Genomic DNA, 72,089 nt, shown 5'->3' on the forward strand with positions numbered 1-72,089 from the left:
TTTGCCTACAAGATGGAGGAGAATAGCTCAGCCAGTGAGCATGTGCTCAGAATGTCTGGGTACTACAATTGCTTGAATCAAGTGGGAGTTAATCTTCCAGATAAGATAGTGATTGATAGAGTTCTCTAGTCACTATCACCAAGCTACTAGAACTTCGTGATGAACTATAATATGCAAGGGATGATGAAAAGGATTCTCAAGCTCTTCGCGATGCTGAAAGTTGGCGAAGTAGAAATCAAGAAAGAGCATCAAGTGTTGCTGGTTAACAAGACCACTAGTTTCAAGAAAAAGGGAAAAGGGAACGAAAGGGAACTTCAAGAAGAATGGCAAGAAAATTGCCACTCCCGTGAAGAAGCCCAAAGCTGGACCTAAGCCTAAAACTGAGTGCTTCTATTGCGAAGGGTATGGTCACTAGAAGAGGAACTACCCCAAATACTTGGCGGATAAGAAGGATGGCAAAGTGAACAAAGGTATATTTGATATACATGTTATTGATGTGTACTTTACTAGTGTTCATAGTAACCCATGGGTATTTGATACCGGCTCAGTTGCTAAGATTAGTAACTTGAAACAGGAGTTGCAGAATAAACAAAGACTAGTTAAGGGCAAGGTGACGATGTGTGTTGGAAGTTATTCCAAGGTTGATACGATCACCATCGCACACTCCCTCTACCTTCGGGTGCGTTGAACCCAAACAAATGTTATTTGGTGTTTGCGTTGAGCATGAATATGATTAGATCATGTTTATTGCAATACAGTTATTCATTTAAGTCAGAGAATAATTATTGCTTTGTTTAAATGAATAAAACCTTCTATGGTCATACACCCAATTTGAATCTCGATTGTAGTGATACACATATTCATAATATTAATGCCAAAAGATGCAAAGCTAACAATGATAGTGCAACATACTTGTGGCACTACCGTTTAGGTCATATTGGTGTAAAGCACATGAAGAAACTCCATGCGGATGGACTTTGGAATCACTTGATTATGAATGATTTGATACTTGTGAACCATGCCTCATGGGCAAGATGACTAAAAATCCGTTCTCCGGAACAATGGAGCGAGCTAATGACTTATTGGAAATAATACATACCGATGTATGCGGTCCAATGAGTGTTGAGGCACGCGGCGGGTGTCGTTATTTTCTGACCTTCACAGATGATTTGAGTAGGTATGTGTATATCTACTTGATGAAACACACGTATGAAACATTTTAAAAGTTCAAAGAATTTCATAGTGAAGTGGAGAATCTCGTAACAAGAAAATAAAGTTTCTACGATCTGACTGCTGAGGCGAATATTTGAGTTACGAGTTTGGCCTTCATTTATAACAATGTGGAATTGTTTCAAAACTCACACCACCTGGAACACCACAGCGTAATGGTGTGTCCGAACGTCGTAACCATACTTTTTGCATTGGTGCGTTCTATGATGTCTCTTACCGATTTAACACAATCGTTTTGGGGTTATGCAATAGAGACAACTGCATTCATGTTAAATAGGCACCATCCAAATTCGTTGAGACGACACCGTATGAACTATGGTTTGGCAAGACACCTAAGCTATCGTTTCTTAAAGTTTGGGGATGCGACGCTTATGTCAAAAGGCTTCAGCCTGATAAGCTTGAACCTAATTCAGAGAAGTGTGTCTTTATAGGTACCCTAAGGAAACAATTGGGTACACCTTCTACCACACATGCAAAGGCAAGATATTTGTTGCTAAGAATGCGTACTTTCTAGCTAAGGAGTTTCTCTCGAAAGAAGTGAGTGGGCGGATACTAGAACTTGATGAGGTAATTGTACCTTCTCTCGAATTGGAAAGTAGCACATCATAGAAAACCGTTCCCATGATGCCTACACCAACTATAGAGGAAGCTAATGATAATGATCATCAAACTTTAGATCAACTTACTATAGAACCTCGTAGGTCGACTAGAGCATGATCCGCACCAGAGTGGTATGGTAATCATGTCCTGGAAGTCATGTTACTAGACCAAGGCGAACCTACGAACTATTAAGAAGCTATGATGAGCCCAGATTCTGACAGATGGCTTGAGGCCATGAAATCTGAGATAGGATCCATGTATGAGAAGAAAGTGTGGACTTTGGTGGACTTGCCCGATGATCGGCAAACCATAGAGAATAAATGGATTTTTAAGAAGAAGACTGACGTTGATGGTAATGTTACTGACTACAAAGCTCGACTTGTCGCAAAATGTTTTCGACAAGTTCAAGGGGTTGACTATGATGAGACTTTCTCACCCATAGCGATGCTTAAGTCCGTCCGAATCATGTTAGCAATTGCCGCATTTTTTGATTATGACATCTGGCAAATGGATGTCAAAATTGCATTCCTTAATGGATATCTTAAAGAAGAGTTGTATATGATGCAACCAAAAGGTTTTGTTGATCCTAAAGGTGCTAACAAAGTGTGCAAGCTCCAGCAATCCATCTATGGACTGGTGCAAGCATCTCGGAGTTGGAATATACGCTTTTGATGAAGTGATCAAAACATATGGTTTTATACAGACTTACGGTGAAGCTTGTATTTACAAGAAAGTGAGTGGGAGCTTTGTGGCATTTCTGATATTATATGTGGATGACATATTGTTGATTGGAAATGATATAGAATTTCTGGATAGCATAAAAGGATCTTTGAATAAGAATTTTTCAATAAAAGACCTCGGTGAAGCTACTTACAAATTGGGCATCAAGATCTATAGGGATAGATCGAGACGCTTAATAGGACTTTCACAAAGCACATACCTTGGCAAAGTTTTGAAGAAGTTCAAAATGGATCAGTCTAAGAAAGGGTTCTTGCCTGTGTTGCAAGGTGTGAAGTTGAGTAAGACTCAAAGCCCGACAACAACAGAAGATAGAGAGATAATGAAAGTCATTCCCTATGCCTCAGCCATAGGTTCTATAAAGTATACCATGCTATGTACCAGACTTGTTGTGTGCCTTGCCATGAGTTTGGCAAGGAGGTACGATAGTGATCCAAGAGTGGATCACTGGACAGCGTTCGAAATTATCCTTAGGTGCCTAAAAGAGGACTAAGGAAATGTTTCTCGGTTATGGAGGTCATAAAGGGTTACGTCGATGCATGCTTTAACACAGATCCAGATGACTCGGAGTCTCAATCTGGATAAATATTAAAAGTGGGAGCAATTAGCTAGAGTAGCTCCATATAGAGCTTTGTAGACGTACAAATTTGCAAAATACATACGGATCTGAATGTGGCAGACCCGTTGACTAAACCTCTCACACAAGCAAAACATGATCACACCTTAGTACTCTTTGGTTATTAATCACATGGCAATGTGAACTAGATTACTGACTCTAGTAAACTCTTTTGGTGTTAGTCACATGGCGATGTGAACTATGGATGTTAATCACATGGTGATGTGAACTAGATTATTGAATCTAGTGCAAGTTGGAGACTGAAGGAAATATGCCCTAGAGGCAATAATGAAGTTGTTATTGTATATTTCCTTATTCATTATAAAGGTTTATTATTCATGCTAGAATTGTATTGATCAGAAACTTAAATACATGTGTGAATACATGAACAAATTGTTGGGAAACATAGCATGCAATTTCAAAAAAAATTCCTACCCTCACGCAAGATCTATCTAGGAGATGCATAGCAACGAGAGGGGAAGAGTGTGTCCATGTACCTCGTAGACCGAAAGAGGAAGCGTTAACTTAACGCGGTTGATGTAGTCAAATTTCTTCTCGAATCAACTGATCAAGTACTGAACGTACGGCACCTCCGAGTTCTTCACACGTTCAGCTCGATGACGTCCCTCGAACTCTTGATCCAGTAGAGGTATGAAGGAGATGAGTTCCGTCGGCACAATGGCATGGTGATGGTGATGGTGATGTGATCCATGCAGGGCTTCGCCTAAGCACTACGACAATATGACCGGAGGAGTAAACGGTGGAGGGGGGCACCACACACGTTTAAGACAATTGATGTGCTTTGTGGTGCCCCCTGCCCCCGTATATAAAGGAGGGAGAGGGGAGAGGGCCGGCTAGGGCGCGCCCCCAAGGGGGGAGTCCTACTAGGACTCCCAGTCCAATTCGGACCCCCCTTCCTTTCCGGAGGGGGAAAAGGGGGAAGGGAGAGAAAGAGAGGGAGAAGGAAAGGGGGTGTCGCGCCCCCTCCCCTAGTCCAATTCGGACACCCCACGGGGGGCGCACGCTACCTCCTATGGCCTGCCTCCTCCTCTCCCCTATGGCCCATGAGGCCCATTACTTCTCCCGGGGGGTTCCGGTAACCCCTCGGTACTCCAAAAAATACCCGAAACACTTCGGAACCATTCTGGTGTCCGAATATAACCTTCCAATATATCAATCTTTACCTCTCGACCATTTCTAGACTCCTCATCATGTCCGTGGTCTCATCCGGGACTCCGAACAACCTTCGATCACCAAAAGACATAACTCATATAATACATATCGTCATCGAACATTAAGCGTGCGGACCACGGGTTCGAGAGCTATGTAGACATGACCAAGACACTTCTCCGGTCCATAACCAATAGTGAAACCTAGATGGTCATATTGGTTCCCACATATTCTACGAAGATCTTTATCGGTCGAACTGCAATGTCAACATACGTTATTCACTTTGTCATCGGTATGTTACTTGCCCGAGATTCGATCATTGGTATCTTCATACCTAGTTCAGTCTCATTACCAGCAAGTCTCTTTACTCGTTCCGTAGTTCATCATCCCGTAACTAACTCATTAGTCACATTGCTTCCAAGGCTTCATATGATGTGCATTACCGAGAGGGCCCAGAGATACCTCTCCGATACTCGGAGTGACATATCCTAATCTTGATCTATGCCAACCCAACAAAACACATTCGGAGATACCTGTAGAGCATCTTTATCACCCACTTATGTTGTGACGTTTGATATCACACAAGGCATTCCTCCGGTGTCCGGGAGTTCCATAATCTCATAGTCGGAGGAATATATATTTGACATGAAGAAAGCAGTAGCAATAAAACTAAACAGTCATTATGCTAAGCTAACGAATGGGTCTTGTCCATCACATCATTCCACTAATGATGTGATCCCGTTTATCGAATGACAAGCATGTCCATGGCTAGGAAACTTAACCATCTTTGATCAACGAGCTAGTCTAGTAGAGGCATACTAGGGACACGGTGTTTTGTCTATGTATTCACACATGTATCAAGTTTCCGGTTAATACAATTCTAGCATGAATAATAAACATTTATCATGAATAAGGAAATATATAAATAACAATTTTATTATTGTCTCTAGGGCATATTTCCTTCACAAATACCGTGTCCCTTGTAAGCCTCTACTAGACTAGCTCGTTGATCAAAGATGGTTAAGGTTTCCTAACCATGGACATGTGTTGTCATTTGATAACTGGATCACTTCATTAGGAGAATGATGTGATGAAAAAGACCCATCCGTTAGCTTAGCATATTGATCATTTAGTTTATTGCTATTGTTTTCTTCATGTGAAATACATACTCTTTCGACTATGAGATTATGCAACTCCCGGATGCCGGAGGAATACCTTGTGTCCTATCAAACGTCACAACGTAACTGGGTAATCATAAAGATGCTCTACAGGAATCTCCGAAGGTGTTTGTTGAGTTAGCATAGATCGAGATTAGGATTTGTCACTCTGAGTATCAGAGAGGTATCTCTAGGCCCTCTTGGTAATACACATCATAAGCTTGCAAGAAAATGACTAAGGAGTTAGTTACGAGGTGATGTATTACGGAATGAGTAAAGAGACTTGCCGGTAACGAGATTGAACTAGGTATAGAGATATTGACGGTCGAATCTCGGGCAGGTAACATACCGATGGACAAAGGGAATTATGTATGTTGTCATAACGGTTTGACCGATAAAGATCTTCGTAGAATATGTAGGAGCAATACGGGCATCCAGGTTCTGCTATTGGTTATTGACCAGAGAGGTGTCTCAGTCATGTCTACATAGTTCTCAAACCCGTAGGGTCCGCACGCTTAACATTTGTTGACCATATAGTGTTATATGAGTTATAAGTTTTGGTGACCGAATGTTGTTCGAAGTCCCGGATAAGATCACGGACATGACGAGGAGTCTCGACATGGTTGAGAGGTAAAGATTGATATATAGGACGATGGTATTTGGACACCGAAAGTGTTTCAGGATGTACCGGGAAGGATTCGGGTCACTGGAAGGGGTTCCGGGCACCCCCGGAAAGATATGGGCCTTATGGGCCAAAGGAGGGGACAGACCAGCCCACAAGGGGGCCGGCACGCCCATCCCATGGCTGGCCGGCCCTAAGGGGAAGGAAAGGGGAGGGGTGGCCCCTCGTGCCTTTCCATCCTCAGGAGAGAAAGGAAAGGGGGGGGCGCCACCTCCTCTTTCCTTCCTCCCGAGCTCCAAATATGGAAAAGGGGGGCGCGGCTTGGGAGAGACCCCAAGTAGGATTCCTCCTAGTTGGGCGCCCCCCTTGGCTGCTCCTCCCTCCCTCCCACCTATATATATATATATATATATATATATATATGTGTGTGGGGGGGGGGTGGAGGGGGCGCCTAGCACAAAACAGACAATTGCCTAAACGTGTGCGGCGTCCCCCTCCATCGTGTACCCCCCCGGATATATTATTGTAGTGCTTAGGCGAAGCCCTGCAAAGATAGCTTCACCATCACCGTCACCATGTCGTCGTGCTGTCGGAACTCATCCACTACCTCGTTGTCTTGCTAGATCAAGAAGGCGGAGGACGTCACCGAGCTGAATGTGTGCAGAACTCGGAGGTGCCGTACGTTCGGTACTCGATTGATTGGATCCGTGTGCATAGAATTTTTTTTTTTGTTTTCCATGCAACGTTCCCGAACAATAAGTAGACGATGGGTTGCTAGAGTGACAGAAGTTTAAACCCTAATTTATGCGTTATCCTGTAAGGTGCTGATTTGGATCCATATGTTTCATGCTATGGTCAGATTTATCTTAATTATTTTTTCATAGTTGTGGATATTTGCGAGAGGAGGTAATCATAAGTGAGCTGCTTGTTCAAGTAAGAACAACATCCAAGCACCGGTCGACCCACATATCAAATTATCAAAATAGCGAACGCGAATCAACTAAATATGATGAACGTGAGACAATTCCCATGTGTCCTCACGAGCACTTTGCTTTATAAGAGAGAACTTCCAGGCTTGTCCTTTGCTATAAAAAAGGATTGGGCCGTCTTGCTGCAACTTTGCTACTATTTCTACTTGTTACTTGTTACGAACTATCTTGCTACAAAACTATCTATCACTGTTACTCACAGCACTTGCAGAAAATACCTTGCTAAAACTTGCTTATCATTTTCTTCTGCTCCTCTTGGGTTCGACACTCTTCTTGTCGAAAGGACTATGATTGATCCCCTACATTTGTGGGTTATCACATAACGTCAGGCTTCAAGTGTAGTTATTACTTCTGTTACCAATAATGTTTGTAATAACCCTCCTTCATCTCCCTTGAAACGTAGACCTAATGAGGAGTGGCACACTTTATATAAGCCGCCCCCTAGCACTAGAGTTCGCAACCCTCCTGTAATTCAGACACCAGATAATAACATCCCGAGGGCTCGAGACGTTGGGCTTTTACCTCTCCACGAGGGACCTGAACTCGTAAAATCCGATTGTCACACTTGTGCCATAGCTAGGATTAACCCTTGTTCATACCACTGGTACTCATTGTTAGGTTTGTTGCCTTGACAGGCTCCACCTTCCTTTTGGGTGGGCCAGGGGAGCAAAGAACGACGTTTCGCATGTCCGGACTCCCCCCCCCCCCCCCCCCACACACACACACACATTTGAGAAAACACGTTTGGACCATCCGGCGGAGCGATACAGGCCCGCATTGGATGGCTTCCGCGGTTCGGACGGATGCGGGCGATTTGAGGATTGGCGTTGAACATGCACTTAGTGCCATAAATACTGCTACTTCTTTCTATAAAGTTGGTCAAAGTTTTAAAACTTCGACTTAGAATAAAAGCTGGATGTGCACTTAGCCGTGGACGGAGAGAGTACAGTAGATATCCATAGACTGTTCACACATATGCAGGGAGTAATTTCTTCGATGAAACGGGGTCAGAGTGAGATCGATCAACACCCCTGGACGCGACAAGCGCATGCACAAGATGGAAATAATGGAGGCAACGGAGATCTGGTTGCTAGTACCGTGTTGGTGTCTTGTGTGTGACCTGACGATTGTTCTGCTTGGTCATGAAAGTGTCAGGAGGAGGGGGCGCACAAGAGGCCATGCGGATGGGCCAGCTGATGTGAGACATGCATGCAATTGAGAAGGAAGGAACGAAGGTAGTCGGCATTAGGGCATGTACAAGGTAGCATATGGATACAAATGCTTCATTAGGTAAAATAGTTTGAGGTAACTATATTATTATTATTATTTCTCCCCAGCGCAAAGTACTATTAGTAGACCTCATTAAGAAATAGAAAATAGGCACTTTAATACATCTGCATCTTTACTCTTCACTTTAACTTTTTCAACGTTTACATCGAATCACACCTTTTCTCCCAAGCACCTGCCTCTTGCAGAGGAGACCGCTTCCCTATTCGAATCTATTTTCCCTGACATCCGATCCTACAAGGCACATGGGGCATCGCCATGAAGCTATGCATTGTCCATGCCCTATCCTTTCGGTTCTGTGTTATTTGTTCCGAGATTTGCGTGGGGTTTCAGCCCTTCTGGCAGCCGCTCATACGTTGCTCAAAGCAACAAATCCGAGAATAGAATAGAGGGGTTGCCTAAAGTGCACTCCAAGATTTTTTTTCAAAAAAAGATTAGATCTATTATAAAATTTCTACCACTACTGCCGCTAGAATGAGCCACCAACACGCCGTTGTCGTCGCTCCTCTACCAGAGCAGACTTGACCTTATCGATGACAGCCAGAAAGTCTTCCTGCACGTGCCCCTAAGGACCAACGCCCTGGAGTCGCAGTTGTTGTTGTTGAACCCTTGAATATATCTGAAGCAACTGACATCAAATCTCGCCGTCGCGCACACACGACGAGAACACCTAATCTCACCGCCTTATGGAGATGGCAGGAATCTACGCTGGAACTTCATCGACTATGTCTAGATGGATAAGTACGGGGAGGATTGAAGCCTGGAAGATAGCGCCACCATCCGCCCAAACGCCGCACCTGCGAGGACTAAAAAATCTTAACCTACTCTACTAGCCAGAGCAAAGTCACAAGCTGTCGGAGCGGGAGGCGAATCCATGGGGTCAATCGCCTGGAGAGAAGAGTTTACCCTAGCCGCCGAATGAAAGGGAAGGAAAAACATCCCATGGATTGACCCCAAGAATTAGACTCTTTCCGCACATGTCATTCTTTGATCAGTAACATACTCCCTCCTTATCAAAATATAAGACGATTTTTTAACACTGTCATAATACTATCAAAAAAGGTCTTATATTTTGATACAGAGGGAGTACGTCTTAACATACGTTTGTTGCTAACCTCTTCCCTCAAGCAAAATTAACATTGAAGAAAGCAGTTCGTTTTGTATGAACGTAGATCAATAAACCCCTTGTTTATGTGGTATACTAAGGGCCTGTTCGGGAGCCCTCCACTCCACAGCTCTGCTCCTGGAGCAGCAGGAGCGGCACCGAACAGATCAGCTCAGCGATTTCCTCGTTCCGGAGCGGAGTGGCCAGTAGACCATTTTCTGGGAGTCGCTAAAGTGGCGCTCCGCCCGCTCCGCATGTACTCACTGTACGAGATTGCCCCTGGAGTTCAAAGTTTTCTACCCACATTTACCACAACTTACCGGTTCGACAACCCAACAGCACACTGACGGAGGACTCTCACTTTAACTCCTGCCGGTTCCTTCAGTAGAAAATACAGGTGAGGAGTTGGAGTTGGCTGCCGAACATGTTGCCAAATTCTAAAATTTGCTAATGGAGCTGGGAGTTGGGAATCGAGGAGTGGAGTTGAGAATTTAGAGGAGTGGATGGTTGTCGAACAGGCTCTAACTATCCAAACAAGACATGGCTGCAGCGTCCTGGCTGGGTTGACATCATCAGTGTAACTGCTGATGATGAAGCGTGGGCTCGATCAGGCTCTGCACAAGGGGAAAATATGTTCAAGTCAAATGCGGTCACGCTGCACCTGCACGTACATGAATGAGCAGAGAGACAAGACAGGGCAATTGAATTTTTGGTCCTGCACGTTTGCTGCTACGTATGGAGCAGTGCAGGTCCAGTTTGCCTTCTTTGAGCTCAGATCAGCTGAGGCGCGCAGATTTTTGCTGCAGGTGAGCAGGCAGTGCTCATTTCACATTAACACCCTCAGGCAGGCCAGAAACAATCGACTGTTCAAGCTTCACTTTTCTTCCTCTCTTTTGGAACATACTCATAGCATCACATGAGAAAGAGAAGGGATTGAAGAAGAACATGATGACAATTTCTCTTGCTATTTAGTTTCAGTTGAATAGATTAGAAATGGACCAAGTTTTTTTTTTTGAGGACCGGAAATGGACCAACTTGATGAACAATTGATTTATTTATAGAATAATAATGATGCTGTATTCTATTGGTCTGCTGCTGCATATACATGTGCTCTATCTGTTCTCTTGTGCTGCTGCTTGCATGTCATGCAGCAGCGGTTTCCCAGCAGGCTGCAGGTCGGTACAGGAATCAATAACAAGGTGAATGCATTTAAAGAGTAAATCTTACCGAGCAGCAAGCCCGGTTAGCGAGGATGGAGACGACTCGAGAGGCGACTCGAGAGGCGCCCGCGGCGAACGTCGCTAGCCGGCGGCCGGAACCTGCGGATCTGCCTGCGAGGCGTGTTGGGGGGCAGTTCTGGGTGCTCGCGGACTCGGATGAAGAGGAGGACGACGACGGGGATCCTGCGGGCGGATCGACGGCGGACTACTCGCCGACGCTATCTGATGTGATCTGCGAGGCCTTCACCCCTGGATACTCGGAGGAAGAAGTCGCCGCGTTGGTCGATGAAATTGTGTCGGGCGATGATCCGGCGCGGATCGGGTTGCGTTCAGAGGATAGGGTGGAGGTGGTTCGCCGGATTATCCACCGGAGGACGGCGGCGTCGGCGATCCGGCCTTGGAAGGGGCCTCTACCTAAGGTATGTATCCAACCAGTTACTTTGTCCGATTTCTTCCCGCAAGATGATTGGAGTCTCGTAGTGCGTAAGAAGAAGAAGAAGAGAGGGAGACCGGAGCCAACGCCGCCGGCGCCGGCGATCCGGGCGGCCAGGGAGGCTCGTTTGAATTTCCTCCTGGGCCGAGATGGGGTCGTTGAGGAGTGGGCCGATGGTGAGACCGTGCATGGGTATGAGGCCCATCATGGGGGTGTTCACGAAGGCCGGGTTGGGCCGGCTGCGACTGGGTATGTGGCCCAGGAGAGCCGCGTCACGCTCTCTTAGCCCGACGTGCCTGGCAGGGCCGTGGCCTTTGCTCGACCGGGTAACACTGCTCCTATCACATGCACGTACGAGGAAGATCGTCTCCCTCTAGTTCGTGCGCCGCCGTGTCCTAGGGTTCGCAAGGCTGGGACGAGGGGTTTCCCTCCCTGTGGTTCACGCCGGGCTCGGAGAATCCGGCCGCTGCCGGGCATGGCAGGCCGTGGGGATGCGCCGCCGCCAGCCAAGAGGCCCTCCTCGGGCGCAGCGGGACGGGGTGGTGCGGCTCCTCCGCCAGCGGCGGCTGCCGGACGCGGCGTCCTGGTGCAGCACGGCCAAAGGCCGCCAGCGGGGGGGAGGGGGGGCTGTCGTGACTGGTACCTCTGGCCGAGGCGCTCCACCTTTGGGTGTGCGGCCACCGGGACAAGCTCCCTTGCAGCCGGCCTACGGGAGGGGTGGCCTAAGGCCGCCGGCGCCGGGCGCGGTGCCCATTGCCCATGCAGCCGGACAGGGTGGTTTGAGACCACCGGCGCCAGGTGCGGCGTCCCCTGCTCCCCAGGCTGCGGGTCGTGGAGGCCCTCGACCTCCCACGCCGGGCGCATCTGCTGAGAATCCGGCTGGCCGCGGTGGAGGACCTAGGCCTGTTGGAGGCGTGCCGGCGACCACACGCAAACCACCGCCCCATTACGTTGCAAGGCCGGCGCAAAACCGGTCCGGTCAGACTCAGACGAACAACAAAGAGCCCAACGATCCGCCCCGAGGCCAGTGGGGGAATGATGGGTATGATGCGTATGGTGAAGGACAGCACCGAGGATCCTCTTCTATGGGAGGAGGGCGTGGATACGCCTGGCAGAGCGACGGGTCGGCTGAGAGACCGTTTCTCGGCCCGGCAGGTGGTTTTGTCGAGGGGGCCTTCGGCCCGGATCACCGTCAGAGAGGAGGCTTTCGTGGCCATCGTGGTGGTCGGGGTGGGGGCCGTGGGAGATTTCGCCGCCCGCCCTCGCCCAGGGCTGTTGTTCCTACAGCTGCTACAGAGGAGTCTGAGCATACTTCCTCTGAGCTTCCTTCACAGGCGATGGAGGTGGTGAATGCTTTGGCAAGTGTTGAGGTTCCTGAGGCTAGGACGGTGGATGAGGCTACCGACAGGTCTGATGCCGAGAGGGCGTCCAAATATGCTCGTAAGAAGGAGAGGATGATTTGCTACCGTTGTGGTGAGAAGGGCCACTTCATTGCTGAGTGTGTGGCCCAGCTGTGTGAGTCATGTGGCAAGCTTGCACATGACTCGGGGGAGTGCCCGTTATTGCGTGACCTGCCTCCGACGCTGAATATTATGGAGTCTACTGTGCTGAGCTTATGTTTTTTGAGTCCCCGGCGACGGGAAAGGTCCCGGAGGATACCCTGAGTTTGACTACTGGGATTGTGAGAGCGACCCAGGGCGAGGTGACTGAGGCACAGATTGTGAGGAGGCTTCAGGAGCTAGCTCCCGGTGATTTTAGATGGGATTTGGTGCTCATCGAGGACAGGGTTTTTAAGGTTGATTTCCCTTCTGTGGATGACTTGCAGAGATTGTTGAGCTTTGGCTTGTGTAAAGTTCCCGGTACTAAGTGTATCCTGGAGTTTAACGAGTGGAAGCAGGTTGAGCCTAAGGGAAAGCCGCTTACGCAGGTCTGGTTGCGGTTTATAGGGGCTCCTTCTAAGCCTCTGCAGGATGCTCGAGTGGTGGCCAGTTTGGGCATCATGGTTGGAAAGACAGAAAATGTGGATATGGCTTTCACACGTGCCCATGGGGTAGCCCGGCTTTTAGTAAGCATTCTGGATATTGAGTTTGTGCCTGATAAGGTCAACTGGACCTATAAGGGAGAGGTGTTCCCGCTAGAGATCGAGTTTGAGGACACCGATTTATTTGCTGATGCAGTTAATGGGAACGATGTTGACATGCACGACAGGGATGGTAATGCGGGGGCTAAGGGGGCACCGTCAGATGAGCCCATGCGAGAGGGATCTAACGGTTCTCACACAGCTTCTCAGTCGCCTGGGGATGGGTCCGGGGCTGAGCCCACAGTTTCACCAGCGGTGCCCATGACTACTCTGCGTTTTGGGTATTTTGAGCCAGCCTCGGCACCTCCCAGGCTATGGAGTGACCGGGTAGAGTCTGGTGATTATCTTGAGCACACGCTCCCTCCGTTGGAGTTCGAGGGGGAGGCTGGTTTGTCTGCTAGACGTCAGGCGAGGTCTTTGGTCGGCGCTACGGAGAGGAGGCCGGAGGATGATTCTCTTGGTTTGGCGCCTCACGCGGACGCGACTTCGGTGTCAGCGACTGCGGGCGCGATGGGGTGTGGGGGAGGGGGTTCGGGGCAGGTGGCCCTGTCTTCTCCCGTCCCCATACCGATCCCGGTGGCGTCGGTGATGTCGGCCCCGAGGGGGTCGGCTGGTGCTGGGAGAGGGAGCCTGAGGCAGGCGGCCTCGACTCTTGCTACTCCGATGGTGGTGGCAACCACTGCGGCAGCTGCTGCGTTTGGGGGGATGCCGGGGCAGGAGGCCCTGTCTCCTCCCTCTACACCGATGGTCAGGAGGACCACCTCGCCGATGGCTCTGTCGTCTGAGCCGGCGGCTGTGGTGGGAGGAGGGTGCGGGCAGGAGGCCCCCGTTATACCCTCGTCCCCACTACCTGGTGTGGGGCACCCGTCTAAGGGGATCGGGAGCCCGCAAACGCCCTCTCTGGTAACTTCGGCACCACCTTTCAGGGTTTAGGTGCTAGGTTTTACTAGGGAGGAGGTGGTCGCGTTTGGCGGGATCCCGGACCCTATCTCCGAGGGGAGAAGGATGAGTGCTCGCATCCTCGACATCCCTGAGGTGGACGATATGCAGCAGCGGTGCGCTATGAGGGCGGCCAAGCTTTAGGAGGCTTCTTTATCTTCTAGTATGTCCGTCAACTTGTCTAATTCCTTATTGCATTTTTCTAATGAGGACATTATAAATAATGCAAACCAATTAGGAGTTTCACTAGGTGCTACGGATAGTGAAATTACCAATTCGGTGAATGATATATTAGATTTGGAGGCGGAACATGCTTTAGAGACTATTCGCAATCTTGCAGCAGTTAAACCAATGAATGATGATGAGATTGATGCGTTAGGGGTTAGAGTGCTTGATAATCTGTGTGCGGATCTAGCACCCCTCAATCATGACGCTGAGGAAGATGATGTACCCCTAGAGAATGATGCTAGTAATATTTGTGAACCCGGTCATAAGGACCGGGTGACTGAGCTTAGTAAACCTAAGCGTAAGTGGAAACGGAAGATCTATCCCGATTCCGCAGTTCGTAGGAGTGCTAGGATTCGAACCACCAAAAAATTCCATGATGAACTATGAGAGGAATTTTTGGGAATAGCAGAGGTCTGAAGGACTTGGCTAAAAGAAGATTCCTAGCTGAGGCAGCTTTAGAGCAGAAGTTAGATTTTGTTGCTCTATCAGAGATGGGTAGAGATAACTTCGCACCACAGTTTCTCTCCTCTCTTGTGGGTGGTATTGATTTCGATTGGCATTGCCTCCCTCCACGAGGAAGATCGGGTGGTATCTTACTAGGTGTGAGATGCGATTCGCTTGAAGTCCGAAGTGTAGTGATGGGCGACTTCGCGGTGAAGTTTTGAGTTAGGTCTAGGATAGATGGTTTTAACTGGGCTTTGGTGGCGGTATATGGTGCCGCACAGCCTGAGCTTAAAGCGGAGTTTCTGGTGGACCTTGTTCGAATCTGTGGGTCAGAACAGCTGCCAATTTTAGTTGGAGGTGATTTCAATATCATCAGGAGGAGAGAGGAGAAGAACAATGATAACTTTGATGGCAGATGGTCCTTCATGTTCAACACCATTATTGAAAGCTTGGATCTGAGAGAGATAGAGCTTTCTGGTCGAAAGTTTACATGGGCTAATGCTCTGCTAAACCCAACCTACGAAAAACTTGATCGAGTTCTTGCGAGCGTGGAGTGGCAACAAAAGTTCCCTCTGGTTACGGTGCAAGCTCTTTTGAGGGGAATATCTGATCATACCCCATTGTTCGTAGACTCAGGGGAGCCGAACCACGTGGGTAACAAGAACACCTTCTCCTTCGAGATGTCATGGTTTGAACTTGAGGGGTTCTTGGACTTGATTGCCAGGGAATGGGTTAAAGGTGTAGGAGGCAAAACTGCTATTGAGCGTTGGTAGAATAAGATTAGGCATTTGAGAAGCTTCTTGCGGGGTTGGGCTAAGCACCTCAGTGGTGAGTATAAGATTGAAAAGGATAGACTCCTTACTCTTATACAGGACCTGGACATACAGACCGAATCCAATATTTTATCACCTGCAAAGCTTCAGGTTAAAAATGAGGCGGAGAAGAGGTTAAAAGAACTACTCCGCGAAGAAGAACTGAAGTGGTCTTTGCGTGCTAAAGTCCGCAAAGTGGACCAGGGGGACGCGAATACTCAGTTCTTCCATTTGATAGCTAATGGCAAACACAGAAAGAAGCGTATCTTTCAGCTTGAGCAAGACGAGGGCACTATTTTAGGTCAGGATAACCTAAAAACATATATTACCGACTATTGTAAGCAGTTATTTGGACCTCCGGAGGATAATAGTGTGTCCCTTGATGAGTTCAGAACTGAGGATGTACCTCAGCTATCGGCTGCCAATAATAAGATTCTGGTTGCCCCGTTCTTGGAGAAGGAGGTGTTTGATGCTATTGCACAGATGAAAAATAATAAGGCTCCCGGACCGGATGGATTCCCGGCACAGTTCTATAAAAAGTGCTGGCACATTATTAAGGGGGATTTATTACCTATGTTCCATGATCTGTTCTTTGGACAACTTCAATTATGCCACTTGAATTTTGGGACTATCACACTACTTCCTAAGAAGACGGATGCGGTGAGAATTGAGCAATTCAGGCCGATCTGTCTCCTCAATGTTAGTTTCAAAATTTTCACCAAGGTCGGGACTAACAGACTCACACAGATTGCGCATTCTGTGGTGCAACAGTCCCAAACCGCTTTCATGCCGGACAGAAATATCCTTGAAGGGGTGGTAGTCCTGCATGAAACGCTCCATGAAATCCATTCCAAAAAATTAGATGGAGTGATTTTTAAGGTGGATTTCGAGAAAGCGTATGATAAGGTCAAATGGCCATTTCTCCAACAGTCATTGCGTATGAAAGGTTTTGATGAAGCCTGGCGCCGACAGGTTGAATCATTTACGCAAAAAGGTAGTGTGGGAATTAGAGTTAATGATGACATAGGTCACTATTTCCAGACACATAAAGGCCTAAGACAAGGAGATCCGATGTCCCCTATCTTGTTTAACATTGTGGTGGATATGTTAGCAATTTTGATAGGAAGGGCTAAGGAAAATGGTCAAGTAGGTGGATTGGTACCTCATCTTATTGATGGAGGTGTCTCTATCCTTCAGTACGCTGATGATACAATCATCTTTATGGAGCATGACTTGGCCAAGGCGAGAAATATGAAGCTTGTGTTATGCCTATTCGAACAATTGACCGGGTTAAAGATCAACTTTCATAAGAGCGAGCTGTTCTGTTTTGGTAGGGCCAAAGATGAACAGGATGCTTATAGGCAATTGTTTGGATGTGAGTTGGGAGAGCTACCCTTCTCTTACTTGGGGATTCCTATCCACCATCGTAGGCTGACAAACAGAGAATGGAAGTGCATCGAGGACCGATTTGATAAGAAAATGAGCTGCTGGAAGGGCAAGCTCATGTCATACGGAGGCCGATTAATCCTAATTAATTCGGTGCTCACGAGTATGCCAATGTTTCTTCTATCGTTCTTTGAGGTACCAGTTGGTGTTAGGAAGAGACTGGACTTCTATCGATCGCGTTTCTTTTGGCAGGGTGATGAGCTTAAAAGAAAATATCGGCTTGCTAAATGGGATATCATCTGTAGACCGAAAGACCAAGGGGGTCTAGGTATTGAGAATCTTGAAATTAAGAATAAATGCCTTCTTAGCAAGTGGCTGTGGAAACTCTCTTCGGAGAATGATGCTATGTGGGCTCAAATCCTTCGCGGCAAGTACCTTCAGACAAAAACTTTGTCCCAGGTTACAGTACGGCCGACCGACTCGCCCTTCTGGAAAGGTCTCATGAAGGTCAAGCAGGCATTGTTTAATAGGACAAAGTTTGTTATTGGAAACGGCACGAGTACATGTTTCTGGGAGGATACTTGGCTCGGTGACACACCCTTGGCCATCCAATACCCTTCTCTGTACCACATTGTTCAACGACGTGAGGTGTTCGTTGCATCGGTCTTTCAATCTACCCTCCTTAATATCCAGTTCCGACGAGCGCTAGCGGGCAATCGTTGGGAAGAATGGCTCCGTCAAGTTAGGAGACTGATGGAAGTCCAGCTTTCTCAACATCCCGATGAATTACGCTGGAAGTTGACTAAGTCTGGAGCATTCACGGTTAAATCAATGTATATTGATGTTATTAATTCGAACTCCATTCCTACGTCCAAGCATGTTTGGGATGTCAAAGTTCCTTTGAAAATAAAAGTGTTTATGTGGTTTGTCCATAAACAAGTGTTGGGGAACGTAGTAATTTCAAAAAAATTCCTACGCACACGCAAGATCATGGTGATGGCATAGCAACGAGAGGGGAGAGTGTATGTCCACATACCCTCGTAGACCGTAAGCGGAAGCGTTAGCACAACGCGGTTGATGTAGTCGTACGTCTTCACGATCCGACCGATCCAAGCACCGAACGTATGGAGCCTCCGAGTTCAGCACACATTCAGCTCGATGACGATCTCCGGCCTCCGATCCAGCCGAGCTCCGGAGATGAGTTCCGTCAGCACGACGGCGTGGTGACGATGATGATGTTCTACCGGCGCAGGGCTTCGCATAAACTCCGCGACGATATGACCGAGGTGGAATATGGTGGAAGGGGGCACCGCACATGGCTGAGGAACGATCCGTAGATCAACTTGTGTGTCTATGGGGTGCCCCCGCCCCCGTATATAAAGGAGCCAGGGGGGAGGAGGCCGCCGGCCTAGGGGGCGCGCCAAGGGGGGAGTCCTACTCCCACCGGGAGTAGGACTCCCCTTTTCCAAGTAGGAGTAGGAGAGAAAGGGGAAAGAGGAGGAAGAGGGGAAGGAAAGGGGGGCGCCGCCCCCCTTCCCTTGTCCTATTCGGACTAGGAGGGGGAGGGCCATGCGGCCCCCTCCTGGCTCCTTCCCTCTTCTCCCTCTTGGCCCATGTAGGCCCATTAACCCCCCGGGGGGTTCCGGTAACCTCCCGGTACTCCGGTAAAATGCCGATTTCACTCGGAACCATTCCGATGTCCAAACATAGGCCTCCAATATATCAATCTTTATTTCTCGACCATTCCGAGACTCCTCGTCATGCCCGTGATCACATCCGGGACTCCGAACAAACTTCGGTACATCAAAACTTATAAACTCATAATAAAACTGTCATCAAAACCTTAAGCGTGCGGACCCTATGGGTTCGAGAACTATGTAGACATGACCGAAACACGTTTCCGGTCAATAACCAATAGCGGGACCTGGATGCCCATATTGGTTCCTACATATTCTACGAAGATCTTTATCGGTCAGACCGCATAACAACATACGTTGTTCCCTTTGTCATCGGTATGTTACTTGCCCGAGATTCGATCGTCGGTATCCAATACCTAGTTCAATCTCGTTACCGGCAAGTCTCTTTACTCGTTCCATAATACATCATCTCGCAACTAACTCATTAGTTGCAATGCTTGCAAGGCTTAAGTGATGTGCATTACCGAGAGGGCCCAGAGATACCTCTCCGACAATCGGAGTGACAAAACCTAATCTCGAAATACGCCAACCCAACATGTACCTTCGGAGACACCTGTAGAGCACCTTTATAATCACCCAGTTACGTTGTGACGTTTGGTAGCACACAAAGTGTTCCTCCGGTAAACGGGAGTTGCATAATCTCATAGTTGTAGGAACATTGTATAAGTCATGAAGAAAGCAATAGCAACATACTAAACGATCAAGTGCTAGGCTAACGGAATGGGTCAAGTCAATCACATCATTCTTCTAATGATGTGATCCCGTTAATCAAATGACAACTCATGTCTATGGTTAGGAAACTTAACCATCTTTGATTAACGAGCTAGTCAAGTAGAGGCATACTAGTGACACTTGTTTGTCTATGTATTCACACATGTATTATGTTTCCGGTTAATACAATTCTAGCATGAATAATAAACATTTATCATGATATAAGGAAATAAATAATAACTTTATTATTGCCTCTAGGGCATATTTCCTTCAGTCTCCCACTTGCACTAGAGTCAATAATCTAGTTCACATCGCCATGTGATTTAACACCAATATTCACATCTGTATGTGATTAATACCCATAGTTCACATCTTCATGTGATCAACACTCGAAGGGTTTACTAGAGTCAATAATCTAGCTCACATTGCTATGTGATTAACACCCAAAGAGTACTAAGGTATGATCATGTTTTGCTTGTGAGAGAAGTTTAGTCAATGGGTCTGTCATATTCAGAGCCGTATGTATTTTGCAAAAATTCTATGTCCACAATGCTCTGCACGGAGCTACTCTAGCTAATTGCTCCCACGGTCAATATGTATCCAGATTGAGACTTAGAGTCATCTGGATTGGTGTAAAAGCTTGCATCATTGTAACTTTTTACGACGGGCTCTTTTATCACCTCCATAATCGAGAAACATCTCCTTAGTTCTCACTAAGGATATTCTTGACTGTTGTCCAGTGATCTACTCTTAGATCAAAATTGTATTCCTTTGTCAAACTCAGAGCAAGGTATATAATAGGTCTGGTTTACAGCATAGCATACTTTATAGAACCTATGACTGAGGCATAGGGAATGATTTTTCATTCTCTTTCTATTTTCTGCCATGGTCGGGTCTTGAGTCTTACTCAACTTCACACCTTTGCATCACAGGCAAGAACTCCTTCTTTGACTGTTCCATTTTGAACTATTCAAAAATTTATCAAGGTATGTACTCATTGAAAAATCTTATCAAGCGTCTTGATCTATCTATATAGATCTTGATGCTCAATGTGTAAGCAGCTTTACTGAGGTCTTGCTTTGAAAGAACTCCTTTCAAACACTCCTTTATGCTTTGCAGAATAATTCTATATTATTTCCGATCAACTATATGTCATTCACATATACTTATCAGAAATGCTGTAGTGCTCCCACTCACTTTCTTGTAGATACAGGCTTCACCGTAAGTCTGTATAAAACTATATGCTTTGATCAACTTATCAAAGCGTATATTCCAACTCCGAGATGCTTGCACCAGTCCATAGATGGATTGCTGGAGCTTGCACATTTTGTTAGCACCTTTAGGAAAAACCTTCTGGTTGCATCATATACAACTCTTCTTTAAGAAAACCATTAAGGAATGCAGTTTTGACATCCATTTGCCAGATTTCATAAAATGTGGCAATTGCTAACATGATTCGGACAGACTTAAGCATCGATACGAGTGAGAAAATCTCATCGTATTCAACCCCTTGAACTTGTTGAAAACCTTTTGCAACAAGTCGAGCTTAGTGGATAGTAACACTACTATCAGTGTCCGTCTTCCTCTTGAAGATCCATTTATTTAACATGGCTTGCTGATCATCGAGCAAGTCAATCAAAGTCCATACTTTGTTCTCATACGTGGATCATATCTCAGATTTTATGGCCTCAAGCCATTTCGCGGAATCTGGGCTCATCATCGCTTCCTCATAGTTCGTAGGTTCATCATGGTCTAGTAACATGACTTCCAGAACAGTATTACCGTACTACTCTGGTGCGGACTGTACTTTGGAAGACCTACGAGGTTTTGTAGTAACTTGATCTGAAGTTTCATGATCATCATCATTAGCTTCCTCACTAATTGGTGTAGGAATCACTGGAACTGATTTCCGTGATGAACTACTTTCCAATTCGGGAGAAGGTAGAAATTACCTTATCAAGCTCTACTTTCCTCCCACTCACTTCTTTCGAGAGAAACTCCTTCTCTAGAAAGGATCCATTTTTAGCAACGAATATCTTGCCTTCGGATCTGTGATAGAAGGTGTACCCAACAATTTCCTTTGGGTATTCTATGAAGACGCACTTCTCCGATTTGGGTTCGAGCTTATTAGGATGAAACTTTTTCACATAAGTATCGCAGCCCCAAACTTTAAGAAACGACAACTTGGGTTTCTTGCTAAACCACAGTTCATATGTTGTCATCTCAACGGATTTAGATGGTGCCCTTTTAATGTGAATGCAGCTATCTCTAATGTATAACCCCAAAACAATATTGGTAAATCAGTCATAGACATCATAGATCGCACCATATCCAGTAAAGTGCGATTACGATGTTCGGACACACCATAACGTTGTGGTGTTCCAGGTGGCGTGAGCTGTGAAACTATTCCACATTGTTTTAATTGAAGACCAAACTCGTAACTCAAATATTCGTCTCCGCGATCAGATCGCAGAAACTTTATTTTCTTGTTACGATGATTTTTCCACTTCACTCTGAAATTCTTTGAACCTTTCAACTATTTCAGACTTATGTTTCATCAAGTAGATATACCCATATCTGCTTAAATCATCTTGTGAAGGTCAGAAAATAACGATACTTGCCACGAGCCTTCATACTCATTGGTCTGCATACATCAGTATGTATTATTTCCAACAAGTTAGTAGCTCGTTCCATTGTTCCGAAGAACGGAGTTTTAGTCATCTTGCCCAAAAGGCACGGTTCGCAAACATCAAATGATTCATAACCAAGTGATTCCGAAAATCCATCTTTATGGAGTTTCTTCATGCGCTTTACACCGATATGACCCAAACAGCAGTGCCACAAATAAGTTGCACTATCATTATTAACTTTGCATCTTTTGGCATCAATATTATGAATATGTGTATCACTACGATCGAGATCCAACAAACTATTTTCATTGGGTGTATGACCATTGAAGGTTTTATTCATCTAAACAGAACAACAATTATTCTCTAACTTTAAATGAATAACCGTTTTGCAATAAACATGATCAAATCATATTTATGCTCAACGCAAATGCCAAATAACATTTATTTAGGTTCAACACTTATCTCGAAAGTATAGGGAGTGTGCGATGATGATCATATCAATCTTGGAACCACTTCCAACACACATCATCACTTCACCCTCAACTAGTTTCTGTTTATTCTGTAACTCCTGTTTCGAGTTACTAATCTTAGCAACCGAACAAGTATCAAATACTCAGGGGCTACTATAAACACTAGTAAGGCACACATCAATAATCTGTATATCAAATATACCCTTGTTCACTTTGCCATCCTTCTTATCCACCAAATATTCAGGGTATTTCTGCTTCCAGTGATCATTTCCTTTGCAGTGTAAACACTCAGTTTCAGGCTATGGTCCAGCTTTGGGCTTCTTCGCAGGAGTGACAACTTGCTTGTCTTTCCACTTGAAGTTCCCTTTCTTTCCCTTTGCCCTTCTCTTGAAACTAGTGGTCTTGTCAATCATCAACACTTGATGCTCTTTCTTGATTTCTACCTTCGTCGATTTCAACATCACGAAGAGCTCGGGAATCGTTTTCGTCATCCCTTGCATACTATAGTTCATCACGAAGTTCTAATAACTTAGTGATGGTGACTAGAGAATTCTGTCAATCATTATCTTATCAGGAAGATTAACTCCCACTTGATTCAAGCGATTGAAGTACCCAGACAATCTGAGAACATGCTCACTAGTTGAGCGATTCTCCTCCATCTTTTAGCTATAGAACTTGTTGGAGACATCATATCTCTCAACTCGGGTATTTGCTAGAAATATTAACTTCAACTCCTGGAACATCTCATATGGTCCATGACGTTCAAAACGTCTTTGAAGTCCCGATTCTAAGCCGTTAAGCATGGTGCACTAAACTATCAAGTAGTCATCATACTGAGCTAGCCAAACGTTCATAACGTCTGCATCTGCTCCTGCAATAGGTTTGTCACCTAGCGGTGCATTAAGGACATAATTCTTCTGTGCAGCAATGAGGATAAACCTCAGATCACGGATCCAATCCGCATCATTGCTACTAACATTTTTCAACACAATTTTCTCTAGGAACATATCAAAATAAACATATGAAAGCAACAACGCAAGCTATTGATCTTACAACATAATTTGCAAAATACTACCAGGACTAAGTTCATGATAAATTTAAGTTCAATTAATCATATTACATAAGAACTCCCACTTAGACAGACATCTCTCTAGTCATCTAAGTGATCACGTGATCCAAATCAACTAAACCATAACCGATCATCACGTGAGATGGAGTAGTTTTCAATGGTGAACATCACTATGTTGATCATATCTACTATATGATTCACGCTCGACCTTTCGGTCTCCGTGTTCCGAGGCCATATCTGCATATGCTAGGCTCGTCAAGTTTAACCTGAGTATTCTGCGTGTGCAAAACTGGCTTGCACCCGTTGTAGATGGACGTAGAGCTTATCACACCCGATCATCACGTGGTGTCTCGGCACGACGAACTTTGGCAACGGTGCATACTCAGGGAGAACACTTCTTGATAATTTTAGTGAGAGATCATCTTAAAATGCTACCGTCAATCAAAGCAAGATAAGATGCATAAAGGATAAACATCACATGCAATCAATATAAGTGATATGATATGGCCATCATCATCTTGTGCTTGTGATCTCCATCTCCGAAGCACCGTCGTGATCACCATCGTCACCGGCGCGACACCTTGATCTCCATCGTAGCATCGTTGTCGTTTACGCCATCTATTGCTTCTACGACTATCGCTACCGCTTAGTGATAAAGTAAAGCAATTACAGGGCGTTTGCATTTCATACAATAAAGCGACAACCATATGGCTCCTGCCAGTTGTCGATAACTTCGGTTACAAAACATGATCATATCATACAATAAAATATAGCATCACGTCTTGACCATATCACATCACAACATGCCCTGCAAAAACAAGTTAGACGCCCTCTACTTTGTTGTTGCAAATTTTACGTGGCTGCTACGGGCTTAGCAAGAACCGTTCTTACCTACGCATCAAAAAACCACAATGATAGTTCGTCAAGTTGGTGCTGTTTTAACCTTCGCAAGGACCGGGCGTAGCCACACTCAATTCAGCTAAAGTGAGAGAGACAGACACCCGCCAGTCACCTTTAAGCACGAGTGCTCGTAACGGTGAAACCAGTCTCGCGTAAGCGTACGCGTAATGTCGGCTCAGGCCGCTTCATCTCACAATACCGTCGAACCAAAGTATGACATGCTGGTAAGCAGTATGACTTGTATCGCCCACAACTCACTTGTGTTCTACTCGTGCATATAACATCAACGCATAAAACCTAGGCTCTGATACCACTGTTGGGGAACGTAGTAATTTCAAAAAAATTCCTACGCACACGCAAGATCATGGTGATGGCATAGCAACGAGAGGGGAGAGTGTATGTCCACGTACCCTCGTAGACCGTAAGCGGAAGCGTTAGCACAACGCGGTTGATGTAGTCGTACGTCTTCACGATCCGACCGATCCAAGCACCGAACGTACGGAGCCTCCGAGTTCAGCACACGTTCAGCTCGATGACGATCTCCGGCCTCCGATCCAGCCGAGCTCCTGAGATGAGTTCCGTCAGCACGATGGCATGGTGACGATGATGATGTTCTACCGGCGCAGGGCTTCGCCTAAACTCCGCGACGATATGACCGAGGTGGAATATGGTGGAAGGGGGCACCGCACACGGCTGAGGAACAATCCGTAGATCAACTTGTGTGTCTATGGGGTGCCCCCGCCCCTATATATAAAGGAGCCAGGGGGGAGGAGGCCGCCGGCCTAGGGGGCGCGCCAAGGAGGGAGTCCTACTCCCACCGGGAGTAGGACTCCCCTTTTCCAAGTAGGAGTAGGAGAGAAAGGGGAAAGAGGAGGAAGAGGGGAAGGAAAGGGGGGGCGCCGCCCCCCTTTCCTTGTCCTATTCGGACTAGGAGGGGGAGGGGCGCGCGGCCCCCTCCTGGCTCCTTCCCTCTTCTCCCTCTTGGCCCATGTAGGCCCATTAACCCCCCGGGGGGTTCCGGTAACCTCCCGGTACTCCGGTAAAATGCCGATTTCACTCGGAACCATTCCGATGTCCAAACATAGGCTTCCAATATATCAATCTTTATGTCTCGACCATTCCGAGACTCCTCGTCATGCTCGTGATCATATCTGGGACTCCGAACAAACTTCGGTACATCAAAACTTATAAAATCATAATAAAACTGTCATCAAAACCTTAAGCGTGCGGACCCTACGGGTTCGAGAACTATGTAGACATGACCGAAACACGTTTCCAGTCAATAACCAATAGCGGGACCTGGATGCCCATATTGGTTCCTACATATTCTACGAAGATCTTTATCGGTCAGACCGCATAACAACATACGTTGTTCCCTTTGTCATCGGTATGTTACTTGCCCGAGATTCGATCGTCGGTATCCAATACCTAGTTCAATCTCATTACCGGCACGTCTCTTTACTCGTTCCATAATACATCATCTCGCAACTAACTCATTAGTTGCAATGCTTGCAAGGCTTAAGTGATGTGCATTACCGAGAGGGCCCAGAGATACCTCTCCGACAATCGGAGTGACAAAACCTAATCTCGAAATACGCCAACCCAACATGTACCTTCGGAGACACCTGTAGAGCACCTTTATAATCACCCAGTTACGTTGTGACATTTGGTAGCACACAAAGTGTTCCTCCGGTAAACGGGAGTTGCATAATTTCATAGTTGTAGGAACATTGTATAAGTCATGAAGAAAGCAATAGCAACATACTAAACGATCAAGTGCTAGGCTAACGGAATGGGTCAAGTCAATCACATCATTCTTCTAATGATGTGATCCCGTTAATCAAATGACAACTCATGTCTATGGTTAGGAAACTTAACCATCTTTGATTAACGAGCTAGTCAAGTAGAGGCATACTAGTGACACTGTGTTTGTCTATGTATTCACACATGTATTATGTTTCCGGTTAATACAATTCTAGCATGAATAATAAACATTTATCATGATATAAGGAAATAAATAATAACTTTATTATTGCCTCTAGGGCATATTTCCTTCAACAAGTTATTTTAACTAAGGACAACTTGATAAAGCGTAATTGGACAGGACCTACTAGGTGTAGTTTCTGCGATCGGGATGAGACTATAAAACACCTCTTTTTTGATTGCCCGCTGGCCAAGGTACTTTGGCAGACGGTCCACATTGCTTTTAATATCAATCCCCCGAATTCTGTTAATGCGTTATTTGGGACATGGCTTAATGGGATTGAGCCTGACTTAGCGAGACATATTCGGGTTGGAGTTTGTGCTTTGCTGTGGACTATCTGGAATTGCAGAAACGATTTGGTCTTTAACAGAATATCATGTATACATTTTTGCAGGTCTTATTCCGAACTACGGCACTGATCCGTTCGTGGTCGCTACTCATCCAGACGGAGGCCAGGGGGCATTTGGTTACTGGGTCTTTCCGCTGGGAGATGGTAGCTCGGGATATCTTCAACCGGTTTGGATGGCGGTCATGTAATAGGATAGGCATTTAGTATCCCTATCTAGTTTTAGCCAGCCGATTGTGGCATCTTGAATTGGCTAGTTGATGTTCCTAGCCTTTTTTGGCTCTGTGTGAGCTTTATGTGCTTTTCTATGACTTTTGGAGACCTTTGGAACCATGTTGGTACTACTTTATTTTGATAATAAGATGGCCGTATGCATCGTTCTGATGCAGAGGCCGGGGAATCCCCCCTTTTCGAAAAAAAAAGCAAGCCCAGTTAGCTACATTATACCTTGAAATTGATATTTGCAATCATACTTCATAAGAGTAAATCTTAGCAGTATATTATTTCAGTTTCTAAAATCCTGATCGTATGCTCTGTTTAACAGTTATAAATGCAGTATGAACATTCAGGGGAAAAGGACACTACTATCAACTATGATTAGTTACTAGATTTCTTTCTGAAGCGCAGGACCGTAGAAGTAGAACAACTGTTGTACGACATTTTCGTATTAATAACAACGTAAGGATGTTTACAAAGAAACGAGAAAATGGGGCAGTTTATCCAATGCCAGTTTTAGCTAACATGTAGAGCTAAGTGTGACAGGAAATCATCAAGTTACACACAATGCTCTAGGCACTCTAGATATTTAGCTTTGACTCTGTGCTTCAAATCTGCCTGAGAAAGAATCTCCAAGAGTTTGTGCTAGGGACCTCACTTTTGAAAAAAAAAATCCATTTCTCTGATTCCAAATGTTCCAGGCTTCCAGCATCCAAGGATGATAATGTCCGTTGCAATTTTCTTGGGAGGAACTTGAGTGGCTAGCATAACGTCATCATATAAAGAAATGCCCCTTTTCTTATGGTCAAAATTGTCAAACCAGCAATCCTATGTGAAGGCGCAATCCCAGAAGAGAAGCAAAGCGGTTTCGTCAGAGCTTTCATTGCAAAATACACGTTCATAGCGTTCCAAATGCATTGCTTTCCCTTTGAGCAGATTTCTAGCATTGACTCTGTCGTGAAGTAGCAGTCAGAAGAAGAGCCATTTGAACATAAATAAGAGTTTCATGACTGCCTTTTATCCAGTTGTACATTTTGATTGAGGAGATATGTCCATGTCAGGCAGACGAGAACGTCAGGTGATTAGAAGTACACGGCCCCGTCCAACTCAAACGGAAATATAAACAATAGAGAAGGCCCATTGTAAAGCCCACTCATGGACCGTTTCTAGTCCTAGGTTACCGTGATTAACGTGTGATTAGTTAGGCCGGCGATTGCGTTGTCGTCGTGCCGCCTCCTTCGCTTCGAACAGTTCTGGCGACCAGAGACTAGATCAAAGTGCGACGCCTTAGGAATTCGAGGATAATTCCTACACCAGGAAGGGTGCCGGCGCTGTCCGGAAGCTCCTCAGGAATGCGGCCGGCAACGTCAAGAATGAACTGCAGCAGCTGGAGCCCGGCGTTGTTCTGACTTCTGATCATCGATTCTCCCTCCGACTAATCAGTGTTTGCATTACTGACCATTGCCTACTAAATTCTCTCAACTATTGTCTTATACGTGTTAAAATTGTACGTTAAATTAATTGTTTTGATTGTATGATCTTTTTCTAAATCACGATTGTATGATCTTTGATGCTAATTCTAAGACTTGCAGTTATAAAGAAAAACGTAGCTAAACACCCTCAAGATTAATTTGAAGTAACACTAAAAAAAGATTAATTTGAAGTAAAATGGAAGGCAACGTGCTTTGCATTGCATGATATAATCTACACAGAAACTTGAAAGGGGCAGCTAAGTTCTCTTCTGATTTTTTCAATCTGAATGGCAACTGAGAGGCAATTTTAAACTAATTCAAATTTTGTATCACCAAAGGGACACATCTGTTATTAAGTAGGCTCCCCCCCACCCCACACACAAATCCTGGCTCCGCCCCTGGTCAGGCAGATGGCAGAGTATGGATAGGCAACAGGCCAGAAGAACCAATGTATTTTAGCTGGTATGGCTTTACAGAAAAACTCAAAAGGTTCTTTAGTTTTTGAAAATTTTCAAAATAATCGTTTCACACGCAAGAATACTGAAAGCACATGCTTGAGTAAACATGGTGCAAACCACACATAACTTGGCTAAATGGCATAAAATTCAACTTGGGAATTTGAACAAATCCTGAAAGGTTGCCCATGTAATCTTTCTCATCCAAACACAGTTCACAACTACAGATTATACATAGTTGGAACCTAGGCCTTAACTTCCAATGACTAGCTCTGATAAACTGACAGTGGCTACCATTTTTTACATTTCACGCATATTATTTCTGTTTGGATCAGTATCTTTTATTCAATGTCGCTTAAAGTTCTCCCGTGTCGTCAAAACCCTCAAGCGTGCCCTCAGGCGATCCAGATCGTGATGGCTTAGAGCAACTCCAACGCGCCGACCCAAACAGATCGCGATTTTGTCCGCTTTTTGTCCGTTTGGGTCGGCTGCCCGCTCGGCGTCCGCCCTGTTTATGATTTGGATCGGCAGTGCGTCCAACGTCCGCGAACCATTTCATGTCCGCGCACAAATTTGAAAAGGCCTGCAGCCATAGATCATGCCAGCGGCCAAGCCGTCGCTCAAAGTTCATGTCGGCACCATGCAGCGGCCGGCATACAATGTCAACTCCAAAAAACACCACACAGTTCCATGTTTGGCGCACTTGCCAGTGGCCGGCACACATGCCAGCACACAAAAAGGGGTGGGAAATTCAACCACGCCATCTCGGCCGTGGTCATGCCAGCACACTTGCCCGACATACAAAAAAGGGATGGCGGTCGCAGCCATAGATCACTGGACGTCCTGCATCTTTTTGAACCACGGCCTCTTCCTCGGCAACACGGTGTTGAGGTCCACCTTCATGATCTCCACCCCCATCATCATGCTAGCGAGAGTCACTTCTTTCGCCATGGTCTTGGCATTGGCGGCCTCGATCTTGAGCTTATTGGCTTGCTTCTCAGCCTACATCTCAAGCATTCTCGCTTGCTTCTCTGCCTCCATCTCAAGCATCCTCCTTTGGATCTCCATGAAGGCGTTCATTTGCTCTTCCTTGTCTTGCCGGCGCTTCTTCTCCCTTGAGTCCTTCTTGGTCATCATGCCCTCCACGGTTGTGAGCAAGGCGATCGACGCCGCATCCCGCTTGTCCTCCTTCTTGGAGTTGGTCTTCCCCCGCGGCCGTGGCTTCTCACCCTCCCAACCTCCTCCACGTCTTTCTTCCCCTCACGTGACATGAGGCCGAAATATTGCGCCTTGAACTTCTCCTCCCCATTGATGACCATCCAACAGTGGAAGAGGTTGAAGGACTTGCCTTCATTTGGACCTTGAATGCCTCCAAAGCTTGGAATGCCTACAAATGAATAGCATGCAAGCATATGGGCAAATGGATATGCAAATGAACATCCAAGCATAACGGGAATGGAAATAAAAATGGTCGCATGCATACCATGTCTTGCATGCCGATGCCACTCACGAGGCATGCCTTGATGCTCTCAAGGGTGGCACAAAAACTTGTTGCACTTCTGTTGTATCACCCTCTATCGCTTCGAAATGGTTACCCACCCGCGCGTGCTATGCATTTGGTATGGCGCAAACTTCTTGCGCTCATGGAACTCATGATGGACACGAATCCAAAAGGTCGATGCCTTTTGTTCGGCACCGACCTTGGGGTCTTGCCCAACGTCCCTCAACACTCACAAAGGAGCTTGTCCTCGGACGACTTGTGTGCCTTCATCCGCTTGCTCTTGCACTTTGGCTTCGCCCCGGCGGCTTGGTTGGCGGGCTCCTCCTCGAACAAAGGTTCGTCGTCGATGTCCATTTCATCCTATTCCTCGAGGCCGTAGTCCTCCGGGAACTCGTGGTCGAGCGGGAAACCGTCCAGGCCGACCTGATCTTCCATGAAGGCGTCGTGCATGGCAGCTTGATCATAGGTCGCCGGCGTGAACGGCCCTCGGCCGCCTTGGCTTTGGGTCTCGTCGGGATCGTAGCCAGCCGCGGCGCCACTGCCAACTGAGCTAGCGGCCGCCGCACCACCCTCGAAGATGATGCTCTCCATGAAACAGCTGGTCGTCTCGTCGGCGGCGGCCGCCGGCATTCTGTCGAACAGGTTGCGGGCGCCGGGGAGCACATCGTCTGGCATCTCCCGCGCGTGTTTCCTCGCCCCTCCGGATGATGAGGCGCCGGCCATCGGCGTGGCGTTGAGGTCGATGGGCACGAGCGCGGGCGTGGAAGGCGTCACCATGCTCACCTCCGGCGAGCATTCCCCGGAGAGTCGGAAGGCTTGCGGGTAGACGTGGAAGCCGTGAATCGGGTGCGCTGCCGACGCACGGAGCGACTCTAGCAGCACCATCCGAGAAAACGCGGACGAGCCGGTGCTAGCCGCAGAAAACCCTATTTGCCGCTTCTTGCGGCAAAATGTTGGGAGAACGCACAGGGAATCGAGCGGTCGTTCCAGGTGGGCCGGCCCGTTAAATGTTTTCAGTATTGCCGGTTTTAGGAAACTTCTAGGATGTTCCAGCCGATTCTTTTTTATTTTAGGAACCTTCCAGCAGGTTCCTGAACCGGTTCTTTTTTCATTTTCCGTTTCTTTTTCATTTTTTGTTTTTCTTTGTTGTTTTTCTTTTTTGTCTCTTATTGCTTTTTTCTTCTTCTTTTCGTTTTTAGTTTCTGTTTCTTTTTTTTCTTTTTTGTATTTTATGTTTGTTTTCTTTCTTTGGCTTGTTATTTTATTTTCATTTTCTTTTCTCCTCTTTTTTTCAAAATATTCAAATTTTGTTTGTGTTTCCATAAAATGTTCAGTTTTTGAAAAAATGTTCTCAAAATTCAAAATTGTTCTTGTCACACAAAAAATTCAGAACTTTTAAAAATCAGATAATGTACCGGATTTCAATTTTTTGTTCACATTTTCAAAATATGTTCGCGCTTCCAAAAAATTTCGGGATTTTTCAAAAAAAAAATCTCCGTTTCAAAATTTGTTCTCAATATTCAAAAAATGTCCGTGCTTTTAAAAATTGTTCGCGCTTCCAAATTTGTTCTCCATTTCAATATTTGTTCTCGATATTCAAAAAATGTTCGTGCTTTTAAAAACTGTTTGCGCTTCCAAATTTGTTCTCCGTTTCAAAATTTGTTCTCAAGATTCAAAAAAATGTTCGTGCTTCCAAATTTGTTTTCTATTTCAAAATTTGTTCTCAAGATTCAAAAATGTTCAGAAATTAAAAAAATATTCTGGGAATTTTATAAAATTTCTTGTTTTCAAAATTTGTTCATAATTTTGAATAACTGTTCGAGTTTTCAAAATATGTTCTCTGTTTCTTTTTCGTTTTTATTTTTTCTTTCCTTTTTTGTTGTCATTTTTCATGTTTCTTTTGTTTTGAAATTTTCAAATATTTGTTCTCAATATTAAAAAATGTTCTCGTGTTCAAAATTTGAAAAAATGTTTCGTGTTTCAAAAAATGCTCTAGAATTTTAAAATTTCCAGTATTTGAAAAAATGTTATAGTTTTCAAAACATATTCACGATTTCAAAAAAATATTTTATGGATTTCAAATTAATATTTCATGTTCGTCTTAAAAAACGCACTAGCTACAGTACTCCTACAGTACCTACAGCATGTCCGTCACCAAGGTTTGATTGGTCTGTTGGCTATCGTTGCCCCCACAATAGCGGGAGATTCAGCGTTCGATTCCTGTTAAGCGCGGGAGAAGAACAACGAGTTACTTTCTCCAGGATGATTAGGTGGAACCAGAAAATCAACGAGTTACTAGCTGGATGTTATATCCAATGGACCAGGTAAATCGTACTACAAAACTTTGCTTCATACGTATAACTTCCTTTTCTTGCAGAGAAGATGATACAAATAACTTGACTATCTATCAACACGTATTTTCGTTTGGTTATATGGATTAACAATAGTTCACCCTTTTTGCGGATAGAGAACACATACAATTTGGAGAAAGCTGTAGTTGAGGTCGAGCGCACTGCACCCCTCTATCCTATGAATAACTTAACTATCTACAATTTGTTGCCAGGTATAATCAATGATGATCAAATCGTACTTTCTTGTTTAAGAATATATTACCCTAGATTGTCATTGGTGCGTTCGACTAAAAATCACTAAGATTTTACTGAGTTGATCTAGTGTCAATTAGCTTTGCATTAGTTTTCAATTATTAACTATTTCCTTCAAATTTGACATGAATGTTACTCTTAGATGCATTTTAAGTGTTTATTTGTGGCATTTCATATACACACACTCCCTCTCTTTCGGTTTATACGACTGAATTCAAAAATCTCATCAACCAAAAGTGGCAATATATTGATTACTATTTCGATTGTTATATTACAGGGCCAGGATTTTTAGTTTCGCCCCGAGCCCCAAAACCCCAGGACTGGCCCTGCAAGGCGGCGTTGACGAGTCCGTGCTGGACATAATTTAACCCTAGGTAGATCAGGGCCTCCCTCGTTGCCACCACGACGCGGGCGTTGGTTTCCTCTTGTTGCGCGGCGGCCGCGGCCGCTCCTTCGTCCCTTGCGTCCGCAACGTGCCTCCGGCCCTTCCTCTTCGCCGACTGCGGCCCGCTCCTCGGGCGTCAGCTGCTTCTTCTTCTTGGGCGCCATGGCGGTCTTGCGAGGGGATGCGGGGCTTGCCTTTGCCGGAGGGGGCGGAGGTGATGGCGGACGAGGCGAGGACGGCGGTAGCATCAAGGGCGTCATCCATGGCGAGCGACCGGGAGCGCACGCGGGTGGGAGGGTTTTTGAAAAGTGAAGGAAAATTGTGAACGCTTTGCCACGGCGCGAGCGCCCGTCTCGTGTCCGCGCCGACGCAAATAAGGCTCAAAATTGGGCCGCCAATGGGTTGGCAGGCGAACGAAAAGCGGACGCGATCCAAACGGACGCGCACGGACGAAATGGGTCGGGGGTTAGAGTTGCTCTTAGCGAATGACAGGTAAGCGCGGAGCAATGTCCCTCATAGTATTCACTGTCTCGCTGAATATTCCGAGCACATAGGTTAGAAAGATGCATGTAGTTGACGGCAGCTGCTCTACGAAACGACTTGTCTTACACCAGTTATCGGACAATTATCTCAAATGAAAGGCAGCGACGAACCAGTCTTGATTCCTTTCTGTATTCCACAAATCTACCAACACTTTAGAAGTTCTTACTCCAGCAGAAGATATTATCAAATTGTCAAATTTGACCATCCACAGCAGCCACATCATCCCCCGCGATCATAGGTGGCGATTAGCAGAGTAACAACAAGAACGGGAGACCAGACATAAGCTGGTTATGAACAGATCCAATTTATTTATCTATTCAGATTTGTACATGGAATGAACATTGGACAAATCAAACTACAGATCGATGTCATCACAGCCAGTAGACACTACCGATAGTAGCTGATGTCTTAGACAAAATGGGGAAAAAAACCTCCTGAGCTTTTGAAGTATATAAGAAACATGCTCACAGATACAAGGAAGATGGTGACACTCACCGAACATGGCAGACTCACAACACACGAGCATCAAAACAGAATATAACAACCCTACCAGCAGAGTACAGAACAAGACCACGCCACAAAATCAGAGACTAACACCAAGAGACCAAGAAGATAGCGCCACAATCAGATGGCCACCTCCTGTCTTCCAAGACATTTTTCTTCTCCTCGAGCAACTTGATGCAACACGGCCTTGATTAGTCGACCCTCCATAGGCTTTGATTCCAAACCCTCCACAAAATCCAGGTTACACACCCCAACCCCAACACCATGATCAATCACCAGGTTCCCCTCCCGTGAAACCAACTCGCAGAAGAAAGTTCAATGGAAACCCAAACAAATATTTCTTTTAAGCTAGACCACAAATCAAGATCTGTGATTAGCGTTCTCCTCACTTCACGGAAAGAAAATTAATCATTTCCTGGCCGGTGTCTATATGTCGACTTGAACTGCTATCGAAATGCCGTCTTTTAGTGCTATGGGGCAAGCCCACAAGATCTTATTTGAAAGGCAATTTGGCCTTCCGAACATCCATGTTCCTGGAATGAACCAGACCACCAAAAGTAAATCCTGCTGTATAGAGATTTAGATCATGTTTCATGAAGCCCCGACAAATACCATACACTAGTTGAATTTCCTGCAGTTCGAGCAAATCCCACTACTGAACTTCAACCTTTCCCAAACACCTTAGTTTCCAGTAACCTCAGTGCCAGTAGCAACCGATATATTCTTCTATAGTAAAGCCATCGTACAGATGCTGATATCCACGGTGCTTTGTCCCCTCAAGATGTCCTGCAGAATGTGTCAGGAGAGCACAAATACCACAGATTAGAGTTATTAATAGGAATCATATCTATTTGAACCATGTTATAGTTATCCAAATGCTCCAACCACAAACTTTAAGATGAGTTTTCAAAATGACCGCATGTATTTTTGCAAAATCAATTTAAACAAATTCTTTCCTAAGTATGTATGTTACTTATTCTTCAAGGAAGAATTATGTGCTACAAGAAATATCAAAGCCGCGAAAAATGTTTTTGTTGGAATTAAACCAAAGAAAAGTATGTGTAGCTAGTACTCTGTCAAAAACAAATCTAACAAATATGGGTCATACCAAACTATTTTTGGACCCAAAATATAGGCCAGTTTACAATTTTCTATGCACTTCTCCTAAACACTTCCCTGAAACCCCAACCCAATTATCATGAATTCCCTATCTTGATACCAGTACAGCCAAGAGAGAGAGAGCATGGGAAATTGTCATTTCAGCTTATTTCCCTTAATTCTTGTGGCCGAGGAAGAAGCAAATGTTCTCCAATTCATTAATGGATATGTGAAGCAATGGTACAAAGTAACTGTCATTTACCCATGCCCTATTTGACAAAAAGAGTCTATGAGATACATGGAAGAATCTACTGCTGACCTAACCCTAATTACTCAAAATTAGATAAAAGTGAACGACAATATTCTTCTCTGCCTTGTTGAGAAGGGTCAGCCCCTTTATATAATCGGAAATACAAACTGGCGAACGTCCTCTGGGAGAGGGATGGCCGGCAAACATTTTTTGATGACATTTTTAGGTGGTAGCAGATGGCAATTTCTGCCTGTTTTTTCTTTCCAGAAACTGCCATGCCTCTCTGAAGAAATTTGCCGTAGAAAACATTCACAAATGCATCCCTTCCAGGGAGGGTTCGCTGACTATGTGGGTCCTTATATGATAGACAAGACTTGACCAACAAGCCAGTTAATCTATTCAAAATCTAATACAATCTCTAAACAGACAAGATTCTTTCCTAACAAAGATGCTTAATCAACTAGGACTCTAATTAAGGGATAAGACTCGAGGTTTGATGGGCTGGTCCACATAACATCTCTCCCTTGCTTGAAAAACAGCTTGTCCGCAAACTGTAGGTTGTCAATTGCCTCCCAGGGGGGCTTGGGTGCTACCAGATGTGGAGCTATCTTGGTCGTAGTCATCAGCCTCGATGAAGAAGAGCTGCGTGTACCAGTGACCTCGAACATAAATCTCGTCGCAGATGAAGAAAAGGACTTGGCTACGGCGTTCTTCTAACTCAGCTGGAGTGAGGCGCCAAACCTGCCGTGGCGGGGTTGGCTCTGGAATGGTCAACAACAGAACAAGTTCTAGTGGCGCTGGCAGGGAAGGAATTGTAGCTGCGTTGGCTGCGGGAAGATCGGAGGGGCACAAGGGCCCTGTAGGACCAGAAGGCTGGTGTGATGATGTTGTTGTAGGGAAATGCCGCTGCTCATAGGCCTTGGCAAAGGAGATGGCGGTGTGTTGGTAAGATGGCAGCTGAAGCTCGACGTAATGCGAAGACCATCAGGCAGCCCTGCTGTGTACAGAAGCCATTGTTGGGACGGTGTTAATGGCTCATTGTTGTGGCACATGAGTACTAGAAACCTGCTGGTGTAGTCGGCAACCGAGGAAGTGAACGGCAAACCTGCCACGTCGCCCAAAGGATTGGCGCGAAGTGACGGCCCAAGCTGAACATGGCAAGCTTCCTTGAACTGCTCCCATGTCGGCAAGCCGAAACCGCGCTCGAGCTGTAAGTGCCAGAACTGAGCGTCATTGGTGAGGTGGTAGGCTGCAGCCCAGACCTCGTCAGCCTCGTCCGTGAGCTATTTATGGAAAAACTGTTCACATTTATTTAGCGAACCAAGAGGATTGACCGAACCAGCATATGTCAGAAAGTCGAGCTTGTGGAAGCGAGGCACGCCTTAACCAGGACCTAATCCGAGGTGATTGTTAGGTAGGGGCAGAAGGGGGTGATGGGCGGGGTGGGTCCATAGATGGGTTGTGGAGGGGGTTGCAGCCATAACGGCATATGAAACCAGTTGGCAGGTGAAGGCATGAAGGCGGTTGAGGCGGTCACGACAGCCCCGCTGGAGAAGGGGACACCGGAGGTGCTGCTGGCGAGGGGAAGCACCGGGTCGCTGGGGTGGAGGGCCGGGGGCGCAGAGGTGGCCTCATGGGCAGCTGCTGCAGCCATGGAATCTGGAGGTGGGGGCAGGGCCGGCAGCCGTTGCTCCAGCCCGGCGAGGAACACCTGGTCCTCCGCTCGTCGGAGCGTGAAGGTCTCCAATTGCTTCGTGATGATCTTCATCTGCCCCACAGCCTCGATTTCTTTGCCTATCATCAAGATGGATCTCATACCAAATTGGAGGAATCTACTATGACCTAACCCTAATTACTCAAAAGTAGATAAAAGTAAACGACAATATTCTTCTCTGCTTTTCGAAAGGGGTCGGCCCCTTTATATAATAGACCAGACTTGACCAACAAATCGGTAAATCTATTCAAACTCTAATAAGATCTCTAAACTGACTGGACTCTTTCCTAACAAAGATGCTTAATCAACTAAGACTCTAATTAAGGGATAAGACTCCACGTTTGATGGGCTGGTCCACATAACATGCATAATTGCCATATAGGCGCTAAGTGATGTTGTTGCAAACCTTAAAACAACTAGTGCAAAAAATCAGTCTTCAGAACAGCTAGTTTGTTGCACAAGAAACAATCATAATTGCATTCCCTGGTTTGACTTGCTTTACAAGAAGGATGGCAAAGCATATCAACAACATAAAGTAACTATCGACTGCTAAAAGCACAAAGGAAGTTTACAGTAGCAACCTTACTACCTCATATGCTTGGTGGAGACAATAATGGTGGGAAGCCTCGATACAGGTGAGCATGCATCATTTTGTTCTTTGACACATACATCCTCTCAAGCTGGAATGTCTTGAGTTCCAATGCAAAATACTCTATATCCGGTCTCTGCTGTGAAGAGCTTCCAAACCAGGGCCAATCTAGTGAAATCCCTCTTAGGAGTAAGTACTCCTCATCCGCACCAATGATGCACCAGTGATAATTGGGCAACGGATGGTTTATCGTGCTGTGCTGCCACTCTTTGGTGCCTTTACTTTTGTTTCGCCAAACCTTACAGTAGAAGTCTAACGTGCGCATACCAATATTTAACAACCCAATCATACCTTCTCCTGCTTCCACAATGGCGAGCCTTCCCCCATGACTGTTGGGCGGGAGATCTATAATGGTGAATTTCATCTCACGCGTGTCAAGCATGAGCAGTTTGTCCATCCATTCTAACACCCAACAGAAACAACCGTGTGCATAATGGCGCCGATGCAGTCCACAGCGTGCATACAATGCATCCACAACTTCATTGGACAAAGCGCCCAAACCATGGTGTTGAATACTAACCCATTTACCGGTGTGTGAAGAGAAGACGAAGACAGCAACCTTGTTTTCGCACAACACCTTGCAGATCACTTTGAACGACGATTCACCCTGCCGCACGTCGTCACTGGCCGGAGCAAAAAAGGGCTCGAAATCTAACATGCCGCAGTGCTGCACGGAGTCCGCTAGGTCTTCCGGGACGGGTGGGATCCGGATGTAGCGCCGGGACAGGGGATCACAGACCACGAGATCCACAAAGGTGTTGGAGGTGGCGTCTATGAAGTCGCCACGACCTTCGGAGACTGAGACGGCGGAGAAGAGAACGCGGCCGTCGCGGACGTCACGGGGGCTCCAGCAGGTGGGGTTGGGGAGGAAGCTGAAGGCGAAATCGGCAGCCTGCGCGAGGGCGTTGGCGGCCGGGGCGGAGGGGTGCGGAGACTGGGCGGCGTAGAAGTCAGCACGGAGGAAGCCGAGCACGGGGACCTTGTGGAGGGAGCGGTAGCGGCGCGCGAAGGAGTGGGGAACGACGACGTGGCGAAATGAGGTGCAAGAGGTGGAGGCGCGGGCGAGGTCGGCCGCGGTGGAGAGGCGGAGGAGGATCTCCTCCAGGATATCGTCTGGGAGGGAAACCTGGAGCTGTGGAGGCAACGGAGGGGCGTCGGAGTTCGGGGCGGACGGAGGGTCGTCGGCGTCGAGGGGTGGCGGGGTCATGATGTGGTGGGGGAGCGACCTGCCGACGGTGGGTAGTCGAGCTAAGATTTAGGCGTGTAGGGGAACAGTGAAGCAAAGGAGCTAGCTTGCTCTAGTCTGGAACCCAGGTCAAGGTTCCTATCTCCCCGGCGAGTTTCTCTCTGGCTCTTTTTTGTTTTATAAAAAGAGAGAATTGCTCCTTATTTATTTATTTTTTTGGAACGCCTTATTTATTTATTTTGATAAACGAGAATTCCTCCTTGTTTGGTTCTAATTAAAATTCTGCTTCGCTATTTGATTTAGGGAGCGACCTGCCGACGGTGGGTAGTCGAGCTAAGATTTAGGCGTGTAGGGGAACAGTGAAGCAAAGGAGCTAGCTTGCTCTAGTCTGGAACCCAGGTCAAGGTTCCTATCTCCCCGGCGACTTTCTCTCTGGCTCTTTTTTGTTTTATAAAAAGAGAGAATTGCTCCTTATTTATTTATTTATTTATTTATTTGGAACGCCTTATTTATTTATTTTGATAAACGAGAATTCCTCCTTGTTTGGTTCTAATTAAAATTCTGCTTCGCTATTTGATTTAATACGGTATAAAAGTCTTCCATATTATTATTTTTAAATCTTCCATATTTGGTTCTAGTGAAAATTTTGCTTCACTATTTGATCTGATAATTCTTTTCCATGTTTAGCACTACCTCTAAATTTTATGTCTTATTTGGTTCTAATTAAAATTCTGCTTCAGTATTTGATCTAATAAATATCTTCCATATTTGACCCTACCTCTAAATTTTATCTCTTTCTCGCAACTTTCATCCATTTAGCCATTATGTGATACTTGAAAAGACACATTTACCCCTCAGACCACTTTTGAGACATGGTTGAATATATTGAAAAAAGAGAAGAACATAAGTATTCAACACAATTTCTCTTAAATCTCCCACCTCCCATCTATCTCATGCAGTAGCGCACTGACATCGACGGTGTAGGTGGTGAGCGGGCACCAGCAACAACTGCGAGAAGGAGGCGGGCGGCAAGAAGCGCTGGGCAACAACACTAGTTGGCGCCACCCTTCTCCAGCGTTGCACTTATTCGTACCAACGCCGATCCATGAACCATCCCTCCGTGTGCAATGTCGTCTCCATGCAACATTGTCCCCTTGAGCGTTATGGGCTACCACCACGTGGTCGCGCCCGGCTCAACGTGGAGCCGTGTTTCACTGTGCCATGCCATTTCGCGCTCCACTAACCTAATCACCCATTGCCGCCTCACGCCAGCCATGGTGCCAATGGTTTGCGCGCACCCTGAGCGCAGCGCTTCACTGACGCCAACATTAACCGTATTGGGCACCACCGTCGGTCTAGGGTAGATGATGTGTGTGGTCGTCATCAAAGTTCCAAGTCAAGGTTGAAGCTGCACAAAGGATGTGTCGGCATAGATGTCAATCACAGCAAGCAGATAGGTGGCGTTTGCGAGGAGGGCGGGCGAAGAAGTGACATAAATGACGAGAAGGGTGGGTGTTGGCGAAACAAAGAGGTGGGAGTCTAGCTTGGACACGTGCCATCGACCATGAGGCGGAATGCCCGTCAATGTCGACCAGGTGGGAGGAGGAAGGCGGGAGGTTGTCGGGTTGGAGGAGGAGAGGGCCCCTCTTGCTTATGTGCTCCTATGGCAGAGACAAGTGTAAGGGGACATGGGAAGAGGAGGGATTTGGGCCCAATGGCTTGTTCAACTTTTTTTCATTGTTGTACAATCGAGGGTAGTTTCATCAATGCAAAAAGGGGACATGTCTTTGATGGAATAGGTGAAGTGTCACAAAAGGCATAAAATGTAGTGGTGGTGTTTAATAAAGAAGAAAATTATTTAGGGCCAAACAGGAAAGCAAAGTTTTAATTAGGACCAAATAAGGAACTCTCATAAACAAGCAGATCAACGTCGAGCACCTCCACACGGGACCCTCGCCATCGACGATTTTCTCACCGCTGGCGACCGCTTCCACCGCTACCCGATGTGCGCAAGCCTCTCGGAGCCTTTTGTGCCCTCCATTTCCTTTGCCATGCCCTGTATCACTGTCGGTGAGTAAGCCCAAGCAAGCCCTAGTCGAAGTCACAGGGCGGATGATGACATGTGGGACTTACCTACCATCCTCCCAGTCCTCTCTCTCTCTCTCTCTCAATGATGGTTGGGCCCCAGCCATTAGGTTTAAAACGCCCCAATACATGGGCGTGCTGTTTCGGCTAAAGGCGTCTTATGTTGTTACGCCTTCGACATGGCCCTTTGTCACAACGTTGTGCACCTGGGTCGAGCCCACCCAAGCTCATCAGCATTTTTTTGTTAAATGCCGCTCTGAGCATGCATTTGTTAATTGCGTCGACTTTATTTGGCCCGGTGTGCAAAACAATGTTTATCTTCTTCTAAATTACAGTGAACTTTGAAAATTCATATTTAAATAACCACAACCCTCAATCAATTGATTCCAGTTTCTAAATTGCAGACCTTTCTAGATACATAGGTTCCAAAAATAAGTGAGCACTTTGGTTGTACTACTTATTTGGGTGGCTTGTTTCCGCATTATTCTTATCTATGATGTTAGATAACGATTTTTTGAGAGATTCTAACAAGGAGCAGAAGACTTTGAACAATTTGTTAAGCTAGCCAAGCAACCTACTTTGAGCATGTTGAACCCATATTTGCATTACACACTTAGCAATATATTTGTTAAAAATGCAATGGTTGGTTTAGAAAATAGATATTTCATATGTGCTTATTGTTGACATCCCCTTTGACATTGGTAATACCCATCCATTGTAACCATGGGCTATTAATACCCATTGACCTTCGATATAAGTCAGACTTAGGCCAATTTTAGAAGTGTTTCTTAGCCATGTGTTCGCACATGAACACGTCACCGCGTACCCACGATGCCGAGGGTGATATACCGCATCTCACGTTGAAGGAGACCCATCCGGAAGCGCGGTACACAAGTAACCCGGCGGGCGCTTTTATAGACCCGAAACCCACACGCCCGGGAGGGACCCACCAGGGCACGCGATGGCTTTGGGCTGCCCTAGGTCGACCTGATCGCTCCTAGAGCCTCGAGGTTTGCTGCCCTACAACAAGAAGAACGAATGAAGAACGAGGAAGAAGAAGAACAAGGGAGAACATAAAAGTAAAGGTAAAAGTTGTAGATAGACTTGTTTGATTGTGTGTTGTTCAATTGGCTATCACCTCTCATCTATTTATGAGGCGGCTGGACTTCCCGTACAAGAAAAGGACTCCAAATCCCGTCAAAATTTTTCCAAAATTAACTGAAGTCTGATTAGGCATATCTGAGACATCAGTTTAGTTTTGTGTTTCACAGGCCAAATACGACCTCAAATGAAGATGTAAATTTAATCGTTTCGACGAGACGAACAACTTTCATGTTAAAAGTTTTTCGATTTGAAGCAATCTTGAGGGTCGAATCGCTCGTGCGACCCATCAGACATCGTGTCTGATGCCCCGGACCAGTTTTTACTCATTATAGGTCTGCAGTGCATTGGCTCCAACTTTTGCATAAAACCTCGGAATGAGACGATTTTTATATCAAAATCAATTATTTCGACGAGACAAAGACAATCCGTATATAAACTTTTCTCATGTTAGACTGTGTTGGAGGTCTAATCGGCCGAACAATACTCTGCATACAAAATCTAGTACTTCGAGCATAATTTCGGCCCTTGAGATGAGATCGGATGGCGATGGCCCAAACTTCAAAGATATTCATGTCGACAATAGGAAATTCTTTGTGTAGATTACTCCTTCATTTGAAGTCATCTTAATTAAGTTCTTGATCGTGCCAAAATCTGGTGTCAACACATGCCCCCTGTTTTTCGGCAAAACTTGTGTGCCAAAAAATAACTTGCATGAAGTTTGTTCTAAGAGCGATGTCAACACTGCGTCAGCCATTTTGTACGTGCTTAGGATGATAAGTATATATTGGCCATTTAGATTAGCAACAAAAGTGAAGGTAATCGAACATATGATGATTTGGTAATCCCCTTTCATGATGTAAGAAGTTTTGCATCCATGGATTAAAATAACCCCATTGAGGATAACCAACCATACCTGATGAGGAATTCCATGGCATAGGCATCAATGGCATAGTTGAAGAATATGGATAATGTGTGGACCGAAGAAGTTGAAACCTTCGGCTTGGTCCTTCATAGTTTTCACCCTTTTCCTTCTTCACCTTTGCCGCACTTCTTGTAATGGAAGCTTGCACATAATTCTTATTTTGAGTACTTCCTTTGGGAACCCATGCCATGTTCCTTTCTTCAAGTTCTTGTGCACTAAATTTTTGTAATTTCTTCTTCTGCCAATATGATACGCCGAGTGAGCACCCCGGCTGTGATTTTGTTTGAACCAATGGCAATTCTTGTTTTACCTTGTGCACTCTCAACTTCTTCTCTTCAGATTTGGCACTTGATTGACTTGCCTCATTTCCTTTAGTAGCCAATGTCAACACTATAATTGGCTCTTTTTCATTTGAGATCAAATCTAAAATAGCACTCTTACGACCATCTTTTTTAACACGGTAAACTTGCTTGACCACCTCTTTCTTGTTCCTTGAGCTCCGGACCGATTCCTTATGATTGAAACAGTCTTTGACATGTGATTGTTCAAATATTGATCTTTTTGGAGCTGCATAATGTTTGTGAGATGGTGTAAATAAGATAAAGAATGCGCCCTTGTATCATACCTGTCCCATGATGGATATGGATTTACATGATCATATGAAGGTATCCATGGCATCGGCATTGGCAGCACAAAATATGGATATGAATATATTGCATTAGAATTCTCATTTTGCCAATACTGATCCTTGGGTTTGTGCCTAGGGGGTGGTCTTGATGCTCTTAAAGTACTTGGCCGATAAGCACTATTCTCCTCACTTATCTTCTGATATTTTTCCAATAGTTGCGTGAAAGTGACTTTTGGCTTTTTACCTTTGTGCTTACCCCAGCCTTTGCTTTCTTTGGTTGTGCTTGCACCGATCTTTGGATTTTCTTGTTGCCCCCCAGTACTTGGCGTCTTTTTACGCAACCTTGATGGAATTCCCGCCTACATGAATATTTTCATTGTGCTCTTAAACAACTTCTTTACTTGAAAACTTGATCCCATCATCCACAGTTTTTACCTTCTCATGTTTAAATGGATCAGCTTGACGGAGCTGATGCAAAAATCGTTTGCCATCAGGACCAATCGGAATAAACTGGTCCTCTCTTGGTTTCTCAACAAATTTCAGTCATCCTTTATGAATGGCTGATTTAACTATTTGACGAAACATATTGCAATCCCCAAAATTATGTTTGAATGAATGATGCAACCTACAATATATTCGTCCTTGAATTGATGGCTTGATATGGTGATCAAGAATTCTTATGTAATTCATTTTCAGCAACAAATTAAATATTTTATCACACGTGCTTGAATTGAAGGTAAAAATTTTATTCTCTAGCTGATCTTGCTGTGAGAAAGTTTTTGGAGTTAAGCAAAAGAATGGTTCAGATTTTGCATTACCACATTCGACTATGCATTGTGTTTTGCACTCTATTTCCGATGTCTTTGAAAAGGAAATTATGCTAACATAGGTTTTCTCAACAGAGTATAACATTGGCTTTAAATTTCTGAAATCAAAGTAGTTAGAACATACATGTCTCAATTGAGAACATGGGTAAGCCAAGTATGAAGCAAGCAAAGCTACCCAATTAGATATGAACTTTAAATAAAGCAATGAGAAAAACTTTGGCTGCAATAATAAGTCACTATTTTTATTATAGAAGCATAAACAATAAAGTTGTGACCAAACCGGAAGATAGGTAAATCACTTGCTAGACATACCTTTTCAAACACGTCGGGAAAGCGTGATGGTTGCGTTACTTGAACGATATGTTGTTCCTCTTTCGAATAGCTCCTCAACACCTTGCCGTCCTCTTTTTCTAGAACAGATTCGGCATACGTAATATTTGATTCGGTCTTTTCAATAACCGAATTAACTTTGTTATCCGAATCACCACTTTTTTTGATAATTCTATCCACACCCAATGCTTTCTCATTTTGACATAATCTAGCTTGTATTGAAGCAGAATTAATGGGCTTTCCCTCTTTTATTAATTCATTTAGAACAACATTGCATTCGTTCCAAAAAGACGTAAGGTTTTTCTTAATGACCCAATGTGGATAGAATTGCCCCTGACACTTTTAGACTCTATCGGTAATGAGATGTCGCCGAAATTCTGTAAGTGTGCAGGGAAAACATTGTATGCTATAATACTAGGTGAAGACACATGTGATCCTAAAGAATTTTCACTTACTCGGTGTCTGGGTACACAAACAGGGGTGTATGTTTTCCCTTGACTTGTGCACAGACAGCAAACCATCGGTCTGACAACTCTCAACTTCCAACACCAGACCAAGCAGAAGAGATAGCTTTTTGAGAAATCGAAGGGCATATCAAGAAGACCAAGTCAAGCTAAAGAAGCAAGACACCACTAAGGAAAAACCTCCCTTGCCGGGCAGGCGAGCCTGGCGGGGTCGAGGTTGCCCCAAAGACAAGTCTCAAGACTGCCTCGACAAGCTTGCCGGGGGCGCTGAGGGTAGACTACCCTGCCAACGCTCCACCTCACAGCAGCACAAGTCATAGATCGATGCAGTGTCGAGCCCCCAAGTGACTAAGTGGTTGTTATTTGGCACGTGGCAGCCACTTCCGAAGGAAATTGCCTCCAAATGACACCCGTCCAGAGACGTGTCACGCATGAAGGCGAGAAAGTGGCCGAACGGTCCGGCAAGGCTTGCTAGGCTGTGCTACTATGTGACACTAAGTGGTGCATTTAATGCACCTTGTCCTGTCTGCAGAGGTAGGTGTGATAGCACTATTTGCTATCTAATCAGTATGCAATGACTGATTTGCCATTGTGGTGACCCCTTGATCTATAAAAGGAGGGTCGTGGCAACCTTAGAAAGGATTCGGCCCTTGTACTCTTGTACGCGCGTAGCTGCTCTCACCTCGACGCAACTGAAAGGATCGAGAAGAGGTGTCTAGAGGGGGGTGATTAGACACTAAGTACCAAAAGTTGCAGTTTTTAACTTCTTTAAGTTGGAGTGGAGTTTAGGCACAAGTTTAACACTCACTATACATATCAAGCAAGCATGCAAAGAGTATATGAGCAGCAGAAAGTAAAGCATGCAACTTGCAAGAATGTAAAGGGAAGGGTTTGGAGGATTCAAACGCAATTGGAGACATGGCTGTTTTTGTCGTGGTTCCGATAGGTGGTGCTATCGTACATTCACGTTGATGGAGACTTCAACCCATGAAGGGTAACGGTTGCGCGAGTCCACGGAGGGCTCCACCCACGAAGGGTCCACGAAGAAGCAACCTTGTCTATCCCACCATGGCCATCGCCCACGAAGGACTTGCCTCACTAGCGGTAGATCTTCACGAAGTAGGCAATCTCCTTGCCCTTACAAACTCCTTGGTTCAACTCCACAATCTTGTCGGAGGCTCCCAAGTGACACCTAGCCAATCTAGGAGACACCACTCTCCAAGAAGTAACAAATGGTGTGTTGATGATGAACTCCTTGCTCTTGTGCTTCAAATGATAGTCTCCCCAACACTCAACTCTCTCTCACAGGATTTGGATTTGGTGGAAAGAAGATTTGAGTGGAAAGCAACTCGGGGAAGGCTAGAGATCAAGATTCATATGGTAGGAATGGAATATCTTGGCCTCAACACATGAGTAGGTGGTTCTCTCTCAGAAAATGTATGCTGGAAGTGTAGGTTCGTTCTGATGGCTCTCTCCATGAATGAGGAGGAGGTGGAGGGGTATATATAGCCTCCACACAAAATCTAACCATTACACACAACTTGCCAAACTCGGTGGGACCGAATTAATAAACTCGGTCGAACCGATTTAGCAAATCTAGTGACCGTTAGGATTTTCGGTGGGACCGACATGCAACTTGGTAGGACCGATATGGTTGGGGTTAGGGCATAACGTAATCTCGGTGAGACCGATTACACAAACTCAGTGGGACCGATTTTGGTAATAAGCTAACCAGAGAGTTGGTCAGGTAAACTCGGTTTGACCGATTACACAAACTCGGTAGGACCGATTTTGGTAATAAGTTAACCAGAGAGTTTGCATTGTAATCTCAGTAGTACCGATCGCTCAAACTCGGTGAGACCGATTTTGATAATGGACATACACAGAGAGATTACAATCCCATCTCGGTGAGACCGAGATCCCTGTCGGTGAGACCGATTTGCCTAGGGTTTGTGGCAGTGGCTATGACATCTGAACTCGGTGGCACCGGATAGAAAGAATTGGTAGGGCCGAGTTTGAATTTTGGTTTAGGACATATGTGGATGTGAGAAAGTAGTTGAGGGTTTTGGAGCATATCACTAAGCACTGTGGAGCAAGAAACTCATTAAGCAACACCTCATCCCTCCTTGATAGTATTGGCTTTTCCTATAGACTCAATGTGATCTTGGATCACTAAAATAGAAAATGTAGAGTCTTGATCTTGGAGCTTGAGCCAATCCTTTGTCCTTAGCATCTTGAAGGGGTTCCACATCCTTTAGTCCATGCCACTCCATTGTTGAACTTGTCTGAAACATACTAGGTAAAAGTGTTAGTCCAACAAGAGATATGTTGACATTAATTACCAAAACCACCCAGGGAGCACTTGTGCTTTCAGCAACCTTGTCAGGCTAAAGTGATGCGTCTCCACCACGGTCCCCTCATCAATCCACCAAAGCAGGAGTAGGGTTTTACACCTCGTGGTGGCCCGAACCTGGGAAAACTGCACGTGCGATCGCTGCCATTCTGCTCCGCACCCTCCGCTCTTTGTGCAATGTGCTCTTTCCCCCTGCCGAACCACAAGGGGCCGATGGCCCCATAGGTGGTTGTGTTTCCCCATGACATCTTTGGCGCGCCAGGTAGGGGGGAGCGCTTACGCAAACCCGAGAGTGTACACGGCGCGTCATCTTCATCATTGTTTTCTTCATCGACAGCTTCATATCCATGACACCCAAGAGAAGGCGGGGAATGGTGGGACGGAGAGGGGGAGCGATATCGCTTCCCCGCTGACCATGTCCAATCTCCATCGCCTCCCTCCGTCATGGCTGCAGCGGAGGCGGGAACCAGGAATGATGGCGGCTTGACAACCCCAAATAGTTCAGGCAGCATGGTCGCCATGCGAGCCCCGTTCGAGGAAAGGAGCAAGGTGTAAGGGTGCAAGGTTTCTCCCTCCTCCACTCTCACTTATCGACAATCGAGCTACTTTGGGTTTCAGCATCATCAATGTCGATGAGCCCGCGCAATACTCGGTCCACCATTTACCCTGCTTAGGGAAATCCTGGGTAGAGCTCCCGTGCAAATCCATTGATCGACGCCCCGGCAAGTACGCTCCGGCAAGGCCGTCCGCTTTGGCGTGACTTTTGTGCCAGCCGCCGTCAGATTGTTTAAAAAGTGTGAAGAGGAGGAGAGAGAAACCGATTGTGCCTTGCATCGCGGCCTGCCACCCGCAAGGTACATATGATTCTTGCAGGCACCTATCGGGAGCCGGAGAGCAACACGCGCGGCGACTATCCTTCTTGAAGCATGCGACGCGACAAGCGGCCTCGACTGAAGGGAGTGGAAGGAAGTGAGGATAAGATCTAAGTCCACGAAATCGTTGCTCCGTTATAGACCTAGACCGCATTTGCTTATCCCTTGGATTCCAAGGTGTTCGTATGAGGAAATCTTTCTTGTGGACGACACCTTATTAGTTTTTGTCTGCTCCCTATCTTTGGTCCAAGCCTGCTTGTAGAATGGGTGGCAACATCAAAACTACCAAGGAAAAACCTGCCAGGACGTACCCTCGCCAAGATAACTGCTAAGGGCCCGACCCTTACGAAAATCATGGTAGTATGATACGGGTAGGCAATCGAAATACGCACAGAGACTAATCGTACGAACACTAATGGGTGAACTCAAAAGGGATAAACATGCAATTCAGATTAAGTAAAAGCATCAGTTTCACACAAGCATAAGCAGTACGATGTCTAAACATAGGACATGCATCATGTTTTGTTACAGGACAACAAAGTGGCAAGGATATTTCAAGGTCGAGCCTGGCGACCTCACGAAGTAGTAGGGACGACAAGGACCTTGTCGGTGTAAGGGGCGGACTTCTCCTCGGTAGCAGAAACATCTGTGCCCTCCGGCAGCTTCTTGAAGCTGTCGGCAAGGTTGAGATCTGGGTCACGGTAGGCGATGTTGCTGAGGACCATGAGGAGGGCATTGCGGGCAAGCTTCCAGATTCGCTCGTGAAGCGACCGGCCCTTCCCTTTTCACGCGCCTTCATCTTTTTGATCAGCTTGTTGAAGAAGAGCCCTAGCTTGACACTGGCGACCTCATGCCTACTGGCCGAGAAGACTGGCCCTTCCATGCACATCGCTGCAGTTTGGGAAGTGAGATGCTCGACAATGTCGATTAAACTCTTGATCCAAAGGTTTACCTGCTTGGAGTGGTTCGCCAGCTTGTCCTCTGCATCCTTCTGAAGAAGCCTTACGGTGTCCAGATCCTTTGTCAGCTATTTCTCATAAGCCTCGCTAGATTCTGCCGAGCTCGCCAAGGTGCCAACCCTAGCCTTCATGTCTTCAATGGTGCCGTTGGCAGTCTCAAGGTCTTGGCTCTTGGAGGACAGCTGCGATTGCACCACTTTCAGAAGGATCTCTACTTTTCCGCGCCTCCTCCTTGAGGGTCACGATGTCTTTGGCACTCCGGGGAAGCTCCTTTGTCAGTCTGGCCACCTGCTGGTCAAGATCAACCTTGGCGGTAGATGCAGCGGCAAGGTCATTGGCAAGCTTCTTCAGTTGGGAGGTAGAGCCGGCAGAGAGGGCATCCAGGGCAGCCCTGTTCTTGTCCTCCTTCTCCTTAGTGCGCTACTATACAAGGGCCTCCAGATTATCGTCCTTGGCGTGGAGTGTGGCCTCGAGCTTCTCCTCACAGAAAGAGATGTTCTACTCCTTGGCGTCCAGAAGTGTCTTGCGCTCCACCATGCGAGCCTCCTGGGCAATAACATCCTCCCTCACCATCGAGATTGTCTCCTGCTACCTCATGAGGACCTGGAATTGCTTGCCATGCCACTCGCGCAACTCGTTACCTTTGTCCCTCAACTTCTGGTCCACCTTGTTGGCAGACTTGCACTGCTCCTTGAGCGCGTGCCATTTCTGGTTGTGCCGATCATGCATCTCTTTAATGCCTGCCGCCATGGACTCCAGGAAAGACAAGTCCTTGGTGACGGTGGCGGAGTCATCTGCCTCTTTGACCCCCTGGTACAACGATGCTAGGACGCGTTGGAGCTCTCCATCAAGTTTCGTGCTCGTCGCCACTGACGAACTGGGGGCTCCGAGCCCACGCTATGCAAGCACCAATGACAGTTGACTCGAAGCTGGCGGCGGGTGTCTGTCAGGACCCCGACTCAATGCCACACCGATATAGCATGTAACACCTCATATCACTTTGCGGCCTCACGCACGGTATTCCCACGGGTGTCGCCTTACCAGGCCCGGGACCATTTGCGCCTTTTGGCACACGTATATGATAGTGTCGCTAGCATCCATATGACAAGGAGCCCGGACTGACATGGCTAGTCGTGAACCCAAAGTGGCACTAACGTACAGGGACAGACATACATGACCCAGCAACGAATGTGTCGGTCATCAACGAGTGAATCCGGGCTGTAGCAACGGGGCTAGCAGGACTCCGGTAAACCGGGCTGTAGCAGGCTAACAGGACTCCGGTAGACACCGTGTGACATTTCCCTGAAGGGACAGACACAAGAACGAAGAAGGACACATGCCGGCCAGCCTAAGTGTTCCGGAGTAGTAGCAAGCTACCAAGGCTCAGTGGAAGCACTAGGAGACATTTCCCGGTAAGAGAGGCTACCAAGGATAAACAACTAGATAGTCAAATCCCACACATACCGAGCATTTCAATAACATACACACAATATGCTCGATATGTGCAACTACAACATGGCATCACAACATGACTCTACAACTCAAGTATTATATTCAATAGGCTCCGAGGAGCGAGAGATTACAAACATGGGTCTCATGACCCAACATTCAGAGCATACCAGTCAAAACACAAGCGGAAGCTTAACATGTCTGAGTACAGACAACTATAAATGAAAAAGGCTGAGAAGCCCGACTATCTACTAGATCCTGCCGAGGGCACAAGATCGTAGCTGAGGAAACAAGCTAAACGTCAAAGTCCACGTGGAACTACTAGCGAGACTGTAGTCTCTCTGCAAAAACATAAATTAAGCAAACGTGAGTACAAATGTACCCAGCAAGACTTACATCAGAACTAACTACATATGCATCATTATCAACAAAGGGGGGGGTAGTGGAGTTTGACTGCAGCAAGCCAGCTTTGACTCAGTGGCTATCCTGAACTACGACTGCAAGTAACTCTTTTGAGGTGGCGCACACGAGTCCACATATTCATCGTATCAATACACCACTATGGATCCGCTCCCGTCTCCCTACGAGAACGCCATCCATAGCACTCATGCTCATCTTGCGCATTTTAGAGTATCCACTTTCACTTGTCTATGAACTGTACAGGCAACCCAGAAGTCCTTTACTGCAGACGCGGCTAATCGAATAGATCACTTATAACCCTGCAGGGGTGTACTTCTTCACACATGCTCTCACCACTTACCACCATGTACATGTCGTGTATCTCGGCAACCTTCAAGTGGAAGCCTAGCGAGGGAGTCGGCCACGACCTGACTAACCACGCAAGTCTCTAGTCCAGGTTTATCGCCTATTCGGGTTCCATCCGCAAGGAGATCCGGCCGGGGTGTCGCTCACGGCCCCAAACGATGTGAGCAGGGTTCCCAAGCCCACCATTCGGTGCCACTTGGTACACCGTGCCACTGCACCTAGTCTGTCCCAAGCCCACCTGTATCGGTTTCCACTTGGTAGACTACCAGCACTACCTACAAACACCAGAAACTAGTTGCAACTCCTGGACAGAGATCAGGCTGATTAATAAGTCGAGAGGGGTTGAGTTACCGGAACACAATGTGTGGTAATAACTGTTCATGGATCACAAACACAGAACTCAGTTCCTGAGGACGGCTTCAATGAGACAACCCACCATGTACTCCTACATGGCCTCTCACCGCTACCTTTACCAAATCGTGTTCACACACTTAGCTCACAATAGTAGGACATTTTCACACACCTGACACAACTCTAAGCAATAGCAGGCATGACAAACAAGCATGAATGAGTGCACATCAGGGCTGGAACAACTCCTACTCATGCTAATGAGTTTGATATATTTACTGTGGCAATGACAGGTCATGCAGAGGAAAGGGGTTCAACTACCGCAGCATGTAACAGTTGAATCGTTGTTGTCCTAATGCAGTAAAAGAGAGCAGGAGCGAGACAGTGGGATTGTATCGGAATGAACAAGGGGGTTTTGCTTGCCTGGCACTTCTGAAGATAGTATAGTTCTTCATCGGTGTCATCGATCTCATCGTCGGAACACGTCTATCGAGAGGGAACAATTACCGGCAAACAAGGAAGAACACAAACAATGCAATGCACAATATGATGCATGAATGTGACATGGCAATAATGTTATGATTTGTGCTAATGCATCTAGCAACAATTTAGATGAAGTCCATATGAACCAAGGGTTCATATGCAAACTCCATATTTAGCATTTAAAATGCCATTATCATGTTTTCACTTATACAGTGGGTATAAGTTGGCTTAACATGCATGAAAGTAGCATAAATGGATAGATTAGATTTTTCTGATCATTTTTCATATATAACTTATTTCATTCTGAGTTACTGTTGAATTTCTATGAATTTTAGAAGTTTTAGCTATTTTCTGGAATTTCTGGATTATTTAAAATTAAACTAAATCTAGAAATAGATTTGCTGCGTCAGCATGACAACAGCATTACGTCAGCAGGTCGGCTGTGGCTGACCAGGTCAAACCTGGCCGGTGGAACCCACTGGTCAGTGACCCAGTGTCAGTTAGTGACACTGACAGGTGGGCCCAGTCAACGGCCATGTCAGCGAGGTCAATGCCGACACGTGGGGCCACTATGATTAATTTAAACTAAACAAAAATTAAACAGTGGTTAGTTAAGTGTGTGGGCCCAGTGTTAGAGGCACGAGGCGGTGATTAGTGGCTAATTAAGCCAGCCACGTCAGCAAGTGACGTCGGCGACCACGGCGATGGCGGGACCTTGCCGGAGTTGCTCGGGATGGCGCTACAGACGGCGGTGTGCGACGGGGTTTGGCTCTATGGGGAGCTGGAGGAGTGGCACATCCACTGGGCGAGTGACAGCGGCTGGGGTGGCCGGAGTAGGCGACGGCGAGGAGTTAGGCGGCGGCCGGAGTTCGGTCTGGGGCAGGGATGCGGCTGCAGCGCTCGAGCGGGCAAGCGGAGTGGCGAGGCATCCTCCTGGAGGCGCCAGGAGCGTGTCAGTGCCCCTAGAGCGAGCAGGAGAGGCTCGGGAGCGCGGGCTCGCCGGCCATGGCGGACGACGACGCTCAGTTACTCACGAGCGGCGTCTAGTGGAGGAACGCGTTGATGCAGAGAGGGGTGAGGGGTGCAGGAGCTCACAGTGAGGTAGACGGGCACGAGAACAAAGTCGGGGATGCATTGATGCCGATGAATCCACGACGGCGATCGCCGGGCAGAAACGGCGATGAAGGCGGCGAGGACGATGCTGTGGGGCTCCCGCGGTCACGCGTGTCGATGGAGAGAACGAGGCAGATGAGGCGAAACCTCTAGCCACGGACAGAGGGCGACGGGGCAGCTCTAGGCGCGACAACGGCGAGCAACAGTGACGGCGACTCTCGGGTGAGCTTGGGGGGAGAGAGCCGGGGAGGGAGAGAGAGCAGCGAGTGAGGGAGAGGGACAGGGGCTTCGGGGCATCTCCGTGGCGTCGCTAGAAGGGGCCGGGGAAGCAGGAGGTGGCCGGGGCAGCGTCAGCGCTTGACACACACCTGTTTATCCTCCTGGCAGAGGAGGAAGGAGACACGGAAGCCCCTGGTGGGCTGGGCCGCCAGCTGGGCTGCCAGCAGGCTACAGTAGCAGGCCACAGGTGAGTGCAGGTAAGCCAGGTGAGTTTCTAACCCTTTTCTAATTTTATTTCTGTTTCTATTTTTTTGCAGTATGTTTTGATTTAGTTCAAAGACCAAACCACTTTCATAAATCCTGAAATTGTTTGTGGGTGCAAACTATATTATTACAGGGCCCCACCTCAAATTTTAGAATTTTTAGAGCAATAAATATATTTATAGGATTTATTTGCTCCAACTCAAATAGGTATTGTATTAATTCAAATACCAAAATGTCCTGGAAAAATATGCATCATCTCTGGATATGGTTTTCAACTTTTTCCATAGATCATGAACGTTTTTGCAGACCAATTTGGGTTTATTGAAAATATTTTTAAGTTGAACCTATTTGCAATGTTTTGGTGCTAGGGGTTTGATCAATCCCCATTTCAAGTTCATTTGAAATTTTAACATGATGCATGGATGCAATGCCACTATCTACAACCAAATTCTAGGGATGTGACAACTCACCCCCACTAAACAAGAATCTCGTCCCGAGATTCAAGCGTGGGTAAATAGAAGAGGGGACTCGAACTATCACAATCTTCATGATCCAACTGCCCTTCTCGAAGATGTTGATTCATTACCTTATATTGATCTTGAGGTCTTTGCTTTCGAGATCTTCATCCAACACGACGACGACAGAAAGAAACTCTATCGGAAAGGATCATGAAGCTCTTCATACCAGGCTAATGGCAATTCACAAACGATGATTTGAAGGAATTCAAAGAAATGGCATACTCAGTTTTGGAAATGAAACTATGGTTATAGAATAATCGGCAAATGGAAGGAACATTCCAATTGATACCGAGAATATAACCCAGTGGCTGAGCGTGCTCTCAAGAACTTGAGCATTTCCATATTCATCAAGGTTTTACCAATATCCGTGTCAAGGATCCTGGCAACACAACATACTACCATGATGAACATCGATGGACGATGCAGATGCAAAGGAAGATAACCTTCTCAGATTTCACCTTAGCGGGGCCAAGGGAACAAAATCTAGATGATCGATCGAGAGACATTTAGCAGTCCGCTTCTAATGTTCTCCTTGATGTGCTAGTGTATCCCATTCATAGATATGGTTTGATATCTAGAGCATCAAGTAAAAGGTCGAACTTCGGGAACACAAAAATCCATAAGGGACAACTAGGGAGTAAATCCTACAAAATCCTTATGGGGAGGTGGCCAACTTCCTCAATCAAGATACTACAATAATGGGTCTTCTAGCTGGGTGTGTTGGCCATGATATCCACTTTACCGGGTTACAGAGGGGCCAATATTATAGTTCTTGGGAAACATTCCAACAATTATATCTTCCTGAGATTCAGATCTGGTTGGTGTCAGAATAATTCAGACTCATCGAGTCTAGAAAGAAAAATGAAAGTTTGCAACACAAATCAACGAGATGACGTTGCGAGATTCTCGGGAAATGAACTACGATAGCAATCTCCAAAACATGAGTTGGTTCTGCTACATACATGTGAACACTGTCCCAGACAAGCATGGCCACGTAGTAGTCTTATAATAAAACACTACCGAGTTCAGGTGGGGAACCCTCACCGAGGATATCGAAGTCTTTACGCAAGTCCATGGATTAGATCCCAAGCATAGACTTCTCTTCCTTGAACAAGTCAATCAGTGGCTTGGTGTGCTAGGGATACATATAGAATGGAGGTAGCGAGCCTATCAAACCATAGCATACTTCGCACATGCATGACTGACTTGAGATGGTTCCAGAGGAGGCAACATTGACTTTCTCGAATTCATGGTGGCAACTTGCATCAAATGCACATGAATCGGAGGAGGTCATTCCTTTCATCCGAACATATGCTTCATGCACGGGACATGAAGATAATGCTTACAAAAGTTTCAAACACTAGCTTGATGTTCAACATGAATCATGGAGGAGACAAAATGCTGCTGATGGGCTCAACAGCAACTCATCAGAATTTCCATATCACTGGATTTCCAACATTATGTGAACAATGTGATAGTATTGGTCAGACCAAAAGATGTAATGGTGTATGCTCGAGGGATCAACCACGAGTAAGACAACATTACGAACATCATTGGTTCTGACTTGATTTGAGGATAGCCCACACTCAAATCAAAGTTTTGAGAAGATAATAGATCCAACAACTGATCATGAGGACCAATCGATGAAGATATCATCTTTCTTCAACACACATATACAAAAGATATCCCGTTGAAATGAACTAAGTTTGGCAAAGCTTTTATCTTCCAACTCTCCAAGTTGTTGTTTAGCTCAACCAACTAGTTCAGGGTATCCAACACAGAATCTTGGAGAATGGGTGGTTTACAAGAAACCAACTTGATCACGAGCTCAACATAGCGGTTAGGTGTCAACCTGGTAGTACTTCCGAGAAGATATTCGGAAAATCACGAACCACCGATATGTTATTAAGCCCGGGAACAATCCTGTAAATGGAAAAGGGTACTGGAGTTTGTTTCTCCTAGTCACTCTGGAATAGAATGGCTTGACAGACCACAAGAATAATAGGCATCGATGAACGAATGCACACATACTCTTGACTATCAATTGATAGATGAAGGTCAAAAGACAACTAAAGAGGGACAACTCAAAGGAACATATGATTTTCTGAGTTGTGGATGCATGGATTAGCATGTCGGATGAGTTCAACATATTTCTTCCGGATAACCCATGCAGAAGGGTAGAACTGGCAGAGTCACAATATGGAATGGAGAACTCGTCAAGAGCACTCTTATTGTGATCTTTCAGTTTAGCGGGGAACTTCTGCCATAAGCAGTTCATGGTATTTGGAAGAACGATATACCACAAACCTCAAGAACTATCGTAAGGTTACTAATAACCTAAAGGAACTAGCAAACACTATCAACATGAAGTAAGTAGGGTGAATCTCGGGTTCAAGAACCCATGACTAGAATGCCTACTAACTAAGTGGCATCACGGGATGCTTTCGAGAATGATGGCCAGAATCATCACACTGGGAACACAAAGCATAGCTAGATTACTAGGCGATTAGCTAAGACACCTAGGGTCATAATAATAACTCCATCATATACGTCGAGGCAATAGAGTACCTCAACTCAGCAGTTAGTGTGATTAACCTGGCCTAAAGGAGCATCGAACCCAGAGGGAAAGGATTTTGCAAATGCATCAGACTGTGTAGATACCTGGGATGACTCGGACAACATAACAGCTTTAAATGCTCAAAAAGATTTGAGAAATGCTACAAAATGGTGGCATAACCACTCGACATCACCATATCAAGATTCTGAGACCAACTGTTAACACAAGGAACTAGTAGAAACTGAGCTGAGACTTGAAACTATCAATCCTATAAGTCTACGGATTAGTAACACGTGATCCTGTTAGAAAGAAGAGAAAGCCTAGTTCCTTAACCCCGTAAGAAGATAGGATGACTCAGATCAGAAGGGCATGAGGTATAAGGAGTAAAAAGAACCTTACATTCCCATCCATAATCAATTCTACATAACTAAAGAATTTCTAGACTCAACTTCGACCAGTTTGGCTTGGTAAACCTATAGGCAGTCAGGCTCTGATACCAAAGCTGTCAGGACCCCGACTCAATGCCACACCGATCTAGCATGTAACACCTCATATCACTTTGCGTCCTCACGCATGGTATTCCCACGAGTATCGCCTTACCAGGGCCAGGACCGTTTGCGCCTTTTGGCACACGTATATGATAGTGTCGCTAGCATCCATATGACAAGGAGCCCGGGCTAACATGGCTAGTCATGAATCCAAAGTGGCACTAATGTACAGGGACAGGCATACATGACCCAACAACGAACGTGTCGGTCATCAACGAGTGAATCCGGGCTATAGCAACTGGGCTAGCAGAACTCCGGTAAACCGGGCTGTAGCAGGCTAACAGGACTCCGGTAGACACCGCGTGACATTTCCCCGAAGGGACAGATACAGGAACGAAGAAGGACACATGCCGGCCAGCCTAAGTGTTTCGGAGCAGTAGCAAGCTACCAAGGCTCAGTGGAAGCACTAGGAGACATTTCCAGGTAAGAGAGGCTACCAAGGATAAACAACTAGATAGTCAGATCCCACACATAACAAGCATTTCAAAAACATACACACAATATGCTCGATATGTGCAAATACAACATGACATCACAACATGACTCTACAACTCAAGTATTATATTCAATAGGCTCCGAGGAGCGAGAGATTACAAACATGGGTCTCATGACCCAACATTCAGAGCATACCAATGAAAACACAAGTAGAAGCTTAACATGTCTGAGTACAGACAACTATAAATGAAAAAGGCTGAGAAGACTGACTATGTACTAGATCCTGCCGAGGGCACAAGATCATAGCTGAGGTAACAAGCTAAACGTCGAAGTCCACGTGGAACTACTAGCGAGACTGAAGTCTCTCTGCAAAAACATAAATTAAGCAAACGTGAGTACAAATGTACCCAGCAAGACTTACATCAGAACTAACTACATATGCATCATTATCAACAAAGGGGGGTAGTGGAGTTTGACTGCAGCAAGCCAGCTTTGACTCAGTGGCTATCCTGAACTACGACTACAAGAAACTCTTTTGAGGTGGCGCACACGAGTCCACATATTCACCATATCAATACACTACTATGGATCCGCTCCCGTCTCCCTACGAGAACGCCATCCATAGCACTCACGCTTATCTTGCACATTTTAGAGTATCCACTTTCACTTGTCTATGGACTGTACATGCAACCCAGAAGTCCTTACCGCGGACGCGGCTATTCGAATAGATCATTTATAACCCTGCAGGGGTGTACTTCTTCACACATGCTCTCACCACTTACCACCATGTACATGTCGTGTATCTCGGCAACCTTCAAGCGGAAGCCTGGTGAGGGAGTCGGCCACGACCTGACTAACCACGCAAGTCTCTAGTCCAGGTTTATCGCCTATTCGGGTTCCATCCGCAAGGAGATCCGGCCGGGGTGTCGCTCACGGCCCCAAACGATGTGAGAAGGGTTCCCAAGCCCACCATCCGGTGCCACTTGGTACACCGTGCCACTGCACCTAGTCTGTCCCAAGCCCACCTGTATCGGTTTCCACTTGGTAGACTACCAGCACTACCTACAAACACCAGAAACTAGTTGCAACTCCTGGACAGAGATCAGGCTGATTAATAAGTCGAGAGGGGTTGAGTTACCGGAACACAATGTGTGGTAGTAACTGTTCATGGATCACAAACACAGAACTCAGTTCCTGAGGACGGCTTCAATGAGACAACCCACCATGTACTCCTACATGGCCTCTCACCGCTACCTTTACCAAATCGTGTTCACACACTTAGCTCACAATAGTAGGACATGTTCACACACTTCCAATTCATTCCCGATGAATCAGACCTGACACAACTCTAAGCAATAGCAGGCATGACAAACAAGCATGAATGAGTAGGCACATCAGGGCTCGAACAACTCCTACTCATGCTAGTGAGTTTGATATATTTACTGTGGCAATGACAGGTCATGCAGAGGAAAGGGGTTCAACTACCGCAGCATGTAACAGTTGAATCGTTGTTATCCTAATGCAGTAAAAGAGAGTAGGAGCGAGAGAGTGGGATTGTATCGGAATGAACAAGGGGGTTTTGCTTGCCTGGCACTTCTGAAGATAGTATAGTTCTTCATCGGTGTCATCGATCTCACCGCCGGAACACGTCTATCGAGAGGGAACGATTACCGGCAAACAAGGAAGAACACAATCAATGCAATGCACAATATGATGCATGAATGTGACATGGCAATAATGTTATGATTTGTGCTAATGCATCTAGCAACAATTTAGATGAAGTCCATATGAACCAAGGGTTCATATGCAAACTCCATATTTAGCATTTAAAATGCCATTATCATGTTTTCACTTATACAGTGGGTATAAGTTGGTTTTACATGCATGAAAGTAGCATAAATGGATAGATTGGATTTTTATGATCATTTTTCATATATAACTTATTTCATTCTGAGTTACTGTTGAATTTCTATGAATTTTAGAAGTTTTAGCTATTTTCTGGAATTTCTGGATTATTTAAAATTAAACTAAATCCAGAAATAGATTTGCTGCGTCAGCATGACAACAACATTACGTCAGCAGGTCAGCTGTGGCTGACCAGGTCAAACCTGACCGGTGGAACCCACTGGTCAGTGACCCAGTGTCAGTTAGTGACACTGACAGGTGGGCCCGGTCAATGGCCACGTCAGCGAGGTCAATGCCGATGCATGGGGCCACTGTGATTAATTTAGACTAAACAGAAATTAAATAGTGGTTAGTTAAGTGTGCGGGGCCCAATGTCAGAGGCATGGGGCGGTGATTAGTGGCTAATTAAGCCAGCCATGTTAGCAAGTGACGCCGGCGACCACGGCGCCGGCGGGACCTCGCCGGAGTTGCTCGGGACGGCCCAATAACTGACCGGGAGACGACGTGGTGAGTACCCCCTAGTCCAAGACACCGTCAGTAGCCCCCTAAACCGGTCTTCAAGTTGGGGACGCTCCTCGATTCTTCCAAACTGTTCTTCATCTTCGGTCGTCGGCCTTGAAAACTGGTTCAACAAATCTTTCCATCTTCGATCTTGAGGATCGCCAAAGTGAATCCGAAGAGTTTACACATCGGGTATCCGAGGAGCCCCTTTAAGTTCTCGGCCTTTACTAATGCCTTATTATTTTTTACACCATACCTCGGGTTTGAAGTTGTTCCCGTGCGGCGATGTCCTCTTGCCTCCGAGCTCCAACGCCGGACTGCATTCGAGGTATCTTTTGCAGCCGAGCACCAATGCTGGTACGCTTCCGAGCTCCAACGCCGGATTGTATTCGAAGAGTCTTGTTACAGCCGAGCTCCAATGCCGGACTGCATCCGAGCTCAAATGCTGGACTATGTCCAAGCTCCAACGCCGGACTGTATCCGAGGTGCCATATCTCACCTTGGTTAAAAAAGTTGAAGGAGTTTGAAGAGAGTTAGCTGAGCTTAGTGCCGGGTAGAGCCAACCGCTTGCATCTGAGCTTTATGCTAGATAGGTCCATATGGTACCTATTGTTGTCCGAAAACGCATTTGCGCATAGTTCGGTCAAGCCGAACACTGAGCACTTTGAATTTTCCGCATTCAATAGGCAATGCAGTAGCCCCCGTTACACTGGTCGGGTGGCAACACCAGATCAGGGGATCGATGTACCCCTTTAATATTTGTAAATGATAAGCACGAAGCCCAGTAGCCCCCGAGCCTTAATGTGGGCACGGGTGGCCGAATTAAGGATCGATATCCAGAGTAAAATCACAAATTATGTGTAATGATTCTATGTATCCAAGTACTTTACATCATTAATGTTCAGATCCGCATTGTACAAAACTTTGTCGACCGACCATCGGCTTCAACCTCCTCGGCTAGTAGCCGGGGAGTGTTTGTCCCACTTTATAAAGCCTTTAGGAGGGCATAGATTTACGACAAACAAGGCAATCCGGCCATACGGTTTTATAAACAAAGGTACGCGGAGAGATATGTTATATTACTTTTTAACGTAAGAAACATCTTCCAAAGAAAATAGTCCCACTATTGGTTCATTTCTTTGGGTCGTCATGCTTATCATGATCATGAAACCCCACCTCCGATGAATGTGGGAGGAAAATATTGAGGATTTAATTCGGGGAAAGTTCCCGAACTCTATGGTATCAATGAACCAAATTTTTCACTTCCGTCATTGCCGACCAATGTGATCCTTTAAGATTGCTAGCTTTCGGCTTCACCCACTCTGAGGTACTAACTCAGATGACCCGGTAGTAACAATCACAGAGGTGCTCCCTTTACCACCTAGCCGAACAATTGGGAACGTAGGGGTAAGCACACGAGCCAGGCAACCCAGCTTGGTCAAAATCTTAAGTCAAATTGATGCATATTTATGGCTTTATATAACGATAATTACGGAAGGCAACGCTTGTATAATGAATACAACGCTGATGATATATACTTATTTTGACTCCATTGCGACCGTTTATCTGTTGAAAGTGGCCCATCGTCAGCTTCTACCCCTTTGTAGATACTACGCATGGTGTTTCCGCAATAACAAGACAACCCTTAGCCGACGTCTCGGTGCCCGAAGGTGGTTGTGTTAGCGGAAACAAGGCAATCAGATATCCGGGCTTTATAACTTTCACTTAGTCATAGGAGCTTTAAGCTGGGGAAGCTAGCTACGAGCCCCCGGTTAGTGTTCGGCGACAGCTGAGGTCAAGCCGTAAACACTTCGGCCAATGTTATGAACGGCCCATTATTTAACACAGCCCATCGGATCGCCGACCAGTTTGCGCTTATTGTGACAGTCAGTTTTCGGCTTTCTCCACTGAGGTGCTTAACCATGCGAGCTGGAAGCACAATCGCAGTGGTTCTCCCATTGCACACCTAGCCGAACAAAGCAGAACGTAGGAGGCAAGCACAGGAGCTGGGCAACCCAACTATTGATCGAAGACACAATTCGAAACCGATGCATATATAGCAATATCCGAGGATGTTTTTTGCCGAATCTCTAAAGGTGTCCGGCGTTGCACTGCGATACTTGACGTCAGTAAAAACTTGACGTCCGAACAAGATCAAGTGTTCGGTGCCAATCCGAAAATTGGGAAAAAATTGTGCTTCTGTCATGCTTTAACATGACACATCCGATCTCAAGACTTCACACGGGTCAGCCTACAACTTCAAGCTCCTTATCCCAAAGGCGGAGTACTTCTCCGAGGCCAGTTTAGCGAACTAAACTCGAGCGGTTTTTAGAGAGAAGACAGGCTATCCGGCTATTGATCATATACTCGAGTCAAAAAAGGAGCGGTATAAAAAGACTTTGCAACGACCAAGAAGAAAACACATTTACTATAAAATAGCTCATATAAATTTAAGAGCCCCCAAGTGACTTGGGTAAAATAATTTTATGTATAACGATTGTATGTACCGAAGTACTTATATCATATCTATGTTCACCTGAACTTTAAACGCGTCTTAACTGACCGTCGGCTTCTCCCTCTTCGGTCAAGGGACGAAAAGTGTTATGTACTCCACCTGTCGAGAATATCGATGGTATTTCCGATAACCAGGCAATCAGGCCATAAGGCTGTAACAGACAAAGCGCGCTCAGGGAACTTATGCTATATTACCGAAGAAGTGTAAGAAGCATCTTCGAAGAAAATAGTACCCCCACCGATACCTTTCTTTGGTTGCTCATTGTTACTATGAGACTTGTGCAATAGATTTTTTGTACTCATGAGTTCCGTTGTGTGCCGACCATGATTGAAAACAATAAGAGCGCTAGCTTTCGGCTTCACCCAGTTTGAGGTCCGAGCTCGGATGACCCGATCGTGACAACTCCTTTACTCCCTAGCCGAACAATCGGGAACGTAGGGGTAAACACAGGAGCAAGGCAACCCAGCTTGCAGAACACTTAAGTCAATATGGTGCATATTGTGGCGTAATACACGAACAAGGAACGAAGGCGTACAAGTATAATCATATGCAAGAGGAAAAGCTTCATAAAGGAAGCCTCCAAGTAAACGGGGTATTTGAATTTGTGTGTTCAAAACAAAGTTTATGACAAGGAATTTTTTCACAAACAACTTTGTTGCCAAAAAAGTATAATGCTTGGTCGAACCAAACAAATTTTAAAACTGAGAGTCTTTGAGCATGAAAGCGACTTAGCTGGTTAATGTGTTCGGCATTGATGACGCGGTCCGAGCTTGGTGCGGGACAAGGTCTCAGCCCCCAAGCCTGATGTGGCCGAGCGAAGAGCTCGGCACTCCGAAGAGTTGAAGCCCCCAGTCTAGCCGAGGTGATGGAGCAGGTCACCGGGTGACACTGGAATCTCCGGTTGAGTAGGTTGATGAAGTGATGATGCGGGGTTGCCAACACAGGGCAGCGCTCCAAGGCGACGACACAATTTGGTCGACGGAGGTGGACGATGAGGACACCACACTGAGGGGATAGTGCGGCCCGATCTAAGTCAATTGCCTGCACAGGTAAAATAGTGCAAACCAAAAAATAATAATGAAAAAAAGGTGCATAATTAATTTATGCAAAAAAAGTTTGGTAAATATGGCCTGAGCTAAGGCTAGCTCGATGGCCCATTGGCGTCGTGGCATGACAATGTCGGCGAAGGTCGGCCTACCCAGGTGACAGGGAGAGGCTGGCCGGACTGATGCCTAGTACAAACGTCGGTAGACTTTCTCTGCCAAGATGAAGCAGTACATGCCAACAAAGAATATTCTGTGTATAATGATGCTAAACGAATAATTTGGAAAAATACAACCTGAACGCCAGCAGCGACGACTGTAGCAGACCGAAGCAAACGGACGAACTGATCCGTGCCAGACATGCTGCAAAGCTAATCCTTGATATGTGTAGTAGCACTTTTATTCTGCGTATTTGTCAGAAAAAGTAGAAGACAACCAGCGGTCGACTACATAGGTATTGAATTAAAAAAAGAAAAGAAATAAAACTCCCTATGGTTTGCTGCCATCGAGCCGAGCTCTGATCAGTGCACTGCTCTGCACTACCCCTTTGGCCGGATCACACGTGGGCCAGATTGAGGCCGGATCCGATGTATCGCCAAATAGTGGATGTGAACAAATGTCACGCCCAATATGCGACCCTATCCAAGAGGAACTCGAAGGTCCCACCAAGGATAGACCCGCATATTGAAACGCTTTTGCAAGGTGGATATCATTACATCAACATTACATAATAGATGGGGATACATACAAGAGGCATACAATGCCACACGAATACAACATCATCTTACATAAGAGCACCATCCGACTACGGATGAAACACAAACAAAAACTCAAATGACATCCACCCTGCTAGCCCAGGCTGCCGACCTGGAACCTATCCCCTGATCGAAGAAGAAGCAGAAGAAGAACTCCAAAACAAGGAACATCGCTCTCGCGTCAAGATCATCGCATAACCTGTACCTGCAACTGTTGTTGTAGTAATCTGTGAGCCACGAGGACTCAGCAATCCCATTACCATGGGTATCAAGACTAGCAAAGCTTAATGGGAAAGGAAGGGGTAAAGTGGTGAGGTTGCAGCAGCGACCTAAGCATATATGGTGGCTAACATACGCAAAAGAGAGCAAGAAGAGAGCAAACGGAACGGTCCTGAATCTAGCAATGATCAAGAGGTGATCCTGAACTCCTACTTACGTCAAACATAACCCAAAACCGTGTTCACTTCCTGGACTTCGCCGAAAAGAGACCATCACGGCTACACACGCGGTTGATGCGTTTTAATTCGAATCAGGTGTCAAGTTATCTACAACCGGACATTAACAAATTCCCAGCTGCCACATAACCACGGGCACGGCTTTCGAAAGATAATACCCTGCAGGGGGTCCCAACTTAGCCCATGATAAGCTCTCGCGATCAACAAAGGATATTCCTTCTCCCAGGAAGACCCGATCAGTCTCGGAATCCCGGTTTACAAGACATTTCGACAATGGTAAAACAAGACCAGCAAAGCCGCCCGATGGTCCGACAAATCCTGATAGGAGCTGCACATATCTCGTTCTCAGGGCACACCGGATAGGTCAGCCTACGAGTAAAACCAGACCTCGAGTTGCCCCGAGGTGGCCCCGCAGTCTGCCCGTTTTAGACCAACACTCGAAGGAGCACTGGCCTGGGGGGGGGGAGGTAAAATAAAGATAACCCTCGAGCTCCAGAAACCCAAGGGAAAAAGGGCTAGGTGAGGCAAATGGTAAAACCAAGGTTGGGCCTTGCTGGAGGAGTTTTATTCAAAGCGAACTGTCAAGGGGGTCCCATAAATCACCCGACCGCGTAAGGAACGCAAAATCCGGTAACATAACACCGGTATGACGGAAACTAGGGCGGCAAGAGTGGAACAAAACACCAGGCATAAGGCCGAGCCTTCCACCCTTTACCAAATATATAGATGCATTAATAATATAAGAGATATTGTGATATCCCAACAGAAGCCTGTTCACCATGGAGCAATCTTCAACTTCACCTGAAACTAGCAACGCTATAAGAGGGGCTGAGCAAAGCGGTAACATAGCCAAACAACGGTTTGCTAGGAAGGTGTCAAAGGTTAGAGGTTCATGGAAATTTGGGGAGGCTTGAAGAACAAGTGATAGGAAGCGCATCATAGCGATAGAGCAAATCAACTAGCATAGCAATGATAGTAGTGAGATCCAGGGTAGCGGTCATCTTGCCGGAAATCCCGCTAGGAAGAAGAACGAGTCCATGAAGAAGACGAACGGGAGTAGTCGAACGATTCCTCACAATCGCAACATTACCGGAACTAAGAAGCAACACCGGAAAGAAACAAACAACAAGGTAAATGCACAAGCATAAACATGGCATGATGCACAAACAAGTATGATGCATGTCCGGTTTAATGAGGCATGACATGGCAAAGTGCAACAAACAATACTACAAGTTAAGTGGAGCTAAATATGCACGAGTTGCATATTGACAAAACACCACATTCAAGTTATTTAGTTCGCTCTTGTTTATGTACCCAACAATATTAAATGTTAATAAACATGGCAAGGGGTGAAGCATAAGTAAACTAACTATTTAGGAAAGTTTAAATGAGGCCGAAACAACAAACAACAATTCCGGAAAATCCTCATGAGCAATATTCGAATTTGGTACTGTTCTGCCCTAAAACATATTTTATTGTTGTTAAACAGGAAAATAAAGTCCACCATGTTGAACTAGGCATTTTTCCACCCCATTTACATATAAAGTTTATTAAAATGGAGCTACGGTTATTAAGTTATGAAATAAAATATTTTAGCATGGCATTTAAACAAATTTAAACAAACATCATTTTAAACATTTTAAACATGGTTAGAAACAACATATTGTGAAACTAGATGCAATTCTAATCATTTTACATATATGACATGTTTAATTTGGATGCATGGATAATTACTTATTAATACTTTAATATGATGGCATTTTTCTGTAATTATGCATGCACAAGATATTTAGCAAATTCGTCCAGGAAAAAAAAACTACACTGGGCCGAAACTGCTGGGTGTGGCTGGGCTGCTCACCATGGGCCATGGCCCAGCTGGTGGAGTGGTTGGGCTTGATGCAGGCACGGGAGCGGCTGGCCTTGGCGCAAGAACTGGCCCAGGGCGCGGCGCGGTCAACGAACAGGCGAGCGAAGCCCCTCTGCTCGATGCAGAGAGAGCAGAGGCCGGCGGCGCTGGGACTTGGCGAAGGCTGGGCCTCTCCAGCAAGGCGAGGACGGGGCGAGGAGCTTGGCGCGAGGAGGAGCTTGGCGAGGCGGCTGGGAACCAAGCCGATCCGATCAGAGTTGAGGCGGAGGTGCAACGGGGCGAAGGAGAGGTTCGGGATGATGGTCCATGGAGTCAAGCGGAGCTCCTGTGTGTGACAGAGAAGATAGAGAACAGGTCACATGAGAAATAAAGAGGGATTAGAGGAGGGGGAAGAGGAAGGCAGGGCAGCGCTGCTCATCTGGTGGTCAACGACGATGGCGCAGGACAGCGTCGGCACGGGGTTGGGGTCCGGCAGTGGCGCAGGTCCATGGAGCGGAGTGGGGCATGGAGGAGCTCTTCTCCTCCGGATCGAACAGCAAGGAGAAGGCAGCAGGGCGCTGGCTTCTGACGAGGCCGGTCGAAGACGGCAGCCTCAGGCAAGGGAGCTCGGGCTCATGGATCGAGAGGGGCGCGGGAACTCGGGCGCCGTGGTGCTCTGATCCCCGAGCTCAGGCGAGGCAAAAGGGGATCCACGTGCACGTGGGGCTGCTGTTGCGGGCGCGAGGAGAAGCATAGGAGGCCGAGGGCGCTCCTGCGGGGACAGGGCTGCTCTGGTTGGGGTGGTCGGGCACGCAAGATGAGGGAGATGGTCGGAGAGGATTTTGGATCAGGTGTGGGCTTGGATCCCGAGGGAGAGGAGTGGCGGCGGGAGGATGGGGATGGGGCAGCCGGCCTAGGTTTTAGGGTTTGGTCTCAAATTAGACTAGGGGTGGACTATGTATATGGAAAAGGAGGGAGTTTGGATCTCCTGATCGAAATCTGACGGACGAGAATAAATATGCTAGGGAATCCAATTAAGAAACTGAGATGTTTTGAAGATGTTTGGGGATGATCTGAATGCAACGGTGATAACTGAGTAGTTCGAGTTCGGGGCAGTTTTCGGACGCACGCAAGAGGGGGTCTGCGAGCTGGCAAGAGAGGTTAGGTGGTCGGACAAGAGGGAAACAAAAACACGGTTGGTCTTGGGACAGCCACCCAACGCAACGGAGAGAAGCGAGGAGCGGCAACTACGAGCGGGGTGCGAGTTTTATGAAAACATGCAAATGTAATGCGCATGATGCTATAAGATGAGAAACAAGTCACGAACAAAATGCAAAACAAAAGACAAAAACCCAACCACGGAGGAAATAACATATCGCATCTCCGGAAAAGGCAAGAGTTGGAGTTACGAATATGGAAAGTTGTAACCGGGGCGTTACAACACTCCACCACTACAAGAGGATCTCGTCCCGAGATCTAGGATGGCACTGGAGAGAAACGGAAGAGGAAGAGAAGAGGTAAAACTAAGTTGCTTCTTTGACGAACGAGTGAAACCACGAACCTTGAGAGGTTGAGCAATTTAAAAGAAAGAGTACAACTGAGATGAACGAGATTGCAAACAATCCGTTAGAAAAGAGGAACAAGGAGTATTACGGGGACTTAAAGGTTGCAAAGACATGAATCAAGTGTTTAATGGACAAGATAGAATTCAAAACCACTGCGGTTAAAACAAGATGAGAGAGGAAGAATTCGGGCAGCACTCTGGTTGAACATGGAAGGAATAGAACATGAACTTAAGAAGATGGGATGATACTTGATGAAATCAACAACACACTGCGTCCAGAACTATTGAAAGAATGGCACAATGGGTAAGAAGGATTTCAGATAGCACTAAGGTTGAAAAGAGAGGCAAAACTTAATAAGATGAAAGAACTTGAATGAGAACACAACACTCCGGTTAAATGGATAAGCAAGAAAAGAATATGATCCTCACAATTCGAGATGATGAGTGAAAAGAGCACATCACAATGCCTCCGGAAGAAAGAATAGAAGATAGATCATTGGAATAACAGAATGAAGAAGAAAATGCCAACCTCTGCCACAAATGAGCTTGGAAAGCACCCTTCCAAGAAGGTTATAGCGGAGTTGTTGGAAAACCAACAACGAAACGAATATGTTTGTAGTGGGCTTATAGAAAACTTCTCAAAATCATGAGACGAAATTCTGCCACTACGGAAACAAATAATTGCTTGGGATCAACCAAATGATGAAAATTTTCTTCCACCAAGATGATAGAGAGATAACTTGGATCATTGATAAGCACCATGAATAGCAACATTCCTTAGGGAAGGCTTTAGGTGAAATTTATACCAAGATAACTCCAAAGAAGAGATTGATGGATTTAAAATACCTCATCCTTGACAACATGTGAATCGCGAAACCTGAATGGAAATTGCCAAGAATGATATAACACCACCTCAAAAGCTAAGGTAGAAGAATTGCACTTTGAAATGCAAGAAGAAGAATACTTGAACGCCTCAAAACAAAACATGTGTTGAGCACCATGTTTAATTTTGAGTATAGCTTGGCGGGTCATAACTTCGAGAGAAATCTTGAAGAACAATTGAAGAATGAAAAGAATCCTTGATGAACCACCATGTAGAGCCTCCATGAAGAACTCCGGTAATAAAAAGATGATAAAAAGAAAGAGAAGTAGAAAACACAAGGTGAAGCCTTGCGATGATTTAGAAGGAGCTTCGCGACGAGATAATTGAGAGAGCTTGGAACTCCGGAAAGAAAGATGAAGCCTCTCGAACCGAGAATTACTTCATCATGAACAATCTCCAGAAGAAAAGAATTGAATCACCTCGAGGAAATAAGAATAAGATTTATTATATGCTTATCCTTCATCAAATTTAATTGATGACAAGCAATGGATTTGGCATACTACTTATTCCCGTAGAAAGGATTAAGAGAGATATAGCGCAAATTTGAGAAGGTATTGATGGAACCACGGTGCGATTTGGAAACAACGAATATTTGATATGATAACAAAGGAAGTGAAATCTTGAACGAACCACCGTAAGAATTGAAAATGAACGTAGCAAAGGCACAATTCACCGGAAAGAATGAAGATACTTGAGGGGATTTAGATACAAGTGAACAAAGAGATCATGAGCTTATTAGAGAATACTTGAATGATGCACCGGTAGAATATGGAGAAGGAGAGCTAAACGCTGAGAATGAATAAACCCGAAATGATGGCCTTCATAGGAATAAAATGGAAAGAAATCACGAAATGCCCCGGATGGTAAGAAAAGAATTCTCACAATCAAAACAATTATGAGGATAGCATGAAGCTAGAACCATGAATCTTCAAGAGAATGGACCAAGATTTAGAGGAAACACTTCTTCGGTCTTCACATGTTGAGAATGATGACGAGAACCACCAAAATTGTTGAGGCACTTCGGAACAAAGAAGAATAGAAATGATGAAGCAACGATGAAAATATTTTGAAAACGATCTTGGAGAAGGGATATGACTGATGAAAATTCATTCTTACGTCACACTTTGAAAAGAATTTGGGAATGACTCCGGGAAAATTAGAAGAGTCAGGTAGGATCCTGGAAAAACACCTGTGGGTTAGGGCCCACTCAAAAGGAAACACCGTTGAACGATTGATTGAAAGGGGGGATTGCACTGGTTGAATTAAATTGCTTGAATGAGATAACAACCTCGAAATATCTTGAACGGATTGAGAATGGAAACACAAATCTTGTGAGATATCTTTAGCACTCCAGAACAAATGGATAGGAAGAAGTGAATGATTAAGAGGTGCAACGGCATGAGAAAGCATTTGACATGAGGAAAGGAATATGATCAACACTGAAAGCTTGAACTGGATCCTCCGGAGAAGAAAAAAGAACGAAGGATGATGAACTTGAAGCTCGTGAGCATCTTCACGAGGGATCACCGGATGAGAACATTGATTGAAAAGAGTGAAGTGACTTCACATGAATAAATGGATACTTGATTAAAATAAATGAGTCCTTGAAGAAAAGGGTGGGAGGGTGGGGAAAACAAAGACAACTTGGGATGAACGAAACAAACACCATTGAGAAAATCTTAGAATTGATCTCACAAATGTTGAAATGATCGGATCCACTTGAACAGAAGCACACCGGTTGGAAAAAATTGACATGACAATCTCGATGATCAAAAGGATTAGTACTCCCATAGAAATATGAGAACACCGCTTGAAAGGTATGGAATCAACACTTGACATTGAAGCAACTCAAATACCACAAATAAAACAAAACAAAGGATTTGGCTTGCAGAATAAGCCGGAACAAATACATATGATAGAGATTTACCCAATCCCATATC

The 72,089-nt window shown here is 45.8% G+C and overlaps 1 protein-coding gene across 2 annotated transcripts; it reads right to left on the reverse strand.

The window, feature by feature from the left end:
• Nucleotides 1-34,323: 34,323 nt before the first annotated feature.
• On the reverse strand, nt 34,324-39,550 carry LOC123044565 (uncharacterized). Of its 2 annotated transcripts, none has more exons than XM_044467345.1 (2): nt 38,186-39,550; nt 34,324-35,328 (listed from the first exon to the last, which is right to left on the reverse strand). In XM_044467345.1, exon 1 carries the CDS (start codon nt 39,458-39,460, stop codon nt 38,195-38,197), a length of 1,266 nt encoding a protein of 421 aa, XP_044323280.1. In that variant the 5' UTR covers nt 39,461-39,550; the 3' UTR covers nt 34,324-35,328; nt 38,186-38,194. The 2 variants fall into 2 exon arrangements, with proteins under 2 accessions (XP_044323280.1, XP_044323279.1); XM_044467344.1 differs by having other exon boundaries at nt 38,194-39,549.
• Between the last annotated feature and the right edge of the window lie 32,539 nt (nt 39,551-72,089).

This window comes from Triticum aestivum, chromosome 2B, assembly GCF_018294505.1.
Source record: "Triticum aestivum cultivar Chinese Spring chromosome 2B, IWGSC CS RefSeq v2.1, whole genome shotgun sequence".
NCBI lineage: Eukaryota > Viridiplantae > Streptophyta > Magnoliopsida > Poales > Poaceae > Triticum > Triticum aestivum.

What these genes read in the sequence shown, in the direction of transcription:
- LOC123044565 (XM_044467345.1), bottom strand. Translation starts at nt 39,460, where the DNA reads ATGACCCCGCCACCCCTCGACGCCGACGACCCTCCGTCCGCCCCGAAC.